This window comes from Drosophila grimshawi, unplaced genomic scaffold (assembly GCF_018153295.1).
Source record: "Drosophila grimshawi isolate 15287-2541.00 unplaced genomic scaffold, ASM1815329v1 contig_311, whole genome shotgun sequence".
NCBI classification, from domain to species: Eukaryota; Metazoa; Arthropoda; class Insecta; order Diptera; family Drosophilidae; genus Drosophila; species Drosophila grimshawi.
Genome location: NW_025063098.1, coordinates 3,704,565 through 3,765,512, shown reverse-complemented (window position 1 = coordinate 3,765,512; position 60,948 = coordinate 3,704,565). Strand labels below are relative to the sequence as shown.

The 60,948-nt window shown below is 39.8% G+C and overlaps 1 protein-coding gene and 2 long non-coding RNA genes across 3 annotated transcripts; 2 read left to right on the top strand and 1 right to left on the bottom strand.

Moving 5' to 3' along the window:
• Positions 1-449: 449 nt before the first annotated feature.
• LOC6563142 (GATA zinc finger domain-containing protein 10) lies at positions 450-28,962 on the bottom strand. The gene is made up of 5 exons (XM_001990468.3): positions 28,947-28,962; positions 21,025-21,461; positions 12,453-12,565; positions 4,493-4,769; positions 450-2,476 (listed from the first exon to the last, which is right to left on the bottom strand). The coding sequence occupies exons 2-5, from the start codon at positions 21,238-21,240 to the stop codon at positions 947-949; spliced, it is 2,136 nt and encodes a 711-aa protein (XP_001990504.2). The 5' UTR covers positions 21,241-21,461; positions 28,947-28,962; the 3' UTR covers positions 450-946.
• A 23,963-nt stretch (positions 28,963-52,925) lies between these two features.
• Positions 52,926-53,379, top strand: LOC116805447. Its single transcript, XR_004365188.2, has 2 exons — positions 52,926-53,168; positions 53,222-53,379. It is a non-coding gene; the product is annotated as an uncharacterized LOC116805447 (long non-coding RNA).
• Positions 53,380-53,809: 430 nt separating this feature from the next.
• Positions 53,810-55,603, top strand: LOC116805445. The gene is made up of 3 exons (XR_004365186.2): positions 53,810-53,960; positions 54,050-54,343; positions 54,410-55,603. It is a non-coding gene; the product is annotated as an uncharacterized LOC116805445 (long non-coding RNA).
• The last annotated feature ends 5,345 nt before the right edge of the window (positions 55,604-60,948 follow it).

Below are 60,948 nucleotides of genomic sequence, written 5' to 3'. Positions count from 1 at the left end.
CTCCTATAATATTTAAATAAATATTTATTTGCATGCAGAAAGAACTAAATAAAAAACACTGAAATAAAGAGTAAAAAACTGCAATAAAAAAAACAAACATAAAATGCAATCCCAGCTGAAGTTTGCTGTGACACCCTGTATTCTGTTGCTCAACTCAAAGTCAAATTCAAATTCAAATCAAAAATCAAAAAGCCAATTTTCGTTTTAGATTTTTTCAATATTTTGTTTTATATGTATTTTTTTTTTAATTTTCGTCTTTTCTTTTTCATTTTCATTTGTTTTGCTCGTTTTTCTTTTCATTTGCTTAAAAACTAAAATAACAAACAAAAGTAAAAAATCATTTAAAATTACACTTTAGATTAGGTTGGACACTTAAAATAAGTTTTGCATAATTTACGTTATAAATTAATTTGTATTTGTTTTCATTTTCATTTTCGTTTTCGTTTTCATTTTTATTATTATATTGTAGAATTTGGCAATCACATTGGAAAAACACTTAGGCGCTATAAGTTCTTTGCGTTCTAGAAGTTATCGACTAAAGTTAAGCTGACTCTTTACTTAGTTACTTATTTACTTATGGCAGCCCCCTCCAAATAGGACGAGGGGTAAGTTAATATAACTTTAGCATATCTATAACATATGTCTATTGCTTTTACGATGTACACGCAGCGGAGAGAGACTTGTACTACACTTAGCCACAGTTCGTCCTCGCTAACTGCAACAACGTTACTCCAACTATAGAATTTCAAAAACAATTCAAAAAGAATTTTCGACATTTTTGGAAATTGTTGTCGCAATTAGGGAGAGTTCACCGTACACTGAGAACACGAATACGAGCTTACAAACTAGCTGTACAGCTTAAGCGAGAACGAGAACGCGAGCGAGCTTTCATCCGGACGAAAGCTCCTTAAATATATACAGGAATTGGCTGCGGGCTGCGGGCTGCTTACGCTGGCGACAAACCGGACGCATTATTATTGTCCAGCTGGGAGTGGATCGTGGAGCAGGCGCTGCTATTGTTATTATTCAAATTGGGACTGCTCATTGCTGCCACATCGTTGCTGCCGCTGGGCGCAACGGGGGATATGGTGGCAGCAACAGCGGGCGATGTAGCTTTCCTGCCCCGATGCCAGCCAAAGCTCAACGCTGCGCTCAACTTGCTGGCAGCCGGCTGCTGTTGCTTCGACTGCTGCTGCTGCTGCTGTTGCTGTTGCTGCTGCTGTTGCGTCTCCAGCGGCGTTGTCAGCTCGTAATCCTGTCGCCCAATCGAACTGGCCGGCGTATGATGACTGTAGCCGGAGTCGGAGCCAAAGCTGGAGTCACCGTACGGCGCCGCCTGTTGCTGCTGCCTGTAGTCCAGCGTTGTTGCATACGGACGCACTGCACCCGCCCCAGCCGCCGCCCCCGTCGCACTATCGTAATAATAGTTGGCATTGTACAACGGCTCCGCATAGCCGTAAGCGGGCTCCGCCGGCAGCATTGGTGCCGCATGAATCCGATGATGCTGATGCTGATGCGCCGCCAGCCGGCGATCGATGAGCCGGGGCTGTGTCCGCGCACGCATTGTGGCAGCCAGCAGACCGTTGACGCTATTGGGCGCATACTGTTGCACGCTCGGATACCGGATACGCTCCCTGTATATCGTCGAGAGCGGCGGCAGCGGCGGGCCAGAATGCGTCCCAGCGCCGGACGCCGCCTGGCTCAGCTGGGCATTGATGCGATTGCGACGCTCCACTTCGTGCTCGAGCGTATTGTAGAACTGTGGCGCCGTCGAGCGGGCCAAATAGTTGCCGAGGGACATCAAGTTGCTGCGATTGTCGTACAGCGGCGCCAAGTCCGCAATCTCTGACGTCGAACTGCTCTGCTGCTGCTGCTGCTGCTGCTGCTGCTGCAGCTGCTGCTGGCGACTGCGCGGCGTGCGTCGCAGCTGGGATTGGCTGGGATTGTTGGCAGCCAATGCGGCAGCGAGCTCGTTACAGTTATTACTATTATTATTGTTATTATTGGTATTATTATTATTGGTATTATTATTGTTGCTGCTCGCCGTCGAGGCGCTCGCCGTGGACGCATCCTGTGCCGTTGAGGAGCCCGAGCTGAGCACACTGTGCCGCTCCTGCGGCGGCGCTGCAATTGTACCCGTTGTTGCCACAACGGCTGCCACACTGCTGCCCCCAACGGCGGCCGCTCTCTCGTGGTAGTTGGCTGTGCCAGCTGCCACAGTAACTGTCGCATTTGTCAGATCCTTGTGGAAACTGCACTCGCCGGGCAGCGACAACTCATCCTCGGCGAAGTCATCGTCCGAATGCAGCGGTGGCTCCGATTCACCATCCGAATCTACCCGTCCTGGTCCCAGTTCCTCGTACACATTGTCATTGGAGCGGTACGGATCGGGTCCCGGTGACGAGCTGACCAGGAACGGTGGCGAACGCGTCATCGGAAATCCACTCGGATAATGTATGCTCTTCCCCTGCAGCAGCTACACGAGAGAGAGAGAGAGAGAGAGAGAGAGATGGGAAGAGAGAGAGAGAGAGAAAGTTAGTGAGATGTGCAAAACGACTTAGCAACTAAATTTAGGAGTAGAAAACAGCTTGAGTATGGTAACAACTGAGAGATACCCTGTAGCAGGTATAGTCAATTTTAATTACAGGGTATTACGTAGACAAATCGAGTGTGAGAACTAAAGCAACTATTTAATGAATTATATTTGCGTGACTTTAACAGAAATATAATTCTAAGTACTATATATACCCAACTACATGTTTGTACAGGGTACACAGCGCATACGACGCTTAAAAAGCGCATACACTCAACATGATTTAAGAGGGTATAAATAAATTCAACAATGCTCTCTGAAAGAACTCGCCTTGAAATCAAAAGTTTTTCTATTTCTTAGAAATAATATTAAAAAAATATTTTTAAAAAATCCAACCGAAAACTGTCAAATGCAAACCCTAGTTTTGAGATAGCCACAAGTATAAATAATTCTAGAAATTTACTTTCTGAATAATACTTCTGAATAATAATATTTTAGGGAATTACAGGGTATCTGCTGGTGCAGTGCAACGGCAACCGCAAGCAGTTGTTGAAACAGCGCAAAGCCGACAAAAGGCCAAAGCCAAAAAACAAAATGCCGCAAGAAATGAATAATAAATAAGCAGAAAGCGAAGAGAAATGCAAACAGGAGCAAGCAGGACTAGCCAGGACGAAGCAGGACAAACGAAGTGAAAGTAACACTGAAAGCCGGCAACCAACAAATAAAAAGCATGCGAAAAAAGCACGTGAAAAAAAGGTTTAAAATTATACGCGACTTAGTTGAGGGTGAAAGGATTACGCAAGGATGCCTCAAAGAAGTGAGTGAGAAAGAGAGAGAGTGAGAGAGAGAGAGGGGGGGGGGGGGGGGGAAATGCAATGCAAAATTGCAAAATGCGTTTCGAGCTGGTTTCGAGATTTGTGTCAAGGAGAATCATGGCCTAAAGGAGCTGTTTATCAGACATTCAAATAAACACACACTTCACTTTGAGCACACAGGAGGCACACAGGACGAAGAAAATGGACCATAAAGCGCCATCAAGAAATATGATGATGCGAAGGCAGCAGAAAAAAACAGCAGAAGCTGCAAGCAAAAGGAAACAAAACAAGCCAAAGGTAAACAGAAAAAAAATGAAGGGAAAAAGGCGTCGAGAGTCGTAAAAATGGCACAAAAGGCGCACAAATTAAGCCGCGGGGCAGAACAGATAATGCATAAATATATATCGTGTGTCATATATATACATATATATATATATATTTATGTGTGTGTACAGTGTGCGCTAAATAAAACGGAACATGCGCCAGTTCGCATTTGTAATAAATATGAAAAGGAATGAAAAAATTAATTATGCTCAAAATGGAAAATATTTATTAATTGAAATTGCTGCATTCTTTTTGCTGTTGAGGAATTTTCAAATTAAATAAAAAAAAATGCAACGTTCAGTTTAGCGAGTGCACACTGTAGAATTATATATATGAATTCGATATGTGTGTGTCGCTGTCAAGTTCAAGTGTAAATTGAGGCGTTCCCAAGGAGGAGCCTCACTGAGCGAGTGAGTGAATGAGTGAATGAGCGAGTGAATGAATGGCGAGCAGGATGAAGACAGGCATTAAGGAAATGTGGTTTCATTTTACACAAGTTTGACAATTGAATTGTCCTTGATGTGTGCCCCTGTGTGTGTGTGTGTGTGTGTGTGTGTGTGACAGGTTGACAATGACAGTGCAATGTTTTGACAGGAATTGTCGTAATGTTTGGCTGCAAAGCGAAAAAAAAAAACATCCGTCAACAATTTGCCGAAAAGACGACATAAGAAAAAACATCCTGCACAACAATTAAACAATTGTGACAAACAAACAATGGAAAGCGAGACGTGAGAAGCAGAGCGAATAAGAATAGGGGAGTAAAGGGTAAGGGGTAAGGGGTAAGGGGCAAAGGAGCTAGGGGTAGGGGGACAATACTAACCTCTGCATGCGGATGCTGCTGATAGTGATGATGATGATGATGATGGTGATGCGGATGCGGATGCTGATACTGATGGTGCCGCATCACCAACGGCCGGTGGTGACCCAAATGTGCATCGGGATCCTCGTACATGGCAAGATGATGATGATGATGCTGCCCACTGTGCGTGCCACCGCCACCAGCTCCGCCGCCGCCGCCACCCAAGGGCAAAGCACCACTGAGAGCGCCACGTGTCGGCGTCTTGCACGGCAGCAGATTCTGCACCTTTCGCTTATTTCTGTAAATACAAAGAAGAAAGAGACAATTTCTGATTAGTGACTGTGCAAGTTGTTAAGAGCTGGAAGAGCTTAAGTGATACGGATTAAAGAGTTACTGAAGCTGTCAAAAGCACGATCAATGAGCACGCCAACTAAAGAGCAAAAACTTAAGCTTAAAGCTGTCACAGCTTAAAGTCAACTAAAGAGCGTCGCGGTTGAGTGCAGGCAATAAATTTAAGAGAGAGGCGCTGACCAAGGCTGAGTTTAGATCCCCCGCCAAGCAGCTTAAAGAAGAAAAAGAGCAAGTCTTTAAGGAAGTGTATAAATTAATAAGCTGTAAAGAGCGAGTGAGTGGGCGGGCAAGCTTAAAGAGCGCCGTTAAAGCTGTGCCATAAATAAGAGAGAGCCAGTCCAAGAGACTGGGTGATGGAGCAAGAGCTCATTCGATTTTAATTGGGCAAGTAGCTTAAAAAGAGCCTTATGTAAGGACTAGACAAACGTGTGCGAGGATGGGCGGGGGAGGCTGATGAGCAGAAGAGAGCAATGATGATGACGTTGATGACTTTGTTCGAGCATCGCTCGCTTAATTGAGAGCCATCAGTTTTCGGTCAGCCAACGATGACTATGCAGAAGAAGAAGACGACGAAGCAGGCGAAGAGAGTGAAGAAGCAGACGAAGACGAAGAGATAAATCGATTTGTAATGGCTGCAATAATGTTGGGCGCAGACAGAGAAGGGGCGGGTTGGTGGGTGGGCGTGTCTATAGCCAATGATAAATGTACAGGTAAAAACAGGCGCCAAGCCAAAGCAGCGGCAAATATTTCATTTAAGCAGAGTTGTTGTGATTAATAAAGAATGCGACAACAGCAAAAGCAAAAAACCAAAAAAAAACAAAAGCAAAAACAAAAGCAAAAACGCAACACACACAAAAATGCGACCAAAAAGTGTGCCACATAAAATTCAATTTAAATAAGCAGCCAGCTAAAAGCATCGGCAGCAGCAGCAGCTGTAAACACAGAAGGAGAAACAGGAGCTAAGCACGCAAGGACAAGGACGAAGCTGGCAACGAGACAGGAAGGATGTCAAAACAAGTCGATGGCATTTTTGTTCTTGTTATTGTTGTTGTTGGATCTGGGAGGCAAACCGCGTGCCATGAAAATAATGAACATAATTAAGTGTTGCCCATGGCAAAAAGACAACACCAGCTAACATCAAGCCCCCCCCTACACCCCGCCCCCATCCGACAACCTCACATCCCTGCTCCCTGAGAGAAGCTGGCATATGGCAAACTGTAAGATTCGCCAGTTTGCCGAGTTTGCCGAGTGCTCAGCATAAGCATAATGAAAAATGTGGAATTAAATTGATGCCACGTCGAGTAGCATGCCCCAAGGGCCAAGTATACAAAATGTATGAGTTGTGGGCTAAGCCAAGGGGCAAATGAGCGGGGCAGGGGTGAATGGGGGAAGTGGCAGCTAGAGCTGTCAGCCTTGTAATGTCTTGTAGGTAAACATGTTGCGCGATGTCAAACGGAAGTCGCTCGTAAAAACTCGCATGCACAAAAACCCGACAAGCCCAACTACCCCAGCCACCTCCCCCAACCCCCAACCCCCAACCCACTCTACACAAAACAAAAGCGAAAGCTAACTGTCGTAGAGCGCATCTGATTGTGGGAACGAGGAATATATATACATATATATACATATATATATGTTTACATATATACTTATTAAAAATGCTAGCCTACTTTCGGGAGAGTGGCAAAGTCTGAATACGCTTTCGCAGTGCAAAACGTTTACGAAAGACGCGCAAAGAGAAGTTGTCGAAATTGTTTACGCTTGGAGTGAGAGTGAATTGAGAGTAAATGGTTATTTAAACAGCAAAAGAGAGAGAGAGAGAGAGAGAGAGAGAGAGAGAGAGGAAGACAGAGAGAGAGATAAACAGATAGAGAGAGACAGAGAGAGCGTTAAAGGAAAAGCGAGAAAGAAAACGAGGCAAGGAGAAAAAATGGAGAGTGATAAATTGGTTAGTTAGTTAGTTGACTAACAGTTAAACGTAGCTTAACCACGCCCACGAATATGTTGCAAAAAGGAATCATGCAGAAGATAAGTAATAAAGCTAAATGCCAGTAAAACGTTTACGAATGTGACGCAAAGGGGAATAGCACAGTTTAAAATGCGCTCGAGAGTGTAAAAGGAAACTGCAAAATTGAAATGCTTGCAAGAAGTCGAAGAAGAAAGCTGCGAATACAGCCAGTAAAGCGTTAGCGAAGCTAAGATAAAGAGGAATGTGAGTAGCTCTCTATGTCAAATTGAAGACATGTCGAGCTGTGAGCTGTGAGCTGCGTCCATGTTGCAAGTGAAAGCTGAGAGTCTCCACGCTCGAGGAGAGCATAATGTGTGGCATTCTGTGTGGCAGCTTGCCTGTTTGCCTGACTGTTTGACTTTGCTTAGGAGGCAAGGACTGTCAGGCTGTCTGCGTGCCTTGTAAAATATTCTTAAAAGTAAATTAAATAATGTGGCATGCCACAAGATGACGCACAAGCCAAGCACGAGCCACAAACAAAAAAGAGCAGAACAGCAACAGCAACAGCAACAGCCACAGCAACAACAGCAACAACAACTGACTTTAACTTTGACTTGAACTTATTTCATTTCATTTCACTTACGAGGCGTAAAAATGGAATCAACGCGTGCAAATTTAAATGCTCCTGTGTGTGGTGTGTGTGTGTGTGTGTGTGTGGCATGGGGTGGGTGCTGCTTCACCCCTTAAGCAGCATGTTTGATTTCTAAGCACAAATGGACGCCGAGTCCCAAGTGTGTCGTACAATTTGGCCAGCGCGTAAAAGAAAAAGTCCAAGAAAAGCAGTGCTCAATATAAAAGGGGTAGTTGTGCCACACCCCCTACCAGCCCCCTCCCCCCCCCCCACGCTTCGAGATAGCGAGAGCATACCTTTGGGGCAGCATCAAGGGTTGCCGCTTTTGGCATAAGCAATTTACAATAAAATGTGTTGGCCAAGGCAACAATCCAATTCTGCACGTGAGGGTGAAAAACTGAGCCAAAGTTGAAGTTGAAGTGGAAACTGAAGCAGAAACTGAAGCTGTCTCTTCTAGTCTAACGGTATTCGCATTTGCTGTATCTTTTATTTATGAACTGCGTTGCACGTCCAGCCAAACAAAGGGCTGCTGAGCGAGTCAAGTGCGAAGCTGCAAAAGCGCAAAACAACTTTTAGTCTTTGAGACTTTGATATGCAAATGATGCAAATTGATTTTCATGGCTTGCCTGAAATCTAATTGTCTGTATCCAGTTCGATATACGTATAATCTATATATATATGTATCCATATAACAGCAACTGCCACAAGCCGCAAACCAGTTTATTTAAAGCATGGCTTTTAATAACAAAAATAAAAAGAAATAAAAAAATCTCACAAATTATTATACAAAAATATAATGAACTTTAATAACTGCGGCCCGCCCCCCTCGCCGCTCATCATATTTACTTAATCATATATTCTTAAGGGTCTGCACTTGATTAAAAATTGCCAGGGCAACCCTGCCGCAAAGAAGCAATAAGTATAAAATGAGTTTTGTGGCAAGGCCTAAGAGCAGAAGTTGCTTAAGTAGATGCCGCTCATAATAATAATAAAGCGCAAATTGTGCTTCCTTGTTGCACACTCCTGTGGCAGTCAGTCAGGCAGTCGGCCAGGGTTGTCATACGCACCGGAAATGGCCAAATGAAATTGCGAGCAGATGAAATTGATTTTATTTATTTAGCAGTCAAGATTAACGGCTCACACACTCACACACACACGCACACGCAGATCATTTTTGTGGGTTGCCAGGGTTGCCAGCGCCCATCTCTATTTAATATGCATGAGCGCTTCAGCAAGTGGCGCCCCCCGTGACTTTAATGTGCTACAGTTGCAGAAAAAAAACACACACACAAAAAAAGAATGTACAAAAAAGTTGTCGCAAACATTTTAATTTCAATTTCAATTCCACTTTTCGTAGGCAATTATTTGCATAAAATTGAACCAGTTTATTGAAATATTATTAACTGGCGACAATGTTAACAATTTGCACGACAACCGCTTCAGATTTGCACATGTTGCATGCCACATTTTTTTTTTTTTGGGTGGCAACTCTCGCATTTTACGCAATTAATAAAGTTCAATGTGCAAACATTTGCAAAAAGTCGGTTGATAGTAGGAATGGCTTGGAAAGGGGATTGTGGGTGGTGGGTGTTGGGTGGGGTGTGGCAGGTGTGAGATTTCAACACTCTGGCGGTTTATTAAAATAATTAAGGTAATTATGAACAGGCGACTCCATGGACTCATAATAAATACCATTTATGGTTTGCACAATGAAAAAATTAAAGCGAGTAAAAAAATAATAATAAAATACTAAATGGTTTGATATTGCAGTTATTTAAGGGCTTAAATACAAAGAAGTGCACTTTGTGGCAAGAGTGGTTAAAATCATGGCAAAAATGTTTAAAATCTGCGCGATTAATATTTAAATGAGGGGTTTATGTGGATCCATTAAGTTAATGATAAGCTTGCTCAAAAAACACATCGACTGTGAGCATAAGATAAGTACAAAAGTGTCATTATTCAGTTAAAAGTTGGCACAAATTTAGGAAAAATCTGTGGCATTTCAAGGAAAGCTTGCAGACATAGAGCATCCTTAGTAATTCAATTAAAAATGAGTACACTGAGCGAGAATGAGTAAGCTTTGCTAATCAGCTGAAAGGTAGTCTAAATCCCTATTTGAATCTATTATAGGAATCCTTAATGTTTAAAGGAAAGCTATTGAAAGTAGAGTATGATTTAGAAGGAATATTTAGTAGATATTTGAAATAAAGTATTCCTGGTTACTCAATAAAAAAGAGTCTCAATTTGGAATATTTTGAATGCATGCTTTTTATTCAAAGGAAACATGTCATCGAGAGACTTTTATGTTCAGTCTAAATTTGAATGTTTTCTGAATATAATTAAATGTTGAAAATCGCTCGTTTTGCAACACTGCCACTCCTCCTGCCACACAGACGAAAGCCTCAATAAACAACTTGGCCTTAGGCAACGGGGATCTATTAACGGGGACCTATTATTCCATTATCCATTTCATAATATTTTTTTTTATTTTTCACGCCCCTCAACAACAACAACTTCCGCTTTTATGTGTTGACATTACGATTATTTTATTTCTATTATATAGCTTAGGCCAAAACAACAACAACAACAACAACAACAAAATAAAGCACAAATCAAAGGCAAAAGAAGAAAAAATGAAAAAATAAATAAAATTAGTTGCTATTTTATTTATAGGTTTTCTATGTTGTACGCAACACGATAACCTAAAACACACACACACACACACACACACACAAATACAAATACAAATACAATATGAATATGAATATGAATATAGATATGTATATGCATGGGCTATTCACATTCACATTCACATTCATATTCATATTTATTTGTCGTTGTTGTTGTTGTTGGCGCCCATAAAGGCAAAAATAATGTGCCACATCATAAATGCCACAAAAATGGCGCTAGACTCAAGTTGTTGCTGTTGTTTTTGTTGCTCCACATTTATTTTTCTTTTCCTTTTTTTTTTGCGTTGGACATTCATAGTCATTTATACACAAACACACACGCACACACACAGATACACACACACACACACACATACACACACACACAGATACAACACACGCACATGCAGATAGCAAATGGAGCAAGTTGTTGAGGCAACACTTAAAGCGGCAGCTTTCTGCTATCTGTCTCTGTGTGTGTGTGTGTGTGTTTGTAATAAAGATACTCTCTCTGTGAGTGTGATGTGTGTGTGTGTGTGTGTGTGTGTGTTGTGGACATGGCTACAACCTCAGAGATGATGAAGCACACCAACAACAACAACTACAACAACAACAATATTTGCTTGTGTGCGTGTCTTTTGGGTTGCTCTTTCTCTCTCTCTCTCTCTGTCTCTCTCTGTCTCGCTTCATTCCGGTCTGTGTGTTCGTGCGGTCAGCAAACTTTAATGAATATGTATGAAAATCGCTTGTAGCAACTGCTTCAGCCAAACCCAACCCACACCCGCCCCTAACCAATGACCCTCGACTCAATTTCAGTGCCAACTTTTTGGGCTTATAGCAAAATCGATGCACAACATTGTTGTTGTTGGTGTTGTTGTTGTTACTTCAACACTTGTTGATGTTAATGAGAGCTGGCACAGGAGAGCACAAAAAGCGCAAGAGAAGAACGCTTTAAGAGCAAAGAGTAAAAATACTTTTGCTAAAATGAGCGTAAAAAGTTGCAGGGAAATTTAATCTCTGCATTGAAGATCGCCTGCGCTTAAAATATCCCTCTGCTTATTTCCCTGCTTATATTTCCCTGAGCATACATATCCCGGCCCCCCACTCTCTTAAGAGCTTAAGCTCCGCACTAAACTTTTGCTCACACACACTCATTACATCAAATAAATGTTTAGCTACAACTCAATTATAATACAACCCACTAAAATACACACACACACACACACACAAAAAAGGCAGATAAACTTTTTAAAGCGAGCAGTGAAGAGTTGAGCAGTTCTCCCTTAACCTCTATCTCTCTCTCTTAAAGGTCGGACATTTGCTGTGCGTGCAAAAATCTTTGGCTGCTCGCTAACACATTGCACTAACACATGTACACGCATGCATATATGCCTGTGTGCGTGTAAACTACAGACAGGCAGCGCTGAGTTGTAGTTGTTGTTGTTGTATGCACTTTGTATTTTTTTGTTTGCCTTTAGTGTGGTTATTTTTGCCGCAGATTTCATTTGGTTTCCAATCTGACAACTCCTTTTTTTAATATTGTTTTTTTTTTTTGCTTTTGCTTTTGTTTTGCTCTTTTTTTAGTGTAGAAAGCAAATTGTTTTACTTTTTGCTCCTCTTGATGTAACTGTGTTCGCTCTGTGTGTGTGTGTCGGCCATTTCTCACGGGTTTTTTTGCCATTTGTGTGTTTAAAATTTCAATTTAATTTAGATTTGGTTTTAAGACTGCAAACAAACACACACACACACACAGCCAGACACACACACACGGATGCATTTAGGTCAGCGCTGGAAAGTAGACTACATTAATTTTCGTTTGCGTTTCCGTTATTTTGTTCTTGTTGTTGGTTGTTTTTTTGTTCTTGTTTGTTGTTGTTGTTGTTGTTGTATCCTTGTTGCGGGACTTTAGCAAATGAGTTTTCACAGTTATAAATGCATATGCATAGCTTATAATGTTTATTTGGTTACGCATTTGTTTCGCGTGGCATTAAATATTTGGCTGCCCAACACTTAGCCTCGATTTATTATGCAACACTTATTTATGTACATTAAACAAAGTGTGCTTCAGCTTTAGTTCAAATATTAAAAATAATACAAATTAAATTTATAATAATTTTATGCTCAATCTTAATACAATGGAATACCATGCAAGCAACATGTTGCCAACCGCAAAGCAGCAACACTCTTCAGTTAGTTCAGCAAAAGCAAACCGCAAGCCACAGATCAGATTTCAGGCAAAGGCAAAGTCAAACTTATGCAGCAGAAAACAGCTGCACTTAATTAGAGAACCAGCTCCAGCCGCGCTCTTCACACTCTTCCATGTTAAGCATATTTTTATATATATATATGTATGTGTATGTGTGTGTGTGTGTGTGTACTTACTTCCAGACAAACAGCGAAGAGATGAGCACAATGAGCACGAGGAGCAGGGAGAAAACCGCAATCATCGCTGAGGTGGCCAGTGATTGGCTGCTGTACAGGCTGGCATCCAAAATCTGCAAGAGGGAAGAGAGAAAGAGAGAAGAGCATGAGTTCAAATTACTTAAGAGTGGAGTGAAAAGTAAAAGTAAAAAAAAGTTCAAGACGATGCAAATCACGGCGCAACTCAAACACAAAGCCATTTTGCATGCCAACAAACAAACAGAAAAGGAAACAACAGGCTGAAAAAAGAAGAAGAAAACAACAACAACAAGAAGAAAAAAAAAACGAAGTGGAAGAAAGAGCACAGAATTTCGGTAAATATGCCTAACGAATAGCAAACAAAAGCGCACGCCGCTGTTAACCTTTTAAACGTGTAAGTGTATGTGTGTGTGTGTGTGTGTGTGTGTGTGTGTGTGTGTGTGTGTGTGTGTGTGTGTGTGGCTGCCTGTGTGTGTGCTGTGTTCTCCGCATTCTTAAGATGGCTACAATTGAGTGGGCGCTCTTCTTCTTCTTCCTCCTCTTCTTTTGGCAATCAACCAAATTAAGGTCAAAAAACCTAAGGAAAAAATGTGCCTACTCAACAACAACAACAACTAAAAGAAGAAAATTAAGAAGAAGAAGAGGAAATGAAAGTATTTAGCATTGCCTAACTGTAATAAAAAGAAGAACTTTTGCTCAGATTCAATTTGACTTTGTTGCAAATGCCAAAAACCACAAAAACAAAAACAAAAAATAAAAATTAAAAAAAAATGTTTGCCATCAAAGATAAACTGGCAGTTATTTTAATTTGCTATTTATTTGTATTTATTTTGATGCTGCTGAAAACATTTTTGCTCTGAATGAATTTTGCTTCGCACCTGTCAAACACACACACACACACACACACAAGGATCAAGACACACACACACGCATAAATCACTCAAATGCATTGGGAAAATGTTTTGATGAAAGAGTAAGCGATTGAGATGGAGAGAGAGCGGGAGAAAGAGAGAGAGAGAGAGAGGGAGACAAAAGCTGCGCTCGATGCACAAATTGAGGTCAAGCTTTGACAGCTGTGCAAATAAGTTTGCGCCCAGCGTCAACCAGTGTGTGCACAACTGCAGCAGAGTGTGTGTGTGCAGTGTGCATTGTGTGTGTGTGTGTACAGTGTACACACAATATGTAGGTCGACGCTTTAATTTGTAATTGCGATTTTGTGCATACACTAATTTATTAATAAATACTTTTTCGTTGATTTATTTGCACTGCTCACACACACACACACTCTCTCTCTCTCTCTCTCTCTCTCTCTCTCTATCGCTCTCTATCTCTCTCTGTCACTCGCTCACAATTAATCATTCAAAATGCCAGCTGAGCACAAACAACAAGCAGGCTAACGATAACAAAACCCGCTCCCAATTCATTTGAATGCGAGATAAGCTATTAAAATATTGACAGACGTTGACGTATGGCGAAATTGTTTAAACTATTGCGGCAACACTGGAAGCTGGAAGCACCCTCTACCTCTCCCCCCACCCCCCACCACCTCTACTCCATCAAACTGTTCGGCTTATCATAAAGAAATTTGTTTTCATATTCATTTGGTGTTCGAGAATTGTTTTGAAAACAATTTACGGACACACAGCCAAAATCCGTAGCATTTTGAAACTGAGTCAAACAAATAAATAACAATAAATTAAACAATTATGCGTGCTGCAAGCCAAAACGATGGCGGGGGGGGGGGGGGGGGGGGCGAGGGGAGTCTGCGACTCAAAAGTAACAGCACAAAGAAAATGAAAAGGAAAAACGAAAAACCAAAAAAAAAGAAAAAAAATAAAACTCTCAAAGCTCATTGCTCGTAATCAAATTGATTAATGAGCTGCGGCGTTCCACTGTGGCACAGTCATCTGAAGTGTGGCAGTCTGCTGAGTGTTGGAGGAGGGGCAAGTAGTGGTTGCCGGAGTGTTTGGGGGGAGGTGCGGTTTCACCCAACACAACAAATAAGTAACGGAAGCTGTTGCTCTTTGGTGGCCTGTTGAGTGCTCTACATCAGCAATTGATCGCCCAACTTTGATAACATTTATTTCTTCTTCCACTCCCACAGAGTGTGGGGGAACTTTAATCGCATTGTGTTGCCAACACTGGATTTGAGTGCCGAGAACGTTCTTAAGTCGAAGAATTAAGTCAAAACTAACAAACTAACTAATAATAAAGAAAACATTTAATTATGCATAAATCTAAGTTTGAACTCAGTTTAGTATCGATTTATTTGACAATATTCAAGTAATTTAAGTTAAGTTTCTTAATAATAAAAACTTTTTAAAAAACTTGCACTTTTTGTAAGCTTTTCTTGCTAAGAAATAATATATTTTTTTAATAAATATAGAAGCATATCCATATGCTCTACTCAAAGGTGCACTACACTGAGCTGTTTTACATGCCCCTAAAATGCCCTACAGCTGATAATGTGAAAATCACACTTACGACATTCAATTCTCTAAAGGTAACGAAAAGAAAAACGAAAAACGAAAAAAGAAAAGTTTACAGGGAAAATGAAATAATGAAATTTCTTTTGTCTCATTTTTGATTTTGTGCCTTGGTTTCTTTCACTCGCTTCTCCAACCGCAGGCAACCGATAAATCTATGTATGAATGGGCGCAGTGTTTGTGTTTAATTTTTACCTATTTGTAATGCTCATTTCGTGGTGGGACAATCGAAAGGGGCAGGGGGAGGGGTATAGCAGGAAAGGGGTTTAAATTACACATTGCGACAGTTTTTGGCCGCCAGCTTACAACTGCCGACCGTCAGCTGCAGATGGGGATTAGCCCCGTCCCCAACAAACAACGAGATAAAATGTTAAGCAGTATGAACTTAGCAGCCCCGCCCCTTCCCTCCCGCAAGCATTCAGCACACACACACACAGACACACACAGTGAAAGAGTTGTGCGTCTTATCAATAAGAGGCAGTGGCAAGCAGTGGCAGTGGCAGCGGCAGCATTTCGTCTGTTTGCCCAGATAAGCAGCGTGTGTTGAACTCTTCCAGTAGGAGTTATGCCTGTGTGGCATGATTGAAGGCTTTCCATCGCAAAACTGGGTGAGCCGTGGCAACTCTGGGCATATAGGTAGCTGCACTCGTAAATTAATAATGCGAGCGCTGGGCAAACACTGGCCACACCAGATAACACCGAACGATAACAGTTTGAACGATTTATGTGTAGGCAAATAGGCACAAGTAAATACGACGATAAAAATAATTAAGCCACAAGACAAAAACAACAACAAAAAAGAAACAACAAGAAGCGGGAAGAGAAACATTTCAGCTATGAATTTATTTCATTCATTTCACAAAAGTTGAACAGCATTAAAAGGCTGCCGGAGCAATTAGCCAGTGTTGGCAAAAATGGGTTTTGAGGCAACTCATGAATAACTAGGGTATCTCAAGTTGAAATCTGACCCAGATTCAGATTTGGGGGCTGCCACCTGCCCGGTTGGTTGGTTGCTTGCTGGTCTCAAAACTCGACAAAACTTTAAGTTAACAACTTTTTGCACAAAGTGCTCGAACGCGTTTTCATTTGCCTGATGAAAAAACACAAAACTTTGCAACTCTAAAAAACAAAGGCAAGTGTTGCACAGGGTGTGCCAAGGGTTATGTGTGTGTGCGTGTGTGATTTGGAGGCTTGCAACAAGCACGTGCCACACCAGCAGGCACAACAGCAGCAGCAACCACAACAACAACAGCAACAACAGCAACAACAATAACAACTTGGCACACTGATAACATGGTAAAAGTTTCTACATGCGTTGCATGTGTAACGCCATTTTCAACACTGGCAACAAAGCAGGCAGGCAGCAACCAACTTCGATTTCGTTGCACGTGCATATCGACGTGCAATTCGCTTGCCCCAACCCACTCTTTTACACCTTTTTTAAACCCCTCCTGCCCATCTCCCCTTCTTGGTTGTGTGTGTGTGTTTATGTTGGCAACTTGGCGCAGTTTTTTAACCACTTGACAGTGCAATTGTTTGGAAACAACTCGTGATTGAGATGCATTCCACTTGTTCTACCTATCTCTCGTTTTCTCTCTCTCTCTCCCTCTCTCTCTCTCTCTATCTCTCCCTCTCTCTATATATTTAGCTTTCTGTTCTTTTCTTTTGACACTTTTGTTTTCAGGCAAAAGGCATCTAGTCAAAGTTGCTTGTAATGAGTTGAAAAATAACTTGCATCAACTGAAAAGCGAAATGGGAAAATGTCAACTTCACGCCTCTTCTAAAAAGTTATTCCTTTTACTTGCTGCTCACTTAAATAAAGTTTCAGCAATTTCTATTCTCCAAAAATTAATCAGAAAATGCTATTTCCAAATGCATTTTATTATGGCCATTAAAAATGTGACAAATACTGTGCTGAAATTCTGCAAAAGTATATCAGAGGCAGAAGGAAACATCTTCGACCACATAAAGTATATATATTCTTGATTAGCATAATAGTCGAGGCGATTTAGCTGTGTTTGTCTACAGGAATAAGAGCTAGAGACTTTAAAGTCTTTTCTTGCATTCGATAGGCAAATCAAGTTTATCTCATGGATTATATTAAATATATTATATTATTGAAGGATATTGAAATACTTCTTAAAAACTGAGAATTTTTGTAATAGAATTATTAATGTAATACGAAATTGACAACAGAAAAATAATCACAGTATATAAAAGAGATGCACATTTTTACCCAACTTGAAATTGAATCTTTGAGTATATTTAAATGGTTGTTTAACTGTAACTTATCCGGCTATGCCAATTTCCTACACACCTTTTTTTTTTTTAAATTATATGTATATATATATTATATATAAATATATGTGTGAAAATTCCATTTTGTGCTAACGTTCGTGCAGAAGTTGCAGACGATTTATTTATTTTGTATGCGCTCGATGTTTTATGTTTGTTGCGCCTGTCTGCAGCTGTGTCTGCTATGTGTCAACTGTAAACAACATCAACAACCTCGCCTCGCTTCGCTCTGTCGCCCCACCTCCACCTCCACCCGCACCCCACTCGCCATCACCCTCCCCATCAACATCATCATCATTATCGTCTTGAGCCAGCGCGCCGAAAAGCAGACTACAAAACTATGCAACATTTTGTAGACAATGGAATGCACGAGTATTTTGTTTGGCATTCGCACGACATTTGATATCAATGTCAAGACGTTTGACACCCCCCACCCCACCCTCTCTCTTGATACCACCAACCCACCCAAGTCTACTTATTTAAAGCGATTTCTCAGCAAACTTGAAACATTTTTGCTAAAGCCAAATAACGTGGGGGCAACCAAGAAAAAAAAGAGAGAAAAAGAAATAAGAAAGGATTATTTTGCTGCCACGCCCAACTGCAATCAGTTTGAGCTGCTTTGCTCCAATCTTTTTCGTATTTTTTCCAGCTTGTCAACTTGCTGCTTCTTGTTGCTGTTTTATTTCAGTTTTTTATATATAAATATATATATATATATTTTTTTTTTTTGGGTTCCCTCGTCGCGCTCTAAATTTAATTTCGCATGTTTGACGCGTCGTCCTCGTATCCCTGATTCAGTCCCTGCTCCAGCTTTCCTATATGGCTCCAGTGATTCCTTTGCTTGCTGTTGCCACTTTAAAGACGTATTTACCCTGTTTGCCAACTTGCTGCATGTGCATGGCATATTCGCACTTTAGATTGACACAGCAAAGCTTTGTCTGACTGCATTTTGATTAAAATATAAGAAATATAACCGGAGCGTAACTCATTGTCTAGCATGTCCAATGTTCTTAAATTCATTAATATCCTTTAAGAAATATATATAAAATATACAGAAAGGGTAACTTATTATTATATTTTTATTATTTTATTTATTTTATTTTTTTTCTTGTGCACCTTTTTCTCAGCTAGGGTAACTTATAGTCAAGCACTTTCTGTGCCTATTTATTTCTTCTCCTTTTGCGTTCACCAGTTGACAAGTACGCCCCTTTCCCCTCCCCCCACACCTCTCACACACACATACACACACACACACAGTGCTACCAAATTGGCACAATTCCCCGTTAAACTTATCAATTTGATGAGAGAAAATTTCCCACACACGCACACTCACACACACACACACACACACGCACGCACATGAATCGCTTAAGACTACCCAGCTTCCCCTCTCTCCCCACCCCCCCTTTTGCCTAGCATCTGCGTGCCTTGAGTTTGGCATTTTTTAACGCTAATCCATTAAATTGATGCTGATGGCAATTGAATTTAAGCTGCTTCGCACAGATTTCAAGCGTATTTCACCTCAATGCCAGTTAGCGGGAGCATGAAATTGCATTTCGATAAACGATAGACGCAAATATCGATAAACCGTTGAGTGGATATATATGCAGAGCTTTAATCCTGACATTAAGTGCATATTAACGTTTGATTTGTCTGCATAAATCAGGTAACTGACAAACTCTCAGAGATGGGAGGGGAGGGAGGCGAGGTGCGGGGGAGTTTCAAGTGGCCACACACACACACACACACACGCACAGCACGCACAGCCCGTTATCGGGACCACACACGCAGAGATCGAGTCTGACTTTTGGGTTTTTTTGTTTATTGAAATTTGCGTCTGTTACATAAATGTCCAAAATTAAGTGGAAAACACTTCAGTTGCACTGCTCATCGACCGATGTTGGAGCTGCACCCCAACCCACATCGAAAAAAGAAAAATATGCTGGGGAAAATAGATGGGGAAAGCAAGTTGCTTGCAGCCGCAAGAGGCACGTGAGTCTCTCACTCTCTGTCTCTGCCTCTGTCTCCTATGCTTATCACTCAAGTGTTGATGTGGAATTTGATCTTGAGTTTGGTTTTCTTTGCTTTTTTCCTGCTCTTCTCCCTCTCTCTCTCGCTGTGTGAGTTTTCCGCTTGTTGCCTAAACAAACACTCGAGCGATTAGAGCCAGTGCCGGGTTACAGTTGAACAAAGTTCTTCAGTTTTTCTTCTTTCTTATACAATTTTGGTGTTATTTTTTTTTATTTTTTTTTTAATAAAATAATTTGTAACATTTTTGTGTAACCGCTGACAATCTTTAACTTTGGGCTTGGCAGCAGTGTTTGAATTCGTTACGCCTCACAAGGCCATATGTTGCCACTTTACAACCAACCCCTGCCACCCTGTCCACCCTTTGCCACGCCCCTGTTGTTGCCAACTACTTGGGCTGTCCTTTTTTGTACTGTGCTCTGACGCTTAACTTTTCATTGTTATTGTAATTTGTTGCTGTTGCCTGGCCAGCAGACAGGATTGGGTTGCCTTTTCGGTTTGGGTTTCTGTTTGTATTTGGGTTTGAGTTTGAGTTTGGGCTGCTTCTCCTGGCCAGACTCATAATGATGACGTTTTTTGTATATCCATATACATATATATAAATTTACTTCTCTTTTCATTTTTTTCGTTTATTTTTATTTTTGGGTGGGAGGCATCAACAGCTGTTGCTCGGGCAACCGCTAAGACTTCAAGGAGCCAGCACTTTAAAAGTGTTGCCTTGCGGTTCTCCATCTGTGTGTTTAAGCACAAAAACAAGACAAAATTATTGAAAAACGAAACGAAATGAAAACGTGGGCATCATCTTTGTATTTTGTGACTGTCTACGTGGGCCTACAAATTTAAATGGCTTTAAAAAATGGAAATTATTTCTTGCATTTTGCTTGGTCCTTTTGGAAAAGGTCTCAGCCAAAATGCTGATTCAATTTATAGTTGCCCAAGTAACTGATTGATAGAGTTGCTAAATGAAGCGCTTCATATATAAACAAATATAAAATTATTGAGATATTTTTATCGATTTAAATTAAGTACTACTTTTCTTTGAAGTTTTCTACTTTTTTTTACTTACTATGCTTAGAACGCCTTCTCTCTAGACGGAAAACTTATAGATATGAAAAATAATAACAATTCTTTTCAAAACTTTTCTTGTGTATCGTTTAGTAGCGGAAACTTTGGGTGAACAAAATGTTAGACTGTCATCTAATGCCAAGAGAAGCTTTACACAATGTAGTATTTAAATAGAATTCATACATTTTGTATACAATATTCAAATTTTCCAAGAGCATGAAAAAATAGTTGAAACTTTCATTAACAACATGTGCATTGCATGTAAAAGTTCGGTTTAACATTTGCCGCCTTTTTTTGCGACAGATTTCCGCAGCAGCAGCAGCAACAATGCCGAACAATGCCGCACAATCAGTTCAAGTGTCAAACACTCGACTTTTAACACTTGTGCTGGCAATATACTGCCACACCACCCCCAACCCCCACTGTACCACTCAGCCAGCACCACCACCTCAATTAAAAGAAAGAAAGGCGCATTATTCTTATTGTTGTTGTTGCTGTTGTTGCTGTTATGCATAATGCAATAATTCAATGAGGCAACATAAATTTCTGACACCTAAGCAAAATCACAACAGATGTGTGTTGTGGTGTGAGTATATATAACCATATATGCAGGTCTAGTTTAGGGTTGCAACCCTACTGTTTGGAAATTATGGGAAAGTAGAAGTGCAAGTAGTACTTACCGGCATTGCCTGGCAGACATCGCTGTCCCATTGCTGTTGCGCCAGTTGCTCCTCGTTGCAGTCCTGCGGCACCACTGTGTACTCAGCGAGGGCTGGCGGTCGCGGTGGGGGCGGTATCAGAAATTGTGGGGGCGGGGCCAGCGGCATGCCAGCGCACTCATCACAATCGAACACAAAGAGATCGGCATCCATTATGGTATCCAACATTTTCCACATTTGCAATGGCTTTGCAACTTTTTTTCCTCTGTTTTTGATTTGTTTTTTTTTTTTTTTTTGGTAAATGATTTTGGTCGTGTGTCAGTGTGTTCGGTGTATGTGTATGTGTGTGTGTGTGTGTGTGTAGATGTCTGTGTGTTTCCCTTTAGAGATCGTGGACTGCGTGTCAAATGCGTTTCCTGATCGCTGTCATCGTTGGACAGCCTTCAACGGCGTCGGCGCTGCAAAGGAAAAACAATCAAGAAAATGGACATCTTTTGATTAGTTAGGGATTACATCAAAATTGTGGTGTCCTTTGTGCTTGGACAACAGCTGGCGATTGTTTTGTCTATCTCTCTCTCTCTCTCTCTCTCTTTCTATCTCTCTCTATCTCTCATTCTCTCTCTATCTCTGTCTATCTCTCTTGCCTTCTCATTAGCTGGCGACTCGAATTCTGGTCACGTAACAGTTGCTTTGGCTAATAACTAGAACTGATCCTGGGTCACACTTCCTTTGGCACATGCAAAAAGTTTAGATAACCCCGCCCCCTGCCCACTTTTCACACCCCTAGAAACTGGCACGATCCTAACGGTTTTGTGTGCCGTGTGTCCTTAAAACCCACCCCAGTTTGGAGAATGTTAATTTTTATTGATTTTGCTTAATGCGTTTTTATTTTTTACGTATTTATTTTTATTTGCTATGGCTTTTGTTGTTGTTGTTGTTTTTGTTTTGCTGTTGTTGTTTTTGTTTTTGTTGTTGTTGTTGGGTGCTGTTTTAGCCCTTCCAATTTTATTACTCTTGAGCTAAATATACATTGGGTGTTTTACTCTTTTTTTTTCCTCTGGCTAAATGTGTCGAGTCATTGGCAATTGTTTTAACCCCTCTGCCGCCGGAATGTTGCCTTGTTTCTTTTTTATGATTATTATTATCCTTTTTGGTTGCGGTTCTCTTGTTATTTTTCACACATATGCTGACAAAATAATTGAAACCCAAAATTCCCCTGGCTGACAGTTATCGATAAATGGCTTTGAGTATTCATATTATTACATTACTCGATGCATATTTGATTTACTTGCATCGATTGCCGACATGTTATCGATAACTGCCAGCTTAACTTGACAGTCGCCTCCGAATTGAGTCCATCAATGCAAAAAAAGAGAAAAAATGCAGCATTCTCAGCCTCGTCCAAGTCCATGTGGCTTAAGCTCTCGCTGACTTGGATGGTCTGGTCTGGCCAACTACTCCACTTGACAGCCGGGAAAACTCAAGAGTTGCTGCTGCTGCTGCTGCTGCTGCGTGGGGTAGCCATGGAAGAGACGTGGCCAGAGAGGGAAGGGGATGCAGCAAGCGCAGGCAACATATGTTGCCAGTTGGGCCATTTAATTAGCTGCACAGCGAGCTGACAGTTGTCAGAGAGTGTGGCACTGACTGAACAGTCAAACAGACCAACCAAGAGAGAGAGAGAGAGAGAGAAGAGGCAGGCAAGCAAGCAGTCCAAGCAAAACTGATAAGATCTCAAAAGAAAAAAAAAACACAATCGTTGCTGTTGTTGTTGCTGTTGTCTTGCAATCAAATGTAAGCCGCTGTTGACATTGGAGATTAAAAGATATTATAAAAAAAACGAAGCGAAGACGAAGCCGAAGTCGAATCTGACACACACACAGAGCTGCATTTGGGCAGCAGAAGGAGGAGAGAGACTCCAACTCGAACTTCAAATAATACAATGTGACAGACAGGCAGACAGACAGAGACACAAAGAGAGAAAGAGCATGACATTGAGACAGAGAAAGAGAGAGAGAGAGAGCTGAATACAAACACAAAACATGTCAAAGATGAAATGTTGTAAGGAAAATTGAATTGAATGGAATTGGAATTGGAATTGAAACGAAGTCAAACTAATAAATAACAACAAAATAAAATATAATAAAAAAAACTACAGACTCAATAGTTGAGTTAGAGCAACTGAAAGATGCCCTGCAGCATCGAAACTAAGTTATTAAATAATAAGAACAATAATAAAAGAGGTAAAAAGTTTTTTCTATGATTTTTGTGTGGAAACAAAACTAAAGTAAGCAAGTAATAAATATAATAATAGTTATAAAAAAAATAAATAAATGTCAGCAAATAGAAGCAGGTAAATACATCAAATCAAAATCCTTCACTTAGGTTTACAGAAACTACAGGGTATACGATAAGCGTATCACTAATGCAATATTGAATCGCAGCAGCAAAATGCAACTCAAACCAAAATCTCAACTTAAAGCTTTAGTTTTTTTGTTAGCGTTTTCTTTTCTTTTCTTTTTTTTTTTTTTTGAATACACGCTTTGTGTTCTCGCTTTTTCTTTTATTTATTTTTACTATTGCTTGTTGTTGCTGAAAATCGATTGAATTGTCTCGCAAGACGCGTAACTGAAGCTGTCTGCTGATTAGCTTTTGAAGCGGCCCATTAAAAGCTGCTGGGCTGCAAACCCCAAAGGAGCGGCGAAAATAATGAAATAAATCGCGCTGAAAAACTTCAACTTGGCCAAAAAACGAAAAGGAAACGAGACGAGGACGAGACCAGTCGAGTCGAGACGAGACGAGACGAGACGAGACGAGAGGACTCGAAATGAAGGCGAAGGCAAACAGAGCACGATTGAAGCAGTGGAGAGGAGATGACAACAGACAGACGAGACAACGAAATCGATTTGTTTCGAGATTAAGTCTGGGACGCATTCAAAGATTCTCCTGGGACGGTTCCTGTGAGTCCGTCCAAGCGTAAAACGGAAATGTTATGGACGCGCCAAGGAAGCGCAAATGAAAATCAAAGTTCTGCTCCTTCAAGGTGAATCGATGGGGTAATTAGCTGAAGCACTCAAAAGGTTTGCGGGGGGAGGGATGGTGGGCGGGGGATGTTAAATTTGTGATAAGAATGAATCAAAGTGAAATGCAAGCAATTAGATAATTGGCTTAAAGTTGTTGGTGTGTATGGGGGGAGGGGGGGTGAGGTTTGGTTCTCAAGATACTTTTGTGAAGACAGCTGCGCTGCAGCTTGTTATGATAGCAGAGCACAGCAGAGCCGGCAAAGAGAAGCACTCAAGGATGGAAGTAGACAAAGGTCAAAGGTCTCCACTCAAGGATGCAAAGAGAGAGAGGGAGAGAGCGAGAGAGAGAGAGATATACTCAAGCCCTCGTTTATTTCTTTGAGACGAGTTGCACACTTAAAGCAGGCGTGCAACCCTTTCGAATTAGTTACTAGAAATTGTTACCACTTACTAACCACTTACTTTCTCAGCGGCACTTTCACCCATCTAACTGATTTATGTGCCCCATGCAACTAGGCACTTGAGGAGAAATGAGTATATAAAAACACAACAGCTGTCTACAATTTAATTGAATTGTTCTTCTAAAACACAAATGTTCGATTGCTCTATGGGATATATCAAAATTAGCCGGACAATTGTCAGGGGTTGTATTCGGTTTTCTACTTTTGCCTTTTTACCTCGACTATGTTTCAGTTCCTCTTGTTATTATTATTTTTTTTTTTTTTTGCCACGCATTTAAATGACTCAATCGTTGCTATTGGAAAGCCAAACCACGTTTCGGGTCAGCAACGGCAACGGCAACAGCAACAGCAACAGAAACTCAGGTAACAGAAACACATTTATTAGCTACAATGATAAATGTTCTTTCCAAGGATCGACAGCAAAGCGTTCTCTCTCCCTGTCTCTCTCTCTCCCTCTCGCTCTCTATGTCTCCGTCTCTGCCGCGACATTGTCTGAACGTGTAATTTTAATTCGATTTGGGCATTGCCAGTTGTAACTGATATGGGTGCAGCTCAGGTAGTTCCACAAAAAACAAGAAAAGAAAGAAAACCCGAAGCTGAGAGAATTGAGACATTTGATGTAGTTAGTAGTAGTTTGGGCAAAACGATAAGTGTTATGGGCACTGCGGGATAACAATTTGAACAATTTTCCAATATGTGGTACAGAAATGTAGCAGGCCAAGGGAAAATCCACAGAATACAGTTATCTATTGCAAATTGAGTAGGCACTCTGCAAACGCTGATAAGGGGGGGAGGAGGAAGTAGTGTGTTGATCAAAGTAAGTGAAATATATTATGATAGAATTGAAATAGTTTTAAGAATAGCTGTGCACAAACTTTAAGCATCGAGTGAATGCTTAACTCAAGCGGAAAATACTTTCAAACTTAAATTTATTGTCTTTGCAAAATGGATTTATGCAATTGTTCAATTTACAATTGCCTCGAGAGATGCAAGCACAAATATAAAAACTAAACTATATTCTCTCTCTCTCTCTCTCTCTCTCTCTCTCTCTCTCTCCCGCTCTCGTTCTCTTTGGAGCGCTGCTGGGAATTAGCCAAAACAAAATCCGGGCTAAATTATGCAGCAGCAACTTGAGCAACTTTTGCCTTGGTTTACATATCATTTATTATTTGTTGTCCACTCGCTCGAGGTGTGTTTTGGGGGGTGTGGTGTGGTGGGGGGGTTCATCAACTAACATTGTCACGCCCCATGCGACCAACCACATTACGCAAAACTTTTAAATAAAGCAACGCGCCTCGTTGAAGCACAACAACAACAATAACAACAACAAACAACAGCAGCAACAAGAAAAGTAGATGAAGAAGCAGAGGCAGTTGACGGGCATGTCACATCAATGTCACTCAGCATTAAGAGCAAAAGCGCGCAATAAGACTGACTGCAAGGGGCGGTGGAACGGAGAGGGGTGGGGAGGTAAGCATGTCCTGTGAGGACAACGATAAAGTTTGTTTTCTTTTGCGCTCTCGCCTCGCTCTCTCCCCATCTCTGTCACACTTCTTGCGCTTCCCTCTCTCTCTCTCTCTCTCTCACACAGTGGCCGCCGGGCAGCTGAGCATGAAAAAAAAACGGCGGCATTTTACCTACCCCTGCTCCACACTCCCCGCCCTCCCAGCTATCCATACAAGTCCTGTGTAAGTCCTGCCTTTTTTCACGGCTTTCGTTTTCGTTTTTTTTCTTTTTTTTTTTTTTCTTCTACTTTTTGCGTTGTGCGAGAAAATTACAAGCGCATAACAAATATTTTGTTTTGAGATTCTCTTCTTTTTTTCAACATTTCGCTCATGCCACAAGATAAAATATATATATATATATACATGTTTTTTTTTTTTTGGTTTTATTTATATGTTACAAATTTTCGCGTGCGTTTTGTTTGTACTTTTTGCTTGTGTTCATCTTTTGAGCATTTCGTTTGCGTTTTCGTTTGAGTTTGAGTTTGGCCTATTTGCATAAGGTGCTTAGCGAGTGTTTTTTCTAAGCCGCTTAGCATATGGCAGCAGACAATTCACAATGAGCTTCTTCTTGTTTTTCACTATAAGTCACAATTGATTCATGATTTTTTTCTTCCTTTTTTTTCTCTGCATTAAATTGCTGATTATTGTAAAATTCCCACAGCGCTGACTTTAATAAAGCCATTGACAGTCACAATAGTTTTTTGTCAACTCGTTCTTTTTTTTCCAGTCACAATTTACGTTTTATACAAATATATTTCAGCCTAAACAACGCGCTGGGCATACTAATTAGCCAGAGAGAGAGAGAAAGGGATGAGAGAGAGGGAGGGAGAGGGAGAGGGAGAATGGGCGGCAGCCAAACAAATAAATTTGAAAACAAACAGCAAACGGAAATCCTGTGAGCCTTTTTTCTGTATTTTTCTTCTTCTTTTTTTAATTTTGTTTTGTTTTAACCGTAAAAGGTAAACATGTGTAAAGCGATTAATGTGGTGGGAGTGACGTGTTTTCAATTAAAATCCACTTTGGGCCAAAGTTCAACTTTTCCAACATGCGTTTTTCAACACTTTGCACTGACTTTGCGTGCTCTTCTTCTTCCTCTCATTCTTCTTCTTCTTCGTTATTGCGTAGGCTTCTCAAGATTGAGTTATTATTTATCTGGTGTGCAACTCGGTTGAACAGCTCGTGTCTTAAAGATATGCTCGCCTGCCACTTGCAGCAAGACTCGTTTTATGTGCCACAAATTTATGAGTTATGTGCCTTGCCTTATTTGCCCAAAGGATTAAGGCGTTGGGGTAAATAAGCAGGGGCAGTGGCAGTGGCAGAGGCAGACGAATGTATGTAAAAAAATTATCTTAAGTTGCCGCCAAATGTGGCGAGCTGTTTGTTGCACTTGTTGCGTGTTGCGGCTTTGCTAATAATTTAAGCAAATTTACTTAAAGCCAAACAAAGGTGTGTGTGTGTGTGTCTGTGTGTGTGTCTGTGTGTGTGTCTGTGTGTGTGTGTGTCTCATAAATGACACAAGTGCTGTGACTTTAATTTTACATATTTTTATTTACTTTTGCCTTTTTCACTATTTGTTTATAATTAAAGCTTTTGTCGGCGCTTTTGTCGTTGTTGTTTGTTCTTCTTCTTCATTTTAAAACTGATTTGTTTGCTTTTCTAGTCTTGTCGCTTTTAGATAAAGACAACGAGTGAGTCAGAGATAGAGAGAGAGAGAGAGAGAGGGAGAGAGAAAGACAGAGACAGACAGAGAGCATTAGTCAAATGCATTTCTATTGATTCTTTGAATCACACTCAAAAAACAAACGTGATTTTTTTTATTGTGCATGTTTGAACAGCTGATATCTGTTTTTGAATATATCCATTTCAGTAATTGAGAAATATTTTCTATCTAATAATATCTCTTACTGGGCGGGGCTTACTCTTTACGATAGCAATACTTTATTTTTATATATACAAAACTTATATGATTTATTTTTACTATGTAAAATCTGACGAAACTGATTCATATGGGTAAACTTGAAGAAAGATGACTGAGATGTCATTTAAAAAGTAATCCAGAATGGAGTTTAAAAATTATATATAATAATAATAATTATATATATAATAATAATTATATATATAATATAATCAGAAGAATTAATTGAGAATACATTTTAGAGCAAAACTCGACGAGAGTTTAAAATGAATCAGAAAGAAGAGTTTATTATGTATTTACACATATAGTCAAAAATCAATTAGAAAATGGCACTTAAAACAATTATAAAAGAGAATTCAAAGACTTTATATATATATATATATATTAAACACTATATACACTTATAGGTATAATATATACCCCTGTTTGCTAATAGATATTTTGCTATATACATCTTGATTTCAATGTATTTCTCTTTATTAAATTGTTACTCTTGTAAGCCCAGTTAAATATATAATTATTAAAGCACACTCGCAACTTTAATGAAACTAAAAACAATTTTTTATTGATTTGCAAACACTTTTTAAAATAAAATTTTTTTTTTTTTTTTTGCTCTTTCACTTTCAAACAAGTCAAAAAAAGACTGCTAATCCCAGTTGTAAATGCCACAAATAATAAGCACAGTTTAAATGACAAATTGATAAAAAAAAAAAAATTTAAGCTGCTGCTTCTTCTTCTGCTGCTGCCTCTGATAAGCTTTTCGCTCAGCAGTCAAAAAAAAAAGCCGGAATTGAGTCGGATTCGGTTTTGGAGTAGTTTTCACTAGCCAAAAAGCGATTTGGCTTTAATCCGGCGACAAACCAGAAGAAGATAAGCTAACTGTATTTTGGCTCAAACAGGCAAAAGCCAAATAACGGTCTGTCTATATTTGTGTATTTGTTTCTTTTTTTGCCAGCCAGCCAAGAACAACAGCATTTTTATTCCACGCGCTGTTTTTTATTTATTTTTTTTTATTTTTTTTGGTTGGCTTTGAAAAACTTACCCGCTGTTTTTTTTTGTTTTTCTTTTTTTTTTGCTTTTCCACGAAAACGAAAAAATAACTGAAAAGGACGCCGAATTGACTTTTTTTCTTTTTGCTTTGCTTTGCTTTTTTGCCGGTTTTTAATTAAGCCAAATCCAATTATCAAGAATAATTATGCTTATTGAATTTTCGGCACAAATTTTTCTTTTAAAAAACTCACAACGCACGTTTTTTGTTGTTATTTTTATGCTTTAATTGGTCGCACTTGTTGTTGGTGTGGTTTGCTTCATTTATTTGTTATTTGTTGCACTTTATTCACACAATTGCATTTCATTCATTTAATCAAATCATTTCACGTCGTCGTCAGTCTTGTTTGCGCTTCTCTGATGCTAAATGTTTCGTATTCGATCATTCGTACAATTTTAAAATACACGCGAGACGCACACGTCCATTGGCGGCGACTGCGAGTCAAAAACTGAAACTCAATTTCACATCGAGAGCCAAGCAGCGGCAGCAGCCAAAGCAGCCAAATGTTGCCTGCTGCTACTGCACGCACAAACACGCACGTACACACACACACACACGCACGGACAGAGAGCTGCCTTTGCATGTTCAGACACGCTCGGCTCGCATGCAACATTTGCCGTATTGTGTTCATTTTAGCTACAGAAATGAACGCCAACACCTACGCTCTCAGAGAATAACTCTCGCTTTCGCTCTCTCTCTCTCTATGCGCTCTTTGGCAATGCACTACTGCTGGCCATTGAACAGTTGGGTTTGAGCGCTGCTTGATGAATGTTTGTTGTGTTTTGTGGCTGTCTCTTTGCTGACATTGGCGCAATTTTTGAACGTATTTTTACTTGTTTGATATTTGACAGTTTGCTAAACTGTTTTTTTATGCCCCCAAAAGTATTGTTTATTATTGTTTTTTATTATTATTTTGTATGTAGTTGGCTCGAATTACGCTAGCGCTATGTGTTTTTCGCACAAAAAAGCTGGTTTTAAATTAAAAAAAAAAGTATGCAGAGCTTTGACTTTGGCGGGTTTCCAATTTCCAGACATAAAAAACAAAAAAATATATATTCAATAAAATAAGAATTTGACTTTTTTGTACTTTTGCAGTATGTAAAAATTATGTTTTTGAGTTGCTGGCCAGCTGCAATTTCATTTTCATTTCCATTTTAGCCGAGGATTTTACAGTTATTTGCATATAGAACGCAGCTGTTTTTTGTTGTTGTGTGCTGCTTCTAACAAATCCCCAGACGGATTTCAGACTCAGACAGACAGCCAAAGCCAATGACGAATATGCAACACCAGCAACACCAGCAACAACAACAAGGACAGCATCCAGCATGCCACAATATGATGATGATCAAGGTCAATGTCTCCTTGCATTTTGCACTTTTCCAGCGCTTTATTTTTTGTTCAGTTGATGTTTTTCTTCTTCTTCTTCCGTTTTTGCAGCATGTCAAATTACAACTACAACGGGAAACCGGCAAAAGCAGCAACAGCAGCAGCAGCAGCAGTGGCCGCTCTCTTCGAAATTCGAACTTCGAAAATGAACATGCTCTCACTTCGGCGCACACTCAATTACGCTCTCTCACCACAGCTCTCTCGCTCTCTCGGGATGATGCTTAGCAACATGTTGCAAGGCGTTCATTGCATGTTGCTAAAACTGCATTTTGTGCTTTGTGTTTTTTTTTTCTCTCCCTTTACAATTTTTGTTTACGCATTTTTTTCGCACCTTTGCAGGGCGTTTTTTGAATAATTTTTTTTGTTGTTGTTGTCTTTGCTTGCATTTCCTTTTGTTGTTTACTTGCATTACTTTCACCTTCAGCAACAGCCCGTTTCCCATCCCCCCCTCAGCGCACTCTTCTTCTTCTTGCACTCTCTCTCTCTTTTTTACAGTTGTTTTGTTTATCAACAATTTTTTGATTGGCTCTGTTTATTTTCAATGCAATTTTATTCCCGCTCGCACTTGGGCCTAGTGTTGACAGCAGGGCTGGAGTGGGGGGTGGGAGGGTGAAAATTCTTAATAAATTGTTAAGCTGACGACAGCAACAACAAATGGCCTGCCACAACTTAGTCAGAGCAGCGAACACCCCCCTCCCCCTGCCTTCTTCTTGCCACACCCCCCTTGCCATACCGCTGCTGGGGTCCTACTAGCTGGGCCGAGGTTTGCGGTTTGCCTGAACTCATTAGGCGCGTCAAGTGAAATGCTTCTTGTTGTTGCTGCTGTTGTTCTTGCCACATGTAGAGCCTTTTTTGGGTGATGTGCCAGTGGGGTTGGGGAGGAGTGGGCAAGGGGCAGGGAGGCAAGCACCCGAAACACATTAGCAGCTCATTTCATGCAGCATGGCCGCAAATTAAAGGCGCATTAGTGGATCGCCTCCGCTAAAGGGGCAAGGGCGGAGGTTGGGCGTGGCAGCTGAAAACTTGCAACCGCAAGAGAAAACTAGAAGAAAAGATACACAAAACAAAAGAAACGAATGTGCAAATGTATCTGATAGTTACACAGACAAAAGATACAAAAATATATTTTATAATCAATCTGAATTATATAGATTTATCGATCTGAATTATATAGATTTAAGATACAATAATATCTAAAAGTTGCTTATCAATTTGAATTACAAATATTCAAAATTCAAAAATATACAAAACGTTCTTATTTATCTAATATACATACAGATAAGGTTAACCTGAATTACATAGATAAAAGATACTAAAATATTTAATTGGAATTACACAGATAAAAGATACGAAAATATCTGAAAATTGCTTATTAATCTGAACAAAACATGCAAATGCATTTCAAGCTAAACAAAGATACAAATGTAGCTAAAATACATTTAACTAAGTCGAGATACATTTTTTAAAGAACAAAATTCTAAATATACGAAAAATAAATGTCTTAAAATAAGAAAGACTTCGTTTCTATTTTCACAAAATTGTTAATAAATAAATGAAAATATTTTCGACAAGTAGAAATGCAAGCCTTTATTTAAAAATAAAAATCCTTTCTAAAATAACGCAGGAGTAAATATATAGCAGGATAATGAATTATGGTTACAAAAAAAGATAAAATAGTTTGCAATGATTCAGAGTTATACGAAAAACACAAAATTAAACATATTTTAAAGATGCAAAAAAGATAAATACTTCATACAAAACTAATTTATCAGAGAAGAATCAGAGAAGACCAAGAAGCCTTCAAAAATTATATCAATAACAATGAAATAGATTCAAGAATAAAGTTTGAACATAAATAAATCTCAGATAAAAAGATTTGAGTTGATAAATTATTTTATTTTTTATATTTAAGCTAAGCTATAAATTATAAAATAATATTGTAATTTACCAAAATTAATTTAATACAATTTGAATTTAAATTTAAATTCTTAGCAAAGCTTTCAATGTAAAATGAATTTTATCTTAAAGTATTAAAAGCGGTTTTTAAATGTGACAAATTTCAGCAATCTGAAATCATATCTAAATTTGAATGGTTGCTAGTAAAAAAGCAGATACAAATGTTGTTTGTTACTTGATGTGCACACACACACACACACACACACATACACACACACACACACACACACACACACACATACACACACACACACACACACACACACACACTTACACATAATATTTTGAGCGATATAAAGTTGTGTCTGACTGAAAGTTACAAATCTCGCTCGGTTGCCTAATTAGTCATCCAGTTGTCCTTTTCATGTGGCACCACAACCACACACACACACTCACACACACTAGCAACCCACACACACACACACACACACACACACACTCAAGCAGCTGAAGCAAACGTCGTGCTTTGCAGTTATAATAATTAATAATTCCAGGGATAATCCGCATGTTTGTCAAAGTGATATGACCCAAAAAATGTTTGCGAAACTCATACAAAATCACCTAGCAAAAGATACACACACACACACACTCGCACACACGCACACACACGCATAGATTGCTATATTCAAATCTAAATGTGTCTGTGTCGCCTGGCCTGGCCTGGCCCAAAAATAAGCCAAAGATTTTGGCCCGCTGGCAAACCCAACAAGAACAACAAAAACAACAATCAGAAATGCTCGCACATCTGCATAAATACTTATGAATACTCATGTTGTTGTTGTTGTTGTTGTTTTCAGGGGTTGGGCGTAGGGTGTAGGGGGTGAGGGGCACACACTTTCAAATACAAGGCTTTAATTGTATTTTCCACATACGAGAACAGAAGGCTCAAAGCGAAAACCAGTCTCAAAATGCATATGTAAAAGTATTTTATTGTTAACACGCACACAATTGAATAGTTGAATAAATAAATAAATAAATAAATATCTATATATATATATAATAAACCTATTATATTCGCCTTATTTTAGATCTCATTTTCAATTTAATTTCTCTCTTTTAATTTTATTTAATTTAATTTGTAGCTTTAATTTGAATTTGAAATTGAATTTTACATTTGCATTTATTAAAATCTTTTTCAAGAGTTAGTCCACATTAAATAACTAAATAGTGAAAAGAAAACTCCTCTGCAGTTTTAAATAATTATTTAATAATATTTATTTAATGTAATTTTCTTAACTAATTTATTAAGCTTATTTAATTTGTAATGTTATCAAAAATATTAAAATGCATCTGAAAAGTTACCATTTTTGTTAGTTAACTTACATTTGGGACTTTTCTACATTTAATTTTCAGTTTCATGTGAATTGAATATTGTCTGAATTTAAATTCAATTTCTCACAATTTTTACCCATTTTGCAATTCAACTCGCATTGAAGATTTGAAGTTTACTTTAGGCAACCTTAAGTTAAATAACTGCTCCAATTTCAATTGCATTTGTCATCATTTACAGCAAATAAAACACTCCTTCTCACTACTCCTCGCATGCCCAAACAAATCTCATCATTTATCTTATAAACACATATCTGATAAACACACACACACACATACACACACACACACACACCCCAAGAACCAAATATTATCTAAAAGTAATCGAGTTCAAGTTCAAGCCTCGTGTTCTTAAATAACTAAAGATAATCTCTTTAATGTGCTGCAACAACAACCACAACAACAACAACAACAACAGCAGCAACACCACTTGCTTGTACAGATAACAATTGTCATGCTGACACCCTCCACCCTCGCCGCCACCCTGGTGTATCCAATCTCGCCCCAAAAAGCGCTCTACAAACCCCATGTGCCAATTTCAAGTGCAATTATAATTTTTGTTTGTCATGCAAAAACAATAACAACAAAGACAATAACACAATGAATATTGCGTGTGTTTGTGGAGAGGGGGTGGGGGGGTGAGGGATGGTGCTGGTGGTTGGTTGATAGTGTCTGTTTGTGTGTGGCTTGAATGCGTCACGCCCACAATCAAAGTGGGTCACACAAACAGAAAACATATAGAAAGACTGTGACAATTTGCATATGCATGAGTGTGTGTGGGTGTGTGTGTGTGTGTGTAGGTGTTTGCAGGTGTGTTCCTTTGCACCTCTGCCCCCTCATTCATGAGTTAAACGCATTTTTTGTGCCACTGCAGCTCGATTCTAATAAATTTTGCGTTGGAGGCACAAAGAAAATGGCCGGCAAATCGCCAGCCCGAAATATGCAAAGTCACATGGCGAACAGCAGGATATATACTATCTATATATATATATAAATATATATGCTGGGTTATATATACACATGTGTGTGTGTGTGTGTGTGTGTGTGTGTGTGTGTGTAGATGTGTCTGCTCATTGCTCATAAATCAGCGTGCAACTGTGGAAGCTGTGAATCGAGAGTTGAGCTTTTCTCTATTGCTATCTCTTACTATCTCTCTGTGTGTGACTCTCTCTCTCTCTCTCTCTCTCTCTTTCACTGCCTATCTCTCTCTCTCTCTCTCTCTCTCTCTTGGGAGCTTCCTGCTGCAGTGTGCTTTAGCATATTTGCCAATGGGTTTTTTTCTTGTCTATTTTCAGTGTGGCTCTTTGTTGCCTGTTTTGCATTTGCATTTGTATTTGCATATATTGCATGCATGTATGCATGTATGTGTGTGTGTGTGCATTTATATACACATATTTATATATATATATATGCTTGCTTGATATGCCTTTGTCGTCCTGGCATTATTCTAATATCCATGTGCCACAACATCTTTGCTGCTTTTGCAGCTTAGACTTTGGCTCGATCTGGCGACCTCGAGATAGGCAGCTCTCCATGTGCACGTCTGCGTGTGTGTGTGTGTGTGTGTGTGCCACACTCATTTGCATATTGTGTTACACCACCCACTCTCTCTCTCTCTCTCTCTCTGTTGCCTTCCTGCAACTCATTGTTGGCACACATTCGCTTTTGCGGCTGCTGTAATTAAAGGTGTTAATGCCACTGATAATTACACACGTTTCTTGCCACAATGCCAAACTTTGGCCCCACTTTACCACGGGCCAAGGACGCACTTCTCGTCGCCCAACGCCCTGCCCCCTGCGTCCAGCCCCCAACCGTCATCAACGAGCAAAGCTTGCAGCTATCGCGTTGACCATAAATTTGTGTGTGGGGCAAGCCAAAGCCGATACAGGCATATTTTATGCCCGTAAGTAGTCGCTATTTATGGCCACAGTTTGCCACCGACAATACTGGGTCTCATTTCACTGGGTCAACCCAGAGCTGATGACGCCGACAAACACGTCCTTCGCCAGGATAACACAATGCAAGCGCAAGTTAGAAAAGCTATTTTTTGCAGGCTCAATTCAAATATCTTCAAATTGAAAAAGAAAAGAATTGCAATTTAAATTGATATTTGAAGTGAGAATGATTAAACTAAATCTTTACAGGAGTGTCTTCTATTGTAATCGGCTAACGATTTGTATCGATATTCGCCAAGAGGCAGTTATCGATAAAAAGAAAAGAAATTAAACTTATTTCCATACGAGGAATTACAGACTACATTTGAAGTTTTTACCTCTGAGCTTGACTTCTTCATACAGATGGACAAGGCTAAGTCGATTGGGCGTTTGATTCTGATCAGGAATATGGGTATATATGGGATTGGAAATGCTTACATCCGTTTGTTAAACAATATTCCGCAACTCGACTCTGTCCCATTTCTAATAAGTTCAGGCTATAAATATGTTTAATAATATTTCCAAAGAATTGTAACTTTTAATTAAGCAACGAGATGAAAGCGAGCTTTTTGAATTGTGTTTTTTACACTTGAATCAATTGATTCTTTAGTTATTTTACGAGCTGGCAAGTGTTTTCAAACGGGAATATAAATAATTATTATAATATATGCGTTAGTCATGTTTATATCACCCCGCTGGTGAGCGGGGCACTTGCCCACAAAACTATTTATGGTTCATTGGCCCGGGATGGGATGGGGAATTGTGTGGACCGCCTGTGGCTGCAGCATATGAAATTACATGCGAAAACAGAGTTGCCCTTTGGCTCCCGCTAAAAACAGCAACAAGCAACATAAAGATAGAAACACACACACAAAGAGAGAGAGAGAGAGAGAGAGAGAGAGAGAGAGAGCGAGAGAGAGAGAGAGAGATAGAGGGGGAGAGTGGAAGTAGAGTAGAGAAAACCCATTACACGCAGTCATGTAAACTAATTTAAAAGGCCCACAAAATCACCACCAGAAATAACAAAAGACGTTGTTGGGGTACAGAGCTAAGCACAGGGTTGCCACTACCACCAATAAAGCCACCAAGGCGAGAAAAAAGAAGCAAATCAAAAACAACAACAACAACAACAACGGTCAGGGTTGACTTTGCTAATGAAGAAAAAGCAGCTGTCAGCTGTGCATTACAAGCCTGCGCCAAAGAAAATTGCAAAAACTACGAAATTCAATCACTCCCCCCCCCCTTCCCTCTTCATCCTTCCCCCTGCCCAGCTCTCCCAATGGCAACCTTGCCCCTTTCCACATACTCCCGCACATAGTGCAAATCCACCACCAACGCATGAAAAAAGAACCCCCTTCGGACTGCTTCCAACTGCAGGTCAAAGGCGCTAATGCACATTTGTCGGACAACAATAACAACAGCACGGCAACACGGGGTAGCAGCAGCAACATGGAAGGGGGCGTGGGGGGGGGCGTGTTGTTGTGAGTTGATCATGGAGTTGGACAAAGGAGCAGGATTCACTTCTGTAACAAGTGTTTGACTTGGGCAAAAAAAAAAAAGTGGAAAAAAGTGTGAGAAGGCAATTTATGGAACTGTCCACTGTATGGCAACAAAAACAACAACAGCAACAAAAAAGGGGACTATAAAATCAATGAAGAAAAATGTTGCAAGCAGTTCGAAAAAAAAGCATAGTTGAAAACCCTATTTAGGTTAAATCGAAGATTGAACATGCTCTCTGAGAGCGTAATAAGAAATAACAGAAAGTGCGTAAAGAAAATAAGCCAAGATTCAAAAAAATATTCGCAAGGAAACTTTATATTATATAAGGGATCAAATTAAGAAGATTACAATAAAATAAAATTAATATATAAATATAATTTAATAATTAAAAAAAACTGCAAGCAAAATCTGTATTTACTGACTTATAATATTTATTGTATATAGATTTATACTCCAAACAAAATCTTCTGGCATATTTATCAACAATGGAATAATACCCTAGGTAAGAGAATATAGTTGGGCCATTGTCTGCCTGGGAGGGAGAAGGGTAGAGGGTAAAGGCAACAAAGTCAAGGCAAAATCAATTGAAAGCAAATTATTGTTGCTGCAGTTAGATAAGCAATGGAGCAATTTCCACATCCCCCCAAATCAAATCCACTCCCAAAAACTCCTCTTTTCACCCTCAACCTGCACATGCCCCAGCTAGCGACAAACGAGCCGAGTAACTGAGTTATGGTCCAAGTGTGAAATGGAAACCGGGAAGCTCTTAAATTTGTTTTTTTTTTTTATTTTGTTCACTTGTGAGATTAAGTGACAGCCCGAGGTGGCAGGACAATTTAGCTGGGCCAAAGGACAAGGAAGCAGCAACTTTTTGGGTCAATGAGAAAATGGAGAAAATGCTGGGGTATTGGAGTTTAAGAAGAAATTGAGCTGAAATCTGATGATGAGCTGCATTCGTAATTATGCCAGGCAATTAAACGATTAAGCCAAGCGCCAAATGGAGCACGAGCGGAGAGTCCTGATAGGAAAACAGAGAGAGACGCAGAGAGAGAGAGAGAGATATGCGTATTGAATTTCTGAGATTGAACATGTTGCCAATTAAAATGAAACTTGGTATTAGCAACCATTCACTAAAGAGAGCGAGAGAAAGAAAAGTGAAAAGGCGCATTGAGGTAGGCAACGATGATATATAGTCTTGAGCCAATGGTGAGCAAAGAAAATTCAGAAAAATTTTTATATAAAAAGCGAGAACTCTTCAATGATGAAATCAATGCTGAAAGTTAAAAGAAATTGAAATTGAATGATAAATAGATACTTGTATAAATACAAATACTTTTTGGTTCTTAGTTTACAAAAAGAGTACGGAGAACTTCACAAAAATAACTATATCAATGCGAAAGAGATTGAGAAACATTAAACATAAAAATGGAGCAAAACAGATTTGATTTTTGCAAATTTGCGGAAGAATAGTTTCCATGTGTCAGCAAACGAAAGAAGTAAAACTTTTAATAACTAAAGGAAAGGTAAATAAACATTACTTTATTGGAAAGCGGTTTACAATTGTCAAAAGTTGAAGGTTGTGGTTAATGCAGGAATACTTTGGCCGATGCCAATTGCATTGTTGTGCGTGTGGAGCAAATAGTTGTGCTTTTTAAGCCCACCGCTGCTGGTCAATGGTTCGCCTATGCCAAAAACTCCAGAATCCCCCATCCGTCCTGAAACATAAGACAGTTGAGCAGACAGCGAGAAGGACACTCGGGCTGGGAAACATTACAAGCTGAAAGTCCAAGGATCAAGCAAAAACTTTCATTTATGTGCAACGCACGGTCATAAAACTTTTTGGCCGAGTGCTGTAGGGGGGGGGGGGGGGGGTGGCTTGGGGCAGGGGGAGTGCTAGACCGAAAAAGTCGGAAGTTGCGAAAAGTGCGAACGTTGTTGAGAGTAAGGAGTGTGGTTGGTTTGGTGGCTGTTGCAGATGCAGCTGGCAAACATATTTGGCAATGCGGAAACGGAAATATTCGCACCATGCCGAGAAAACAACAACAACAACAACAATAATAATATGTAGTTGAAGCAGCAACAAGACTAAAGAACTTTTTGGGCCATTTCAACGGCTGACAAGAACAGGAGTTCAAGCCACACCCCAAGCCCAACTCCAGCCACGACTGCCACTTCAACCCTCAATCACAAACTCATTGCTTGGACCACTCACACAGTTTGTCAGTACTTTTGCAGGTTTGTCAGTTACGCTACCCCAACCCCTATCCGTCATCAAACCCCCCCCCGTCTGTGCTGTGTTCAGTGTCTGTATCTGCCTCTGCTCCCATCTGCAGTCAGCTCATCTCATTTCAGCTCGTATCTCGCATCATTTCTCCATTCCTTTTATACATACATATTTCTAAATGCATTTTTGTTGTTCAATTTCAAACTGCGTCTGCAATTTTATTTGCAGTTTCCTCTCTCTTTTTTCGGGGTCCAACCAGTGCCCAGTTCCATAGTTTCCTTCTTTATCCACATTTTGCTGGCGATTTTGAGTACCCTATGCAAAGTTGTAAGGCGAGGTATGCTCATTTTGAAATGTAATGTGTATTTACTGCCTAAAAAAAAATAGTCCAATTGTGCCACAGATTACAGAAATTAGTGGAGTAAGAGATACGAAATTTAGCACGAATTTTATAAATAGCATAAAATATTAAATTATTGGTTCTGCTTAGAAAACAACAAATTTATTGGCATGTTCCCTTATAACCGCAAAAAGTACTCAAATGTATTTTCTGCTTTTTAGTATAAAATATTAAATTATTGGTTCTGCTTAGAAAACAACAAAATTATTCCTATATTCTCTTATAACCACAAAAAGTACTCAAATGTTTTCTGCTTTTTTAGGGGGAGCACTAAAATCTATTTGATTGTCTATCAGCTTCCAAGAATGATCGCAAATTTGAAAGACACATAATGCAAGGAGTTAAGCTCAGAATTAAGCAACTTTAATCTCTACTACAGGGTATCTCCAGATCGGTACCTTTCCCCTTTGACTCTGTGGTTATTTTTTTTTTGCTGGTTTCTTTGGCCACATTGGAAATGCGATAAGCAAAGTTTTCAGGCACGGTTTGCGGTTGGAATTGTTAGATATTTGAATCTAATTAGGATATAATGACACTTTTTTCCACTCTCCGTCGCTAACCAACTTTCCCTCCTCCCCTTTCCCCTCTACCCTTCTCCATTTTTTATGCAGTTTATCTCAATGTCCAACGGCCAAGTGCAAGTTTTTAGTCGCATCGAAACTGTTCTATCTTTCATTTGATTCAATTCAAGCATATTTTTGAAGCATATTGTGCAATTGTGAGATTCTATTTAAAGTTTTTTGCATTGTTATGCTAATTTAGTATTGTTTTTTTTTTTTATTTTTATTTTTTGTCTTGTGAAAACTTTCTTGCTTAACAATTACATATTTTGGGGAACCTTGCGCTGAAGGCACAAGGAAATAACTGCCTGCCATCAATAAAATGCAAAAACTTGGCCAGCCAGCGAAATGCAGGAAATGAAGAAGACCGCCTGCTGTGCCAGGGTTGCCATTATCACAGCAATATTGGAGTGGAGTGGGGGGAGAGAGGGTGAAAGGGCACCCAAAAAATTGAATAATTAAATTAGAAATTGCCACTGCTGTCGCATTGGACAACAAAAGCGCGCCAAATTGCCTGTCAAGTACTGACAGAGTAACAGAGAGAGAGAGAGAGAGACAGAGAGAGAGAGAGAGACAGAGAGAGGGATTGAGAGGCAGAGAGTCAAGTGTTGAAACAGAGTTGCCCCCATCAGTTGCTTGCGTCTCTGTTGTTGCTGTGACTGACGCATGCAAAAATTTCCGCATTGCAAGGAGCAAAGGGGGAAAACACTGGCGAACAAAATATAAAAAAAAAAACTGACAGCTGCTCTGACGGCCGCCAAAGTAGATGGAGTAATGCAGGGTTAATATGGGGGGTGAGGGACAGGGGGCATGGGGTGAGGCAGTTGCAAACACTTTCGCGTGTAGCGTAATTTAATTAAATTGGTACATTTTCAGTAAAAGCACTCACAACATTGCAAAAGCAAATGATTCAATTCTGAAATTAAGTATGAAAAGCAACAGCAAAAATCTGAGTAAACTAATTAGACAGGCAAAAAGAACAATTCAATTTTGAGTAGAATTATTTTAAAAAATATTTTGTATATTTTACAATAGTTGACATTTAATTAATAAGACTTAATAGCTGCTTAATTGAACTAAGGTAATCATTCGGAATACTGGAGGGAATGTCATGTTTTAATGGATTACTAAACGGATCCAAGGAGAATTAAATATTCCATTTGTTTAAATATTCTCTTTACATCTTTTATTAGTATTCTTATAATTGGAAGAACTGTCAACAATATTCCAATGAGCAAATTATACCAGATTTTGAATAATAATTAATGTGTTTGGATGTCAGTAAAATAGATGTATTAAATAGCAGAGGATTTGACAATCTCTGAAGGAGACTCCAAAGGACATCAAATAAAATAAATACAAATTTTACACAAAGTCGCGACGGCTAATCAGCTTTTCTGTCACTTTCACTGTTTTTTGAGAACCCAACCAAAATGAGGAGACATATGTAATCGGCATCGGCGTCGTCCTTTTGGTGTGAACACATAATTATTTTCGACTGGCTGAGCCGCTGATTATCACCTTTTTGTCGAATAATGGAGACATTTTCCTGCGGGATTACCAACATTAACAAATGTGGCTCATTAGGCGGCCTTATCAGGCAAAGCACTTGCCTGTATCCGCTGCTGTTGTCTGTCGACTGCCCCCACCTGCTCGCTAATCCTTTTGATAAGTAGAAAAGTAGCCTATTAAACGGCAGTCGTCATCATCATCATCATCATGATCATTGCCATGGTGAGCAACATTTGTCGGCTGCGCTCAAAAGGTCAATAAACAATCAACTTGCATTGATTTCAGTCTTCCGAGCCAAGTCAGCCAAACAATTAAGCCAACAATTCAGTGTTAGCCAAGAAATTATGGTGTCACCACAGCAAAAAAAAAAAAAAAGGTGACAGCAAGAGAACCACACACACACACACACACACTCACACACACAGATGCACACAATACAATGTTAACCCAAACCCCGATCCCCGACTCTCGACCCCGACCCTGACTTAGCTGCTTAGTTGACAAATGATAGTCACAAAAAAGTGTAGAAAGAATAGCTAGCCGAAGACTAAATACCCTTGCTGAGCGAACCTCAACTGCTGCCAGCTAATTTTAGTTATTTACTGAAAAAAAGAGAAGCAATTTGAGAGCAGTTTAAATAGAAGATTTGTTAAGGAAAGGGATTTGTATAGAAGACGTTCAACTTATGCTATAGTGTATCTTTAAAATATTATAATATTGTAAGATATATAGGAATAATATAATACTTAATAATATGAGTAAGATCAATAGCAACTGGAATTTCAGCTCTGCTAATAACTATATTGGTGGAAAGTGGGCTTGTCTGATGCTGCCTGTTTGCGAATGTGTATTTAACAAGCTTACAAATTTGTATTGCTAAAGTATTTATAATTTAATGTAACTTATTTTATTTATTTTTTATTATTAATATTATTATTTGTGATTTCATTTATATTATTTTCAATCGCATTGACTGATTAACCAATTCTCGCCGCACGCTTTTTGCGTGACATGTTACTTAACAGAGTTGTTATACTCTTTGGTAGAGCAGATACAAAACTGCTGAGTTGGTAGCTGCTGGAGCCTAATGTCCAATGTGTAATCCTTTAACCTGCCGCCCGACAACACAATTTGGGTTTGGGTCAAAGCCCGCCGCCAGTTGGCCAGGAATAATGGCCAGCCGATTGAGACATTGTGCGTGATTCGAGTTTCAGTTTCAGTTTCTATTCGAGTCGGCGTTTTATCACAGGTGACAACACAGTTGCAAGCAATGTTGTACAGGTAGGCGACAGGGGACAGACGACAGACGACAGCCACAAGAGGCAACCTCAAAGGACATTTTTACGTCTCAATGCACAAAAGGAGCTCGTGTAGCAAGAACGGCAAAGAAACTATTGTGCAATTGGCACAATTAAACACTGTGGCGGCTAACTTTTTGAGATCTCTGCAGAAAGAATCTGGGGCAAGTAATTTGTTGTTTTTCAGTTTTTCCTTTGGTTTTCGGCACAGCTTCAAAGCGGATTTTGTTGCCAATTGTTTGATTGTTTGACACAAATGTTTATGCTTGACTGCGAGACAAACACACACACACAAGTCCTAAGGAGCGGCATTAGTTGAATCAACAGACAACAGTTATGTTTGTAATATGTGTGTGTGTGTGTGTGTGTATATATCCTGGGAAATTCAACGAGTTCAGCAATGTGCCAAGGAAAAACCTCGAGCACAGAATTTGAGTTCTCCGCGTTTATGTCCAAAGCATGCCGCGTGGTGTCGTGTGAAATGCAAAATTTGCGTCAAAAACGCGCCAAGAAATAATTAAAATTGATACAACCCGAGTGGTGTCCGCAGGGAGACCAGCCATGAGTGAAATTCACTGGCACAGTAGCCGGCGCAAATATTTTGACAGACATTTTCTAAAACTCAAATGCCGCACGCCAAGCACACACCAGCAACCAGACCTAACCAGACCACACCAGACCACAGCAGACCAGAGCAGCCAGGCCAGGAGCAACCTGGAATAGCAGCTCCAACATGAGCTGGGGGCTTGAAGAGTTGCTCACTTGTAGCATAATTTGATTGAAATTGCCACGGAGAAACCAACAACAACAAAAACAATAACAACAATATATGTATGGAGTACAGCAGAAAGGGCTGTGGTTGGGCTTTGGGCTTTGGTTTCTGTATTCGCGTTCTTAGTTGTGGTCTCTGAATATTCCTTGCCGCCTTTGAGAATTTTACACGTGATGCGCTACGGAAATTGTAGTTGAAAACTCCACGTAATTAAGTAAAATGGGTATAAAAACGCAAAAATATATAAATATATATTTGATATTACATAAATCCGCCTATGAATCTTATGTGTTCAACAACAACTATTTTGGCTTATAAAGCTGAAGTACTTTAAAGTAGAATCAAGTCTTAAATACTGTCTGCAATATGTGTTAAAGATTTGAAAGACTTAATAATTAGTTGCTCTGTTATTGGTTGATTGATATTTCTGCTTATGATGAACAATTTAAATATCAATATCTCTTTGCATAAATAATAATTTACTCTTTTTCACCCATACATCATTTGACAGAGTATCGAAAAGTCTGTGTTGAAGCGCAAAACAAATGCTCAGTTGCCCAGTTTTCTTTTTTATGATGCATAATTATACCCTTTTGTCTGAATCGGCTAGGATGGCTTGGCTGGCCATAAACATTGTTCCCCCGGGCGCTCTTCGTGTGCGCCATAAAAATGCATTGGATTTAGTTTGATTTTAATGATTTCTTGTTTAAATATATCTTTTTTAGAACATGTGTGATTTCGAGCAGCTGTCTTGGCTCCTATGTGGCACTAGTAGTTGTCTCAGCCACAGCGATCGACCTTCTCACCTCAGCAGCACCGCAACAAATTAATAGCCAACATCGGATTTTATGCACCACTCAAATTTTGTACACACCCAGCCAAGAGTGTTGAGTTCGCCGCAGGATACTCGAGTTCTGGTAAGAAAATATGCTAAATGTCCTTGGCTTACCTGTGAAGCGCACAGTTTACACTCAATTATCGCAGGTCAACCAATGCCATTAGCAGCAAATTAGACGCACAGCGAGTCCTGCAAACTGCACCACAGGATTGCACACAGAAACCCAAACCTCAAAACTTGGGTTTGCTGCAAATTAACAAAGGATCGTAGCGAATTCTTAAAAGAAGTTTGCACAGCTCAACTTCATTTACCATTGAAATGTGAGTCTTAGAAAAAGATTGGATAGCTAAGAGCTGTGCCAAGACTAAGCCCACAACTACTTAAGGATTAACTGGAAACGGTGCCTTAGAAGGCTAAGAGTGTAGATTATTGGCAAGAGGGGATAAGGCCTGAATGATTGAGCCAATTGAAGTATTGAAGAACTGTTCGAAATTATTTTTTACATATGAAATCTTAATTATAATTTAATAATTCAAAATACAACACTTATTTGCCACAATAGATTGAAATGCCATGGACAAATTAAAGTTTGTTGATATATAAATGTATATCTATGTATATATAATATAAAAATAAACAAAAAGAAAGTTTATATTTGGCATAATGAAGATTAAATACCCTTGTTGATCGGAGTAATCTACTACATTTAAAGTTAGAAAAACGATTCTAGATCTGAGTTTGTGTTATAAATTATCCCTTTTGGGGATAGACAAACCTTTTGGCACGCTTGACTTCTTCAAAACTGGATTGATTTACCAAACAAGAGCTTTTTGAATATGGTTAGACCTCTAGATTAATACCACATTTAAAGTTGGAAAGGCGATTCTGGCTCGAAATTCATATAAAAATGATACCCTCAAAGGAGTGCTTCGATATTTTCTACAGATTTTGATAAATCCACTATTTCTTAGTACACTAACAAGGCACAGACATAAAATATAATATATATTCAAGGCGAGTATAACCTGCAAAAGTGCAGTTAATTGAGTTGTTAAATATGTGAACTATGTTGGTAGCATAGCGAACTAAACACACAAGATTAGCGTAGATTATGTTAAAGTCTGCACGCAAACCCAACCTTGGAAATTAGAAGAAAGAAAATTTAAAAGTGGCCCCTATTGCAGCATATGACAAACGGAAAGAAATTGAATTGAGATGTTTTGAGATGGTAGATTCCAGGAAAATGACTTTAAAAAGTTCACGGCACAAAGCAGATCAAGAGTAGAGAAGAGAATTCAATTTTCCATTTTGGACACGAACAACCACAACTACAACTACAACTACAATTAAAACTACATCGATCGGATCGCATCGCATCGCATCGCATCGGATCGCATCCCAACACAGTATTGAACCCAAGTCCGATCTTGTTGCGATCAACAATGCACGCTTTAATGACTAATTATAGATGGAACTCTTGCTGCATGTCACGCTATGATGAGTTGTCATAAAATCGTCAGGGAGTTACCCAAAGACATCGTATTGAAAGAACCGAGAATCGTTGTCTTAAACTCTGTGCTGTGCCAGTGTCAAAAGTTGAGGGACAGACGTGTCGTAATTGATTTTTATGGTCTTTGTCATTGTTCAGCCTCGACGGACAAAATTCTTCATAGATCGTAAATTTGCTAGACAAGTCAGCGGTTCCAGCTCCGAGTGTGTCTCAATGTGTGAGTTGTGCTCTAGGGCCCAGTTTTGTTGCCAATTTGTTTGGGTTCTACATATATGCACATTTATGACCTTGAGCTGAACACACAGCCTTGAATGTCACAGTGGGGGAGCCCAGTTGCCAGTTGCCAGTTGTCAGTTGTCAGTTGCCAGTTGCCAGTTGCCAGTTTCCAGTTGCTTCGATGACCGAGCATAAACAAATTATCGACGGTTTGTCAGTTTGCAAAGTTTTTCTTGAATATGATATCATTTGGCGTTGCTGTCAGTTGGCCAGTTAATGGAACACCTAAAGTGACAAGGTTAAGCATTGCCATCGAGTAAGATTACCCACATGGTTCTACGGTTAGCCAAATTGCTGTGGTATCGACATCGACCAGCGGAGAGTTAGTTACGCTGTTCACAATTCGATTTGCATGAATATTTTTTTGCTGAATTTCTTTGGCTACTTCGAAATTATATTGAAGGTTGCGAGACTTCTAGGTTTCAAGCATAAAATTTGTGCTGACCGAAACAGACATTTACAGCTCAATCGATCTTGCCTAATTGCTTTGTTAGTCTTTGTTTACCCATTGAACTCGGAAACTTAAGAAGTTTTCCACTTTTGTGCAATTTCTGTGCTCAAATACAAACTATAAGATTTCAGTCTAGGCGGAATATTGTTGCTGAGAAATCCGTCATTTAAATTAGATGTTTTTCAATTGAACTCAATATACAATATTTGTTTGCTTTAAATGATGTCTTTGTCTACGGCTACTCCAATTCTACATGTATGTCTGTGTCTAAATCTTGCTCTACATTTTGCTCATTATCCCTCTAAGAATCACATTCTTGATATATAGTTGATTATTTACTAATAAGTCTTCACTTATGTTTAGATTCTTCGATCAATTTTTCCCATTTTGGCTTTCTTTCTCTCTCGCTCTCTGTTCTATATATATATATTTATTTTCTCGATCTCTCACTTTCGCTCTCCTCCACCTCTTTCTCTTCACTTTTTGCCCAATGCGTACTCGGTATTAATTTTGAGTTATTGCAATATTAGGTCGACATTAATATCAATTCTATCGAGGAACCCACACAAAAGAAGCTCGACGAAACCGACTAGCATTTGACCCAGTCCAACATTAATTGTCTTAATTGCAATCCAAGCAACCACTTCTCCTCTCCTCACCCCACATTGCCTGCCCCCCCTGCAACAAGAACTAATACGATAACAAACAAAGCAAAAGTTCAACAAACAATAGACAAAATGAGAAGGAGAGAATAGATAGACTGGCGAGCGTATCAGAGAAATATTCGAAATTAACAACAAAATATAATTTCCCATAAATTCTCGTTAACGTTGCCGCTACCCCAACCACGCCTCCTCCCCCATTGCCCCTCCCCCAGCACCTAGGCGCACCGCCATGCAATTTTTTGTGTTCACGCTGGCTAATTAAAGGCAAACAGCGTGTTGTCCACAGTAGTAGGATGATCATCACCATCATCATCAGAGGATAAGCGAGGCGACGTTACTGATAACCAGCTACTCAATTCCCCATTCCCCCCCTTTGTCTCAAATACTCATAGATGCATATGCTTGTAACTCCAGCTCCTAAAATTCTCCGTGTTGATCTCTCAACGTCTGTCGGCGCATCACACAATTTGTCTCATAATCAAATATCATTTGTTAATGTCAGAGCTGCGGGCGGGAGGGCCAGACTTACCGAGGGTGATATTTCCAAACAAACTAGCCATCTATCTATCTCTTTCACTCGCATACCTTCCCTCTCTTTCTTTCTGTTTCCCTGAGCTGTAACTTAATATGCTTTTTAAATGCATGCGTAAACATTGATAGCATATTGATGATGATGAGCCGCTGAAGCAGCGACTGATAATGTTAATGATATTCAGAAAGCCGATGATGATGATGATGCAACTGCAGCTGACCACTGATAAGATGCACAGCTCATATCCCGGAAAGTGATGATGAAAACAAATGAAATGCAACGCCCCTAATTAAATTTATACTCCTGTCTTTCTCTTCTTTTTTGCGCTCAGACTGCCCTTAGCCCCTTAGCCCTCAGACTGGCCCTTGGCCCCTACGAATTATTGCCGTGAAATTCGCTGGCCGCACGTAATATCAACGCAAACTAAAGAGCAGGAGAGGTTTGGGGGGGCGCAGCGGTTAGCGGGGCAAGCAGCGGTTGGAGTTTTTAATGTCTCAATTTCGGCGGCATGGAAGTGGGAAAAATGTCTTCATAAAAAACAACTCTGCAACAGAAACGCGTTAAATGAGCAGATCGTTAAGGGGAATTGCGAGTTGCGAGTCGCGAATCGGGTTTTCAAGTTTTGTGCTGGTTTTCGTCTCGGCGCTGGCCACAGGCATCAGCGAGCTCTGAAGCTTGAGATGAAGCGACTGCACAGTGGGGCAAACGTTTAATTTGATAACGATTCCAGTTAGCGAAGACTGAAGCGAATTAAATATGTACAAATACTTTTGAAGAGTGAATATCAGACTGTGTTTAACAAACTCTATCTGCATGTGGTATTAGTCTAATGAAGTCATTAGTCTAATAGTAGTCATGATAAAAGTGCTTACCAATTTAGTTAATTAAACATAGAATATAGACGTGGAATATGATGACAGTTATAGCCTGATTTCACTGCTTTGACACTTCGCGAATTCATTATGAGTCTGTGTTGTGGTTAATTCAAACAACTTTCTGAAAATATCAGCTGTTTGCCATACTTTTCATATAATATCGATACAATATCCGATTAATCATCGCAAATTTTAACATTCGCAACTTCGGACAGAAGTTATACTTTGTGTGGAAAATGATGACATATGACATACTGACATTACATACATACTGAGAGTGGGAATTAGGCTATTCATCTGATACTAGAAAGCTGCCCATCGCTGTGAGTACTATCCTAAATTGTTATAACCTAATTCAAATCTGCATCTTCAGTCCTCCGACAGGAAAATCTGTGGAAGACACATAGAACAGATATATTCGTGACTGAGTATATAACTGTCTCTTATTAAATATGTTAACTTATGTATTAGTAAATTATACCTTAGTCTACTTTATTAGCTGCATTTCGGCTTAGCACAAATAGTTCTTCTGCCACTGTGGCAACATTCATCACCGCTCTGATGCAACAAGCATCAGCAAGAAAACAAAATAAGCAAAACAAAAGCGACACAAAAAGGGAACCCAAAAAGCGCAACGGTGTGCGGCAATTGAGGCAATAAGCGCAGCCCCCACACAGCACACGATGCCAGCGAAGACGTCACGATGTGGCAGCAGCCAACAACAACAGCAACAACGACAACAACGACAACAACCATAACAATAATAACAACAATAGCAACAACTCTCATCACATTGCTTTCGCAACTTTTTTGACTGTTACTGCTGCAGTTTCCTTCCCGTTCCCCTTCCCCTTCCCGTTCCCGCTCCCAGCTCGACGCTCTTTTGCTGCTGATCTTATCGGCAATTTGTCATGCAAAAATTTACTGCCACAGCGTCAAAGTCAGAGCGATGGTTGCAACGGGCTGCGGAGGTGGAGGTGCAACGGGGGAGCCCAGTTGCGTTTGTTTATAATAAAGACAAAAAAGAAAAATGAAAATAGTGTTGCTCGTGTGGCTGCTGTGCGGCTCATTTTATTGGGAGGCTTCAAAGCGCTCGGCACAGGATGTGAGCTGCCTCCACAACTTCTTCTTTTTTGTGTTGGGGCACACACTCTCCTCCTCTCTCTCTCTCTCTCTCTCTCTCGCTTTTGGAGCAAGCCCCAAGGGTAAGACTCGGCTGACATACTAAAAAAAAAAAACAATTTCAGTAGGCAACTCTGGATTATGCAATACTCTGTTCTTAGAATGAAGAGCAGCTAAAATGGGTGGAGAACACTCTTTTTATACTTAATTTTTATGGAGTTAGTCCCTGTGACTGTGTGTTAATTTATTGTAATATAATATAATATTCTATTTAATTCTATTTGGTTAAACAGTATTCTGCCATTTTATGAGAGAGAAGTGAATAAAACCCAGAAATCGTTTGGTTAAAACAATATAAATTTGCTTAAGCGCTATATTTTTGAAGAAATATTTTATGCAATGTATAAATTAAATAATTAAATTTGTGAATATAATTATTTGTATATATGTTTTTTTTTTTTTTTTTGAGAAATTAAAACAAAAACGAAGAAAGAATTCTTCAAGAAAATTCTCTAAAATTGGAAAAACACTTTGTCTCCTTGTACGATGCGATGTTATTAGCAAGTATATATTTTAACTTTGTCCTCTCCAAGTACCGCTATTATCGAAAAGAGGCCAGCGGATAATATACTCAGTCTTCTCCGTGGGGAAACAGAGTATAAACACACAGAAAATGTGTCGATTAATGCGCTCCAGATGCTGCGGCCGGGCTCATCAGAGACAGCGACAGAGATGACGACGTTGGAGCTGACTGGAATGTGCCTTTGATTTGTTGGCATCGCAACATGCCGCAAGTTCCACTTCTTCTTTGTTTTTTTGTTGTGTTTTTAGTCCATATAGGGGCATATGGTGGAAGGGAGGCGGGGAGGCGCATTGGAAGCGGGTGGCTGACACTGATGAATGTCAGTCGTTTGTCAAAACTCAATGGAAAACTGACTCAACTGCAGCCAAAAGGGCGGGGGCAGGCTGTGGCAGAGTAAATGTAGGGGATAGGGGGGTGGCTGAGTTAAAAGCGAAATGAAAACAGTAACAAAAACGTAAATGAATGGAAACGGACTCTGTTAGCACCCAGTTTCCAGCCGCACTCGCTGCCTCCATTCAGTCAACCCACCTCCTTCTCCCTTTGCTTGGGCACCACTCTGGGGGGACTTGGGTATCTCGCCAATGAATGACGCCAGCAGCGGCGCCGCCACTGCGTCGGAGTCGTCGTCATCGTCGTCGTCGTTGCCGTTGCCGTTGCCGTTGCCGTTAACGCAGGCATCGCTGGACACCTTTGGGAGTTGTCAGTGCTCGTAATTGTGCAACTGTTGAGGTGTTGTGGGCGCTTTGAAGTGAGCGACCCCAACTTGAAATCATCAGTGCAGTGTGTATGTGTGTGTGTGTGTGTGTGAGTGTGAGTGTGTGCGTGTGTGGCATTCAATCTAATTTGTGCTTCAGTCACAATGATATATGGCTCAATGTTCAGTAGCTGCAACCACTTCCCGGTGGGCTCCTGAGCTCGTAAAGCCAAATTGAGACACACATTTGCTTTCACGAAATGTATCATCGCATTGAAATTAAAACTAAAAATAGCAAATTTATTAACAAAGTATAACAAATACATGTTTGATAAGATATCGCAAAAAAACCCTTGAATATTTTGAGAACAACAAAAAATACCCAAAGAACTCAAGAAAGAAAAAAAAATTTGTGATTTTCTTTATTAATTTTTAATGACAAATTAAATAGATAATAAAAGAAAATAAATCTATGAAATTAATATATAACTGTGGCAAATAATGGTTAGTGTTTTTTTTAATACTGTAGTTGAAAACACAGTCGCAGCAAACCAATCGAGTCGCAGCCAAGTCGAGGCAACTACCTGAACTGACTGGCTGTTAAAAACCACAAAAATATGAAACACATTATGATATTGGATTATTATAAGAGAAAGCAAACACTCAGCAGCTAGCCATAGCGCACATCCTGATGAAACCCCGATGAAATGAGAAACACTTGAGTTTCCATTTCAAGCACATCAGCCAAGTGGAAGATGGACTAACAATAGAGCACAGACCAACAGACCAACAGACTGAAGACGAATAAACATTTTTGCCTCTCTGCGCAGCAGTTGTTGAAATGAAATTGAAAATATTTAAAATATAATAAAACATCTTTACGTTAAACTCTGCCACAAAAAAGAAGGAGACAAGAGAAAAATGTATAGAGTCATTAAGATAACAATCTGGTGCCGAAAATTGAAAAACTAGACCAAAACTGTAACAGGAATTGTCATTAAAAACGTGTGCGGGGGGAAACAACGAAACAACACAAAACAAAACAAAACTGAAATTAAAGGGACAACATGTGTGCGCAGGATAACAGCGTCAGAAGGACAACAGTTGTGCTGATGTGTTTATGTTTGCTGGAAACCAAAAAATAAAAAATAAAATAATAATAATAAATTAAAAGCAAATATATTTGCTTAAAATTTATAAAATAAAAAGTGCCAGCAAGGAAGAATAATCATAATAATAAATATTATTTTATTATTATAACAACTTCCTTGCCTTGCCAAAAATCACCACAAAGGCCATTAAATTGTTGGCCCATGATCTGCCAGCAGGTAGCAGGTAGGTCAAAAACGTTTCAGCTGCAAACTGTTGCAAACTTACCTGCAGCGATTGGCTGCAGCGTTACAGTTAGCCCAGTTAGGTTACGGTTAATATTAGCTTCGCTGGAAGCAAGTGTAATTTCTGTAATGCATTTGCAACACTTAAGAACTTTGGTCACACACAAAAACACACACATAAGTTTTATATACGGTGGGCAGTTCTGGGAGGTCCCCGTTGCGTGTCTGAGCGTTGACAGTCTCTGCTGAAACTCTAGACCCGAAACGCAAACGCTTGTCAACACAAGAGGGGGGCACGCAACTAAGCAACAACATCACGATTGATGGCTGTCACACAAATTTTGACATAACAAATGTCAATTGAGGCGACAGCGGAATTTCCTGTGCAGATAAAGCAACCAAGATAGACAGATATATAATATATATATATATGTATATATATATATATATATAGACAGATAGAAAGTGCGTGCTGTTTAGTTTACTCAATGAAATTCAACTAATGTTTATTTTCATAGAGATTTTGTCATCGTGTTTGCCTACAAAAAGAGCGGACCCCATCGGGGCCCATCGATTATTGTACTTTGGGGGGAGTGTTTCTGAAACATGTGTCTCCGAGTTCTTGGGAAACGAAACTGCTTTCGGTTTTTGAATAAATTACACAGAATGTAACAGATTTTTAATGTAAATATAATTGTATAATTATATAATCTCTAGCAGATGCGCAGTGGCTGACAAAGGGGAAAAGTGTAGAGTGTGTTATACACAAGGAAACCGCATTGATTAAAGTGTCTTAAATACCAAATTGCTGCTGCCACGGAATGTGACAGTCTGTGAGGTATGAAGGATCAAAATGTCGTGGATTTAAGACTTGGATTTAATCATGAGATGAACAATATTTCAAATGCAATCAACATAAAACAACAGGGGCTGCAAGTTAAATTTAAGATCGACTTTTCATTTGCTTACGAACCAAACCATTTTTATATTAATATGTTTCATATATGTTCAGTGTATATTTGGTAGACGAACGTTTAGTTCGGATTTGCGGATTTTAGTGTTTTTTTTTAAACATGCTTTTAGTTACAATTAAATTCTAAAAATATGTGTTCATTTTTTTCTCAAATAGCCTTTAACTATACAAATAACACTAGATTCACTTTACCGATCTCTGTTAATCTGATCTCACATGTTTTGATGCCCTGCATCAATTCAAAAGTAGATTGCATAAGTGTTCAATACCAAGTAGAAGGAGATGTAAGTGTATTTATTCTTGATACGCAATTGAAAGAGTATCAGAAAGCTTATACAGATTATGGCGTCATCATTTACCAATGAAATTTCAGTTTTATATTGCTGCCAGCAGCTGCCAAGGTACAAACAGTTCTGGCCACGCCCACGTATAACGCCCCGCAGTCCAATATCTCAATCTTTTATTCGTGTGCTAATCACGAAAAATTCAAACGAAAACCACAGCAGAGGAGGAGGAGATCAAGGGAGAGGAGGAGGAGGACAAGGAGCCCAGGGAAGAGCTCGAATCACGCGCCGTTGAGCATGCCACAAGCAAAGGATCAACACAAAGTTAGTGGACTCCAGGCGCGAATGCCCGACTGGCATATACCCTGTAGCTAACTCGAAAGGTTGTATTCCAAATAAGTTACATAATAATTTACAGAACTTAATTTTCGATATTTATCGAGCTATAGGAAAATGGGGCATGAGAAACAATAATATTGTCAAAAATCTGGTTTCTTGAACACATCTGAGTTGATTGTCTGCAATTCTGCAACATGATACCCCATTCGTCCGCTTCTGGAGGCACAGGGTATACACAAAAATTGAGAGTTGGTTAACCAACGGAGATCTCCTGCGGCGGGGGTAAGCAGAAGTAGCAGCCGCAGCAGAAGCAACATCAGCCGATTGTACAACTGATGATCGGAATTAATTTTGAAACACTTCAAAAGCAGACGACGCCACAGAGTCCACACACGCTCCACAACGGGGATCACTCGAAATAAATTAATTAAATATGCCCAGGCAAAGGCACAGGCAGGCACTGGGCCAGACTAAAACTCAGAGTCCGACTCCGACTTCGACTCTTCTTTCTTTTTGAATTGTGTATTGGCACCCTGGAGGCAGGCAGACAGGCAGACAGGCAGAGAGGCCACAAGTTTCAGCATTGTTTGCGTCAAATTTTCAAATTTAGTTGTTAAACCCGAAAAACGAGACTGGCAGCGCTCAAGTACAGTGAAACCAAACAACAGGCGTCGTCGAAAAAGGCAAATCCTCTCGCACACAGTCCGTAATTATGGGTTATTTCTTTGGGTTATGCAATGCCCCGAAAAATGGCAACACAAAAGGTTCCGTTCAAGATGCAGCAACAAAGGCTCTGAACATCAACTGAATTTAGACATTAGACGCCTCTCGACCACATTGCCACTTATTGGCAATTGAGCAAAAGGCTCCTGCAGCTCCTACTCCTGCTCCTGCCTGTCGGTCTGTAAGCTAAAATGTTGCTGCTCTTAGCAGGTAGCCAGGCCAGGGATCATGCACTGTTGCCAGCTTTTGCATCTTTGCGGATAACCTGTCATTAGCCCGACCAGCACCAGCCGCAGCAGCAGCAGCAGCCGCAACAACAACAGCCTTCTTTCTGATTGCTGTTGATGCGGCTGCAGGCGTTGCTGGTTGCCTGCTTTGAAATTGAGACATTTGCAACAGACACTTGCATTCACTCACACACACACACACACACACATTTATAAACACACACGGATGCATGCCACCAGCGGGCATTGCTGTTGCAGCAGCATGAACAAAAACAAGGCGCAACGTGTTTTGCATCTTAGATTTGCTCTGGGGTTGCTTTTGTTGCTGGCCGTGTTTAAAAATAATATTTGTATTTGTTGGCAAAATATATATTGAATAATATTTATAACTCATTAGTGAAACACTTAAAGTCAGAATGTTCTAGTCGAGACAGCTCGTTACAATTTTTACATCAATTCTGACAAAGTAGTAATAAAACATGCAAAAAATTTCAGGTTTCGGTTCAGTTTTGACGAAGCCCCTGCAAGCATTTTGTTAAGGGTAAAATAACAAGAGATAACCAATTTGTGAGCCTGTGTCGATAATTGTGTGGCAACATACTTGTTGTTGAAGACCTCGTTGGGAAGATTGGTAATATTGCAGCTGCATTGAAGGGAAATTGTCAAACAGCTTCAAAGTGAAGGAGTAATCAAAGTACATGCAACTATTCTGCATCACAGCGGCGTTAAAAATGCAGACATCAAACTGAATGGCTCCCGAGAACAGCAGCAAGTGTGACAGGAGGCAAGAGGCAAGTGGCAAGTGGCAAGGGGCATTCAACCAGGAGATAGAGGCTGCTGCTGACTTTTTATGGCCGCGGCTAATAATGCAATTTGCTGCTGGCTGCGGCAGACGCGGTTGTTGCAGCTACTTGAAGAAGTCGCATCATTTGACAAAACATTTATGCGGCACTTGGCGTTGCCATTGCTAAATTAGGCGCAACGGGCAGAGTGGCAGCGTGGCAGCAGTCTGCAGCTGATGCTTGCCACAATTTTCAGCTGTGTTCATGCAATTATTCAGTTATGACAAACATTATGCGTTGCCGGAGATGCTGATGTGATATATGTGTCAGTTGCATTGACAAGTTGCCCACTGTGTAATGCTGTCGTTTGTGGCATGTGGCATGTGGCATGCGGCAATGTGGCAATGCGGCATTCAAACGGGCTCTTTAGTGCCCGCTTAGCCAATTACGTGCTGCAATTGCATTTCACACAATTGCAGCGGCAAACCGCAACATTTTAAGCCAATTGAACCAAAATCATTTTCCCAACTCTGTAAAAAGTTTACAGCTGCAATTTAATTATGAAGCCAAAAGACAGATTAATTTTCAATTAAATTATGCACAAATTGCTGCAAATCCCAATGAATTATTCGAATTATTCTCGGCTGTGATTCACATATTACTGACTGATTGCACATTTGAAGTAACCACAGCAAACATTCGCATTTTTAATTATTTAATATCAATCATTAATTGATCAAATCAGCGCCGATTTGCATAAAATAACATCAAACATATGTCTTCAAAATTGCAGGAATTTTAATATGCATTCGGTATTTTAATAAAATAAGTTGAACTTTGCATCTTTTTCAGATACCTTTTCACATGACATATTATGAAGCATATATATATATATATATATATATATACATAAATGATTAAGCTATCATCTGGTGGCAGAACTAGTTTTTTTTTTGGTCACACATGCTCCATCCGGGTGCATTTGGAAGTTTGAACTGTTTTATTATACACAGTAAATATCACCGATACTGTTCCTATACATTAAATGTATTCACAAAATTCCCATCACTTACTTAGGACATTTCATTCATTGGCAACAGCTTTCCCTCTGTTTACAAGTGCCTTATTTGCCCAGCTGATTTGTGAAGTGATAAAGTAATCACCCTCTACCCTTATTACACTTTTAAGTCTGATTCTTGGGTTCTTATGTGGAGTCCCTTAATCACTTAGACTGCTAAGCTAATAAAAGTATCAAAACTGATCCACACAATCTAAAAACACAGTATAACAATTTTATATTAAAGATCTACAACCTTTTTTTGCTTCACACTTTCCTTATTCCAGTTAGCTACAGCTGGCCGCTAAATATGCACCTTAAATCTTTATTTAACTAGTTTATGTATTGCTCATATATCTATACATATATACATCATACATCTATACTTCTATGCTTATACAATAACCAGTTAATCCTAAATCTATTACCAAGAAAATACAATCAAGCATATGCTTCTCTATCAAACTTTCAACTGCCATTTTCCCTATGCCAATTAGTTGTTGGAAGTACTTTGAGCAACCCCCTCCACTCCCCACTCCTCACTCTTGATGTTGATATTGATCTATTGCTATCGATCCCAAGCATTACTCATATCTACACTCGAACATCGCATTTATCTTGTTGTAGTTTAGAGTCTGTCCGGGCATCCCACAGCTGACTACGACTTGTTTACAGTATCCAATTACCCCAGATAGAGGTCTGGGGGCCCCCCTGAAGCGACAGAGCACAGATACAAACATACAAACAACATATATACGAACAAACAACAGTAACGACATGTCAACAAGTCCTCTTGACTGCATTTCAAGGTAATTGCCAAGAGTTGAGACAAGACTTCACCTGACTACCTTCTATAAATTATTGAAAGTGAGTTACGTTTCACGTGGAGCCATCGGTGGCAACTCTGACATCGCGTGTCTCCCTCTCTATCTGTGTCGTGTTTTTTTTTCTTCCTTATTTTTTTTTTTTTCGTTTGTGTCGGCATCCAACGATCTCACTTATCTGATCATGGACCTCAGCTCAACGCTGCTCAACTGAACTGAACTGCAACTCAACTGAACTGGACCGTCTTTTTTGTCTGCAACAATCTTCGCCAGTCTTCTCAGTCTTATCAGCGCACATCTGGGCATCAATAATGTCTTTGTTTAGCCAGATGTCATGACAGTCCACATAGAAAGAGAGAGAGACAGAGAGAGAGGGAGCGAGAGATAGAGAGAGAGAGAGAAGCAGACAAAGGAAGAGATCGATGAGCTGAACTAAAAATTCAGTGTTGACACTTGCCATAAAACTTGGCCACGACTCTCGAGCGACTTTAAGGTTGATTTCTGGGAATGCCTGCTAGAACAGCTCCTTTGGCAGGTGCAGGTGCTCCCACTTCTTGAAGGGTGGTCAACATGTCAGCCATAATTTATGAACTCTACTCCTACTAGTTTCTCTCCGATCTCATTCTACTACTTATTCGTGTTGACATGTTTGTTTACACGGGCTAATTTTGTGTTCTTATTATTGCTCTGCTCTTTGCTTGATAGATGGATGCATCTCTATATATATTTATATTTCTTTTACCTACACATATCTCCAGCTAAGAATCGTTGCTGTTTTCTCTCATACGTTAACCACAGCCTCTCTCCTACAACTGACAGAATTTTACTCATTGCCCAATCGCGTGTTGGTTTTGTTCGTGGGCATTTTCGTAGTACTCTGCTTTATTAATTCGGGGATTTGGGGAATTAGCTGATAGCTTTCAGCGCACCAAAGACCACCTCCAACTCATCCAGCCCACATTCCTACACTCCCCTTTACCACTCTATTTCGTTTGCTGTTTTGCGTGTTATTTGTTTGCATTTGGAATGGACACGAAATGAATTCGCTTATAAATATGCATAAATTTATGGCGAAAAAAATATCTCTGTATATATTTATTTCGTGCATATATTTTGTTTTACTTTTTTGCGAATGTCTGGAGAAAAATTGTTGGACATGTTCTGTTTATGACGGGCTGCACCCCTGGGAGGCCCAAAGCACAGATGAAGCCGAAAAAAAGGAATTAATAGGATCAGGGACTTGACATGGAAAATAAGAGCATGGCAAACTTTACCCAATTATCAAATCCAACAACAACAAAAAAAAAAAAAGTGAAATGAATAAAAGCAATCAAACGAATACACAGGAAGCTGACTCACAGACTTTCGCTCAAGCGGTAAATATGCTCGCACGTCTGCTCCATAAACCAAGTTCTAGAAAAACAACAACAATTGAAATGTGCATGTACATGGCCATGACGGTCCTAGTAGCATATTAATTTCAGTTCTATACCAGAAACCTTATAACATGACAGTTTTATAACACCACACTTCCTGTTACGATGGCGCCAAATCAAATATGCTTTTCAAATATTGTACCACAGAAGAAAACAATAGTGAAAACAACTGTCTACATTGAATAAACAAAGGATGTGACCAATTGACAGCGCTACCGATCGATGTGACCAATCGAAAACGTAGCAAACGCAAAGCTGATCGGCCAACTGCGATAGAGATAAGTGAGGCGAACCCCAAAACACTGAGTCAATTTCATTCAGTTTAAATTGTCAACGTTCAGTCGAAACGTTTCCGAAGGAGAGGCAAAAGCGACGCAGCGAGGCAGCGAGGCAGCGAGCACCAGCCAGTTGGCAAACAAAAGGAATTTATGACTTGTGTCACTTTCAGCACCATCAACTCGTAACTCAGACGCGCAGCTCGAGGAGCATTCCACGTATGCGCGCTTGAAAATTAAGATACAAACATTGTCCAAGGAGGCAGCCAAAAAGGAAGATCGCATCGCACCACAGACCTTCCAACCAAACACTCGAAGAAAAACGCTGTTTGAAAAATAAACCCAACATTGAATTTAAAAGAACAAAATCCTATTTTGCATTGTTGAATTAGGCATTAATCATTCCATATATTAAAATCTGCTCAAAAAAATAATTATTATTAAATATTATAATTATTTTTGATTAATTTAAGAAATATCAAGCACTGCACTTTATTTTTGTACTTTAAGTAATAGAAATTTTAAATGATATATTTGATCAGATTACGTCGTCTAAGTTACCTTCACAGAAATTATGTTTCCTCTCACACTCAAAACTTAACCTACAACATTCGATGTACATTTTCTCTCAGTGTACATGCATAGATGATTGTTACGAGTCAGGCAATGCAGGCAAAACGAAGACACCCGAGTCAGCCTGGCTTGGCGACACTTGTGTGAGCCCGCAATCGCTCAAGCGTTCAGTTAAGGCTGCCCGCCTCCGTTTTGCCTCCTGTGCCTACAACAGCTCCTTCCATTCCTTTGGCTCCTACTGCTGCGAGGTATTTGAGATAAGTGCGTGGCGATAAGCGCGACAGACGACAACCGACAAGCGACAAGCGACAAACGACAAACGTTTCATTGGCCTGCGCCTGCGCAAAATGCTTCGTGCTACAGGAGCAGTCATCGCTGACTGGGCTGCTTGCAGTCTGTGGCAGCTGTGGAGGCAGTGGAGGCCGAGGAGCCAGCTCGATCCATTCAGGGAGCTTGCACAATTGCACACTTAAATGGCTGCGTGTAACGCACTTGGCCAACAACATGTTTAAGGCGCCTACTGCCAAATAAAAGAGGCGTTCTTAAGGGGGATCTCCAAGGTAAGATACTTCAGTTATTGCAGTTCCTAGCTTGAGGCATGAGCAAAATTTATTTTATTTTTTTGTTTAGAGAGATGACAGGCCAAACAGATATTCTTTGTATTCAAGTTGAGGTCTATAGCCTTGATAGGTAAAAGTTCTCCTCAGGTTAAATAATAAGTGGGAATCATTTAATTGTCGTCAAGGGAAATG

Excerpts from the sequence above, each read along its gene's own strand:
- LOC6563142 (XM_001990468.3), bottom strand. The coding sequence starts at position 21,240 with ATGTGGAAAATGTTGGATACCATAATGGATGCCGATCTCTTTGTGTTC. Across the intron at positions 12,566-21,024 it reads ATGTCTGCCAGGCAATGCCG|ATTTTGGATGCCAGCCTGTA; the intron begins GTAAGTACTACT and ends TCCCTCTTGCAG. Across the intron at positions 2,477-4,492 it reads AGCAGCATCCGCATGCAGAG|CTGCTGCAGGGGAAGAGCAT; the intron begins GTTAGTATTGTC and ends TCTCTCGTGTAG.